At 33.4% G+C, this 62,635-nt stretch overlaps 1 protein-coding gene, 1 non-coding gene and 1 pseudogene across 4 annotated transcripts; 2 read left to right on the top strand and 1 right to left on the bottom strand.

The window, feature by feature from the left end:
- Positions 1–25,421: 25,421 nt before the first annotated feature.
- LOC128290746 (small nucleolar RNA R71) lies at positions 25,422–25,528 on the bottom strand. The gene has a single exon (XR_008280533.1). It is a non-coding gene; the product is annotated as a small nucleolar RNA R71 (small nucleolar RNA).
- Positions 25,529–45,372: 19,844 nt separating this feature from the next.
- Positions 45,373–53,551, top strand: LOC108479448 (DNA repair protein RAD16). 3 transcript variants are annotated; one of them, XM_017782052.2, is made up of 16 exons: positions 45,373–45,724; positions 45,941–46,039; positions 46,177–47,267; positions 47,558–47,680; positions 47,762–47,835; positions 49,154–49,217; positions 49,310–49,456; positions 49,592–49,677; positions 50,261–50,330; positions 51,215–51,346; positions 51,575–51,802; positions 52,420–52,524; positions 52,617–52,769; positions 53,012–53,100; positions 53,194–53,274; positions 53,349–53,551. In XM_017782052.2, exons 1-16 carry the CDS (start codon positions 45,679–45,681, stop codon positions 53,416–53,418), a joined length of 2,658 nt encoding a protein of 885 aa, XP_017637541.1. In that variant the 5' UTR covers positions 45,373–45,678; the 3' UTR covers positions 53,419–53,551. The 3 variants fall into 3 exon arrangements, with proteins under 3 accessions (XP_017637541.1, XP_052881676.1, XP_017637542.1); XM_053025716.1 differs by having other exon boundaries at positions 45,405–45,724; positions 45,985–46,039; XM_017782053.2 differs by having other exon boundaries at positions 45,405–45,724; positions 45,944–46,039.
- Positions 53,552–54,900: 1,349 nt separating this feature from the next.
- Positions 54,901–58,739, top strand: LOC128290339 (calcineurin B-like protein 2; annotated as a pseudogene).
- The last annotated feature ends 3,896 nt before the right edge of the window (positions 58,740–62,635 follow it).

The following is a 62,635-nucleotide window of genomic DNA, read 5'->3' as shown; positions in this document are numbered from 1 at the left end:
TACAAACCACAAATGGTCTAATTCCATACTCCACTATTACGAACCATTTTCGCATGGCCGTACACATATACATCACAAGTACTTAAAAACAACCGAGGGTAGTCCTATACATGCCATATCCAAAACTCAACTAAAGGAGTACCAAAAAGGGCTTTGATAGTGTGGTTGACTTCAACTTCTATGATCCCGAATCCGATCGCTAACGAGCAAAATCTATAAACAGAGAAACAAAGAAACGGAGTAAGCAATTTATGCTTAGTAAGTTTGAGCCATAATATACACACAACCAAAGCATAGCATTCAAGTAGCTAAACAATAATTCATATGCACAATTTCTCAAAGACATGCTTACTTCACAATCCCAACTCTTATATTCATACACAAATAACGGCCTAGTTAATGCCGATAGCTCATTTATCATTAGAGCGAATATTCATACGCACTTACTCATAGTGTGCAAAGCACACACAAAACATACCTTGTTGTTGGGAATTTCACAAGTGCATTAACTGAAAATTTTCCAGCAGCTTATAAATTTCAAATCACATACCTTCGAGTTTATCCGGATATAGCTACTCGTTCAAAACACCTTCGGGACATAGCCCGGTTATGGTAACCCTTTAATCGCCTTGGGACTTAACCGGATATCACAACTAGCACAATTGCCTTGGGCTTAGCCCGATATCATAGCTCGCACAATTACCTTGGGCTTAGCCCGATATCACAATCGCACATTCATTCACATCTTTGTTTCAATTTCATAACAAACTTTTATGCACATTTTACTTAATCAAAATATCATTTCGGCTCAATGGCCATATACAAGGGCACAATTTCGATTGCTTATTACTTCATTCAATCGAATCAAAATCTAAGTTTCGATACTCAAAACTTACCTCGGATGTTGTCGAGCGATTCGATGGCTATTCGACTACTTTTTCCTTCCCTTTATCGGATTTGGTCCCCTTTGCTCTTGAGCTTAATTTAACAAATAATTTGATTCAATCATTTGAGTATCGAAAAGAAGAACTCAAGGCACTTAGCCCACATATATTCACTAGACATTAAAGTCACATAAGTACGAAATTCATGAATCGACTCAACACACAAAGCCTTCAACATGCTTACTCATGGCGAACAACACAACCTCTTAGGCACTCATTCATGGCCGATTATGCATGTTGATGTTGAGGCCAATTACATGTTTAACACCACACATGAATGGCACACATTTTACTAGCTAATGCTTTACATATTGTAGCTCAATACTTATAATATAGCATCAAGCACTCATATGGCCGATTATACTTAGTCATACTTGCACCAATCAACAATAAATTCCAAGATTTTCACATCATATGAGTACTAGGCCGAATGTACTTGCAATTTCACAACCATTCTTCAACATTTTCTTCTTTAAACAAACATATTTATCACTTACTTCATAACCAAAACATCATGTGCAAACATATACACACATATAGGTGCAAGGTCAATTCTCAAGGTCTTCACAACCATCTAAAACACAAATTTTACCAATCAAGTAACAAGCATAAATCATGCTCATGAATGCATCATGGCCGAATACATCACATTCATACCCCTTTCAACTTCGGTCATGGTTAAACAAAGAACTCAATGTCCTACTCAAGAATACTAAAAAGAAATTTCAAGAGTAGTCAATCCTTCATTACATGCATCATCAACAAGCTTCACATTTAGCATGCAATGGCTTTAATGAATATCAACCTTGGCCAAACACCATTTTCATGGCATAACAAGGATTTGAACCATGGCTAACATGCACATCAAGTTAGCAACCAAAACAAGCATGAATCTCATGACACAACCTCAAACATACCTTAATCTTGATGCAAGTATGACCAAATCTCCTTCTAGTTCTCTTCCAAGCCAAGCATGAAGCAAAACTCCTATCTTCTCCTTAGTATTTTCGGCCAAGAAGGAAAGAACAAGGATGAACAAATTTTTTCTTGTTTTTCTTTCACATACACGGCAATGGGGGGAAATGCCACACTCACACACATTTTTTTTCTCTCTCTTCCCACAACTTAATTATTAAATCATTTCCCTCATCATCCATTAACAAAACATGTTTCAACATGTTTTCTTTGCCCATAACCCTTGTCATGGCCGGCCACTAAGCTTCCTTTTGGGGAAATTTGACATGCAAATCCCTTATTTTTGCATGCATGATTAACTAGTCATCACACATTTCCCCATCATACTTTCAAAGTTTACTACTAGGTCCTTTCTAGTGAAATTCACCTTTATAACACTAAATCGAATCATCAAAAATGCCACACACAAATTAACACATATCATAGGCATCAAAATAAATTTTAAATTATTTTTATGCCTCGATTTTGTGGTCCCGAAACCACATCCCGACTAGGGTCAATTTTGGGCTGTCACAACTCTCCCCCACTTAAGAAATTTTCGTCCCCGAAAATCTTACCGGTAAATAGGTTTGGGTAACGCTCTTTCATAGGGCTCTTGGGTTCCCAAGTAGCTTCTTCCATCCCGTGTTTGAGCCATAACACTTTTACTAACGGAACCCTTTTGTTTCGCAACTCCTTCACTTCACGAGCTAGGATACGAATCGGTTCTTCTTCATAACTCACATCGATTGAATTTCAACCTCGATGGACTAATTACGTCTGACGGATCGGATCTATAGCGTCGAAGCATCGAAACATGAAAGACATCGTGAATCTTTTCAAGTTCGGGGCAAAATCAAACGATATGCAAGCTGGACCGACTCGCTCGGATATCTCATATGGCCCAATGAACCTCGGGCTCAACTTGCCCTTACGGTAGAATCGAGTATCTTTTTCCAAGGCGAAACCTTGAGAAACACTTTATCTCCCACGATGCTCGATGTCTTTACGCTTCGGATCCGCGTCGACTTCGACGATCGGAGGCTATATTGATTTTCACGGATCACTATCACTTTCTTCAGATCTTTAATCAAGTCCATCCCGAAAATTTTGCTTTCACCGAGCTCCGTCCAACACAATGGTGTACGGCATTTACGCCCGTACAAGGCCTCGTAAGGTGCCATCTTAATACTTGATTGAAAACTATTGTTGTAAGCGAATTCAATCAAAGGCAAATACCGTTCCCATGAACCACTGAACTCGAGGATGCAACATCTTAACATATCCTCAAGTATCTGAATCATCCGCTCGGATTGACCATCGGTTTGGGGTGAAAGGCGGTGCTGAAATGCAACTTCGTACCCAGAGCCTCTCGCAACTTCTTCCAAAATCGCGAGGTAAATCTCGGATCTCTATCCGACACGATGGAAATAGGCACCCCGTGTAATCTCACAATCCGAGAAACGTACAATTCGGCTAGTTTGTCCATTGAAAAATCCGTACGTACGGGGACAAAGTGAGCCGACTTAGTCAATCTATCTACAACGACCCAAATCGCATCTTTCTTACTCGCTGACAATGGCAGTTCGGATACAAAGTCCATTGTGACTCGATCCCATTTCCACTCGGTATCGTGATCGGCTGAAGTAATCCTGAAGGCACTTGATGTTCCGCTTTCACTTGTTGACATATTAAACACCTTGAAACAACGTCGGAGATGTCTCGTTTCATACCATGCCACCAAAGCCGACGTTTCAAATCATTGTACATTTCCGTACTCCGGGTGGATTGCCATTCGGCTACAATGGGCTTCTTTCGAATTATCGAAATATGTTCAATTCTTTGGAACACAGACGATTCTCAACCTCAAACAATCGTCATCATCGATTTGAAACTCCGATTCCTTGTTCGAACACACTCACCCGTTTGCAACCATTTCATCGTCGACTTTACGAGCTTCACGAATTTGACGTATCAATAATGGTTTGGCTTTCAATTCAGCTACTAACACATTGTCGGATCGAGCGGACAAGTGCACGTTCATCGCTCGTAAAGCTAATAATGATTTACGACTCAAGGCATCCGCAACCACATTCGCCTTTCTGGGTGATAGTCAAAGACCACTCATAATCCTTTAACATTCGAGCCAACGTCTTTATCGCAGATTTAAGTCTCTTTGAGTCATCAAATATTTGAGACTTTTATGATCCGAATACACATGGCACTTCTCACCAAATAAGTAATGTCGCCATATCTTTAAAGGCGAATCGATGGCGACCAATTCGAGACCATGGGTGGGATAATTTTTCTCATGTGGCTTTAATTGCCTCGACGCAAAGGCCACAACTCGACCTTCTTGCATCAACACGCAACCTAACCCAAGTAGGGAGGCGTCACTATAGATGACAAACTCTTTGCCGATTCGGGTTGCACTAGAATTGGGGCTTCATCAAATAAGTTTTCAGTTGATCGAAACTTTTCGACATTTCTCCGTCCATTCGAACTTAACATCCTTTTGGAGTAACCGTCATTGGCGTGGCTATCGTTGAGAAACCTTTTACAAATCGTCGGTAATAACCTAAGCAAGCTCCAAAAACTCGAACCTCAATAATATTTCTGAGGCTTCCTATTAAGTATGGCTGAAATTTTGTTCGAATCGACTCGAATACCGTCTGAGATACCACATGTCCCAAGAAGCTAACCTCTCTTAACCGAACTCACACTTCTTTGAACTTAGCATATAATTGCTTATCCCATAAGATTCGCAACTAACCTCGGTGTTCAAAGATGTTCGGCCTCATTTCTTGAATAGACCAAGATGTCATCAATGAACACGACTACGAACCGATCCAAATATGGTCCAAGATCCGATTCATCAAATCCATTTTCGAGAACACCGAGGCTCCTTCAGTTGATCGAACAAATCATCGCTACGCTGATAACGGATATTTGTTCTTTATCGCCGCTTTATTAAGTCGACGATAGTCGATCTGCGACCTTATGGTTCCACCCTTCTTTTCACAAACAACACCGGTGCACCCAAGGTGAAAAACTCAAAAGCAAAACCTCTATTCACCAATTCTTGCAACCGAGCTTTCAACTCCTTTAATTCCGTTGGTGCCATATGATACGGAGCTATCGAAATTGGAGTGGTACCGGTACCAATTCAATGCCAAACTCTATTTCCGAACAGTGGTAAACCCGGCAATTCTTGAGGAAAACATCCGGTATTCACAAACCAACGACACGATTCGGGTTTCTTTTCTAACTCCTTGTCATCTAGAACATACGCAAGGTATGCTTCGCACCCCTTTCTTACGTATTTACGGGCCAACATTGCGATATTACGGTGGCAACCCTTTAAGTCCGTAGACTCATCCCGAATTATCTCGTTATTTGCGCACCTCGGATCAATAGTCTTGCTTTTGCAATTTACAACCGCATCGTGCATGGTCAACCAATCCAAACCAAGAATAACGTCGAATTCGTCCGAATGGCAAAAGCATCAAGTCCGCGGAAAACAAGAACCTCGAAATACTAGGGGACTTTTCTTACACCTTGTGTTGACAAGCACGTAATGACCCAAGGGTTTAACTCCGAATTACAAACTCGAGAGACTCAATGGGCAAAGTCTTCTTGGATGCTAAGGTTTCGTATATATAAGAATGAGTAGGACTGGGTCAATCAAAGCAATCACATTAGTGTAAAGGAGAGTAAGAGTACCGGTAATAACATCTGGCGAGGAAGTATCCTCACGTGCGGCGTATGGCATAAGTCTTAGCAGAGCACGAGCCTCGGATCGATGGTAGCATCTCTAGATCCTCTCGACCGCCACTAGCATTGCCCATATTTCTAGGTGGCCTACCTCGAGTTGTGGTAGCACCGGGTTCCCACTTTGATTTACGTTTTGTTCGGATAAACTCGGGCAATCCTTAATGAAATGATCGGTGATCCGCACTTGTAATAGGAGCGGTCACGGAATCTACAACTCCTAGAATGCCACTTGCCACAATATTGGCACTCGTTCATCTCGACGATCATTGCCAACACCGGCGATCAAGTGACTCGCGTGCCCATAGGGGGTCGATCGCGGTCTCGTCTAGAAAAGGCGAAATGTCTCTAGACCGGCCTAAGCCATCTCTAAATTTCTTTGATGACTATGGGAAGGGCTTCCTGAAGACCTCTTCTGAAACTCCCCTGCTCCCACTTCACTTTTCTTTTCTCCATCTTGAGCTCCTCGGCTTTGCACGCTCGCTCAACAAGAGCCACAAACTCTCGGATTTCCAAAATGCCAACATACGACTTATATCATCGTTCAGTCCATCTTGAGCGTTTACATCACGACTTCAAGAAATGCATTCACAGCGTCTGGCTAAGCCTCACAAATTTTCGTTCGTAGTCGATGGCGACATGGAACCTTGCTTAAGATCAAGGAATTCCTTCCGTTTTGGTCCATAAATCTCGATGATATACTTCTTTCGGAATTCAGTTTGGAAGAACTCCCAAGTTACTTGCTCTCTAGACACCACAGAAGTCAGAGTACTCCACCAATAGTAGGCGAAATCGCGTAGCAAGGAGATAGTACACTTTAACCATTCATCGGGTGTACATGATAGCTCATCGAGCACCCGGATAATGTTGTCCAACCAAAATTCAGCTTGCTCGGCATCGTCATTATCCGTAGCTTTAAATTCAGTGGCCCCATGTTTTCGAATCCTGTCGACTGGGGGCTTACTTGACCTTATTTGGTCGATTCATCGGAGGTATTGTAGGTCTGGGGTTGCATTAGTCGGGAATGGAGGTTGTGGAGCGATCGTGTTAGTTCGAATGTATTGGTTGAACCAATCATTCATCACACTATAAAAGGCTTGCCTAGCCTCATCATTCGGATTGCTAGCCATAAGTTGAGAGTCCGGCGCTGTCCCTTGCGCGGAGCAAAGCGCCGACTCTCTACATCATCAGCTATTGCTCGGTTGGGATCGGGATCCATTGCTATAAACAAACACAAATTGATTGTCGAAATCACCACACTATCAATTTATCACTTAATGGCATGTATAGCTAGACCCCAAACATATCATGGTAGTCCTAGGATCGACTAAACCGTAGCTCGATACCAATAAAATTGTAACACCCCGAACCCGAGACCGTTGCGTTGTCGGACACGAGGTTAACAAGCCAAAACCACTTATGGCACCGACCAATTTGACATTCCCAGGCAAGCTGGAAAACTGCATCGCTGTCACCTTAAAAAGCATATCTCGAGTTTCACAACTCGGAAACTGATTCCGTAAATTTTCCTTGAATTTAGACTCATATATCCATCCATGGATTTATTTCTAAAATTTTTGGTCAGGCCAATTGGTACAGTTTATTAGTTAAAGTCACCCATGTTACAGGGGTCGAATACACTGACCTTCGCACGTTACAACTTGAATATCTCTCTGTACAGGGTTTCAATATTGATGCCATTTGTTTCTAATGAAACTAGACTCAAAAAGGAATCTGCACATATAAGGAATGACTTCTAATTCATTCTGGATAATTTATGGTAAATTTTCAAAGTCGCAATAGGGGACCCAGAAACCGTTCTGGCCCTGTCTCACGAGAACTTTAATATCTCTCGGTATACTGTTCATATGATCGTTTCGTTACTTTCATATGAAAATAGACTCGTCAAGGTTCGATCACATAATTTATTCACTATTTAACACCGTTCCTACAAATTTTGGTGATTTTCCACATCCACGCCACTGCAGCTGGCAGCATCTGTTTTTAAGGTAGGCTTTACCTATATTGTAGTTCCCATGAACCAACTATAGTCTAGTCATACTTAGGTCCACATATGATCATATTTAGCCATTCCAATGGCTGATCATGTGACCAACTCTCTCATTCCAAACCATAATCACATCATGAAACCAAATATAATTACAAACCACAAATGGTCTAATTCCATACTCCACTATTACGAACCATTTTCGCATGGCCGTACACATATACATCACAAGTACTTAAAAACAACCGAGGGTAGTCCTATACATGCCATATCCAAAACTCAACTAAAGGAGTACCAAAAAGGGCTTTGATAGTGTGGTTGACTTCAACTTCTATGATCCCGAATCCGATCGCTAACGAGCAAAATCTATAAACAGAGAAACAAAGAAACGGAGTAAGCAATTTATGCTTAGTAAGTTTCGAGCCATAATATACACACAACCAAAGCATAGCATTCAAGTAGCTAAACAATAATTCATATGCACAATTTCTCAAAGACATGCTTACTTCACAATCCCAACTCTTATATTCAAATAACGGCCTAGTTAATGCCGATAGCTCATTTATCATTAGAGCGAATATTCATACACACTTACTCATAGTGTGCAAAGCACACACAAAACATACCTTGTTGTTGGGAATTTCACAAGTGCATTAACTGAAAATTTTCCAGCAGCTTATAAATTTCAAATCACATACCTTCGGAGTTTATCCGGATATAGCTACTCATTCAAAACACCTTCGGGACATAGCCCGGTTATGGTAACCCGCACAATCGCCTTCGGGACTTAACCCGGATATCACAACTAGCACAATTGCCTTCGGGCTTAGCCCGGATATCATAGCTCGTACAATTACCTTCGGGCTTAGCCCGGATATCACAATTCGCACATTCATTCACATCTTTGTTTCAATTTCATAACAAACTTTTATGCACATTTTACTTAATCAAAAATATCATTTCGGCTCAATGGCCATATACAAGGGCACAATTTCGATTGCTTATTACTTCATTCAATCGAATCAAAATCTAAGTTTCGATACTCGAAAACTTACCTCGGATGTTGTCGAACGATTCTGATGGCTATTCGACTACTTTTTCCTTCCCTTTATCGGATTTGGTCCCCCTTTGCTCTTGAGCTTAATTTAACAAATAATTTGATTCAATCATTTGAGTATCGAAAAGAAGAACTCAAGGCACTTAGCCCACATATATTCACTAGACATTAAAGTCACATAAGTACGGAATTCATGAATCGACTCAACACACAAAGCCTTCAACATGCTTACTCATGGCCGAACAACACAACCTCTTAGGCACTCATTCATGGCCGATTATGCATGTTGATGTTGAGGCCAATTACATGTTTAACACCACACATGAATGGCACACATTTTACTAGCTAATGCTTTACATATTGTAGCTCAATACTTATAATATAGCATCAAGCACTCATATGGCCGATTATACTTAGTCATACTTGCACCAATCAACAATAAATTCCAAGATTTTCACATCATATGAGTACTAGGCCGAATGTACTTGCAATTTCACAACCATTCTTCAACATTTTCTTCTTTAAACAAACATATTTATCACTTACTTCATAACCAAAACATCATGTGCAAACATATACACACATATAGGTGCAAGGTCAATTCTCAAGGTCTTCACAACCATCTAAAACACAAATTTTTACCAATCAAGTAACAAGCATAAATCATGCTCATGAATGCATCATGGCCGAATACATCACATTCATACCCCTTTCAACTTCGGTCATGGTTAAACAAAGAACTCAATGTCCTACTCAAGAATACTAAAAAGAAATTTCAAGAGTAGTCAATCCTTCATTACATGCATCATCAACAAGCTTCACATTTAGCATGCAATGGCTTTAACAGAATATCAACCTTGGCCAAACACCATTTTCATGGCATAACAAGGATTTGAACCATGGCTAACATGCACATCAAGTTAGCAACCAAAATAAGCATGAATCTCATGACACAACCTCAAACATACCTTAATCTTGATGCAAGTATGACCAAATCTCCTTCTAGTTCTCTTCCAAGCCAAGCATGAAGCAAAACTCCTATCTTCTCCCTTAGTATTTTCGCCAAGAAGGAAAGAACAAGGATGAACAAATTTTTTCTTGTTTTTCTTTCACATACACTGCAATGGGGGAGGGGAAATGCCACACTCACACACATTTTTTTTTCTTCTCTTCCTACAACTTAATTATTAAATCATTTCCTCATCATCCATTAACAAAACATGTTTCAACATGTTTTCTTTGCCCATAACCCTTGTCATGGCCGGCCACTAAGCTTCCTTTTGGGGAAATTTGACATGCAAATCCCTTATTTTTGCATGCATGATTAACTAGTCATCACACATTTCCCCATCATACTTTCAAAGTTTACTACTGAGTCCTTTCTAGTGAAATTCACCTTTATAACACTAAATCGAATCATCAAAAATGCCACACACAAATTAATACATATCATAGGCATCAAAATAAATTTTAAATTATTTTTATGCCTCGATTTTGTGGTCCCGAAACCACATCCCGACTAGGGTCAATTTTGGGCTGTCACACTTATTGCAAAGGGTTACAGTCAAATTCCAGGAGTGAACTTCACAGATGTGTTCTCCCCAGTTATTAAGTATAGTTTGATTCGAGCTTTGCTTGGTATTGTTCCCATGCATGATTTGGAGCTTGAGCAGTTAGATGTAAAAACTGCATTTTTGCATAGAGAACTTGAGAAAGATATTTACATGTAACAACCAGAGGGTTTTACAGTCTCAAAAAAAGAGGACTATGTTTGCTTGCTGAAACAGTCCCTTTACAATTTGAAACAGTCACCAAGACAGTGGTACAAGAGGTTTGATTCATTTATGACTTCTCATGATTTCAAAAGAAGTAGTTTTGACAATTGTGTTTATTTTAAGAAAAACAGTGATAGTTCTTTTGTGTATCTACTTCTTTATGTTGATGACATGTTGATTGTAGGAAAAGATAAATGAGAGATAAGAAAGGTTAAAGCCCAACTAAGTGAAGAATTTGAGATGAAAGATTTAGGACCAGCAAAGAAGAAACTTGGTATGAAGATTCTCAGAGATAGAAAAGTAAGTAAATTGTACCTAAGTCAAAAAGGGTACATTGAGAAAGTTCTTTGCAAGTTCAATATGCAGAGTGCTAAGCCTGTTAGTACTCCTTTAGCAGCCCATTTTAGACTTTCATCGGCTCTGTCTCCACAATCAGATGATGAGATTGAGTACATGTCACATGTTCCATATTCTAGTGCAGTGGGATCTCTCATGTATGCTATGGTTTGTTTATGTCCAGATTTATCATATGCAGTCAGTGCAGTTAGCAGATACATGGCGAATACCGGTAAAGAACACTGGAAAGCATTTCAGTGGATTTTAAGATACTTACGAGGTACTACTGATGTTTGCTTATAGTTTGGAAGAACTAGAGATAGAATCATTGGGTATGTTGATGCTGATTTTGCTGGAGACCTTGATAGAAGAAGATCTCTCACAGGTTATATCTTTACAATCGAAGGTTGTACAATCAGTTGGAAAGCCACTTTGCAAACTATAGTTGCTTTGCCTACCACTGAAGCTAAGTACATGGAAATTACTGAGGCTTGTAAAGAAGCTATCTGGTTGAAGGGACTCTTTAGTGAACTCAATGAAGATCTTCAAATCAGTACAGTATTTTGTGACAGTCAGAGTGCAATCTTCCTTACAAAAATCAAATATTTCATGAGAGAACAAAACACATTGATGTTTGGTATCATTTTGTTCATGATATTATTGCTCGTGGTGATATTGTTGTGAGCAAAATTAGTACTCATGAAAATCCTGCAGATATGATGACTAAGCAAAATTAGTACTTATGAAAATCCTGCAAATATGATAACTAATTCACTTCCTATAACCAAGTTTGAGCATTGCTTAGACTTGGTTGGTGTCCATTGTTGAAGTTAAACCCTTAAAGGGTTTTATGGAAGAGGTGGAGAACTTGTTCGTTGAGAGTTCGCGATGAAGAACTTGTTCATTGAGAATTCGTGTCAAGGTGGAGATTGTTAGAATTAAATGACCCGAATCCTTATTTAAATAAAATACAGTGGTAAAATAAAATAAAATTAAAATCCATATAGAACTACACTTCTTTTATTTTATTTTAGAATAAGGTTTTTTAAACCTTATTAAACTCCATCTATTTTATATTGATTAGAATAAGGTATTTCAGTCTTACTAGAATATGGCTTTACAAGCCTATAAATAGACATAGCCTATTCCTCTTGTAATCATTCGAATTCGACATAGTGAATTTTCTTCTCCTCTGCCCGTGGTTTTTTTCCCGAAAGGGTTTTCACGTAAAAATCTGTGTGTTCTTTATTTTATTTTATTTTTTCACAATTTATTTTGAAAGGATGAAAAAAGAGAGGATTGGGTTAGTGATTTATATTTATTATTATTAAATTAAATTGATTGTGACTATTTTTGTCATCTTCCCCATTAAGGGGTTGAAAACAAAATATTTGATTATAAAATATCTACTTAGATTGTGGAATAATTTAAAAGAAAAATATAAGCAATACAATATGGTAATTCTATCTAAAGCACATTATGGTTGGATGCACCTGAAGTTGCAAGTTTTTGAAACTGTGAATATAACTCTACAGTATTCAGAATAAGTTCTCAATTAAAATTATGTGAAAAATATTACTGATGAGAACTTGCAAGAGAAAACTTATTCAAATTTTCATGCTTCAAATGTGCTCTTATAGTAGCAATATCGTGAATTTTTTTTTCAATATTTAATATCATGTTTACTTATGATTGAACAAAAGTTCTTAAACAAGAAACCTAACCATTCGCTAAAGAGAATGTAACAATGTGTAATAAATTCGAAAGATATAATCTTGGATGTGGATGTAGTAAGTTGGACTATAATAAATTTTCTCACCACCAGAAATGGAAAAATGAAGAAAGCAAGAAAAGAGTAAGAATTCCCAATAACTCTTTAAGAAGAGAGACAACTTATGTATGAAAAGTCATTAGTTATGTACCTGTTGTACACCTGGAAAATAGGATTCACTCTCAAAGTTTGCTATTAATAAATTTTGATTGGATTCAAAGTCTACTACTGGAGTTTAATTTGCTTACTTCTTGATAAAATCGTCAAGACTCAACGTAGAACAAAAAAGGTACATCTTTAAATATTAAATTTGCCTTGATATATGGTTTAAATATTTGAGATGTTCATTTTAAGTTTTGATTACATGGGTTATATATTGTTTTAAGTATCTCATTTGTTCATGAAAATGAATATTAAATGATGTTTGTCGCTATAGTAGATTTTAGAATTAAATAATAAATTTGATTAAAACATATCTAGTATGAAAATTTGTATTAATAAACTAATGAATTTTATTCGAATTTGATTTAATTCAAAGAATTGTTGATGGTAGTAGTTCATGTGCGTTTTATATTATTCCATTTGTTAATTAGTTTGAGAAATGACATGAGCAATTGTAAATGAAAAGTTTTATGAGCATGATGGTTGGATTTTGAATTAGATTTCATGCATGTTTATTATGATAATTATGAAAAATAAATTGCTAGTTTTTCATTATATCATATTTTTATGTTTGAGATATGACTTTTATTCATATATTTAATTTAGGCTTGTTTCTATACATGATTTAACTAGTTATTCTTAGTAGTTAATTGATTATGTAAAACCCTTATTAAAAGCACTTTAAAAGTATTTTGAATTGATCTCATATCTTGTTGTGGCTAAACAAAATAACGAGTTATTCGTTCAACTAGTTCTACTCTATTCCCCAAAGTGAAAGTAGCAATGCATAACAATTATGAAAATTTAACTTATTGTCATTATTGACAAATAGATAAGAAGAATATGGACGATTCAAAATGTTGTCAAATGTTTACTCTTAGTACAAAATGCTTAATGATTTATACTAATTTATCACTCCTTGAAGCAAATGATATCTCTATAATCTTATTGGTAAGAAATATTATATATGCTTACACTACTGCCTGAGTTACTTTTTGCACATTCCTTAAGGTGAATGTCTGCAATAAATATAATAATTTTATATTTTTTTGGACATTTGAAGATTTTGGCATATTCTATAAAACAAATATTGTATATAATTGTTTGGAAATTATATTTATTTTGTTGACTTAGTGGCATTATAGACTTCACATTGATTTAGACATTTCCAGTAGTAAATGTCACAATAGTACTTATATGTGGATACAACGTAAAAGGAATTACAGTAAAATTAACAATTTGTCACAATTTATTTTGAAATTATTAGTACAATTGAATTACATGTTAAAGCAAACCAGAAGTTTACTGATACAAGTACATTTACTATTAGGCGTAACCAGTTAGACCATTTTGGATCATATATGAGGCGAAAATTAATTAAGAATTCATATGGGCATTCATTAAAGAACCAAAAGATAATTCATTTAAAGAAATCTTTGTTTGTTGCTTATTCTCAATGAAAATTTATTATTAGAAACTCACTAGCTAAAGTTAATATTTAATGTCTTGCATTTGTGAAATGAATATGAGTCCATTTATCCATCATGTGGATGGTTTTGATATTATATAATTTTGGTAGATGCATCTAAAAAATAATCACATATGTGTTATCAACTTGCAATTTGTCATTTGCAAGATTGCTTATTTAAATAATTAATTTCAGATTATACAATTAAAACAATTCATATTGTTAAAGCTGATGAGTTTATATCTCAACCTTCTATTGATTGAGCTTGAAAAACTTTTGTAAAAACTTGTTATTTATATGCATAATGTTTTAGAGAAATTATTAATTGAACGCTTCTGATTAATATCTAAATCATTATGAGAGCTAAACTTCTTATATCAACATGAGATTATGTTGATTTACGTGTTGTATGCATTAAGCCAATAAGTTATAAATACTCCCATTACAATTGGTTTTGGTCAATAGTTAAATATTTCCATACTAGAATTTTTGTATGTGCATATATGTTCCAATTACTCCAGTACAACGTACAAAAATGAGTGAATCCTCAAAGAAAGTTGGGAATATATATTAATTACGAGTCTCCTTGTATTATTAGATGTTTTGAATGTATTAAAGATTCAATTATAACATGATTTGTGATCACTATTTTGATTTGATAATTTTTCCGATATTAGGGGGACAGAAGTAATAGCTAAATGAAATCACTACTTGTAATGAGTTATCATTGTCTAGATCCTTATAGAGAGTAATTTGAACTAGAAGTTCAAAAAGGATAACTCACTTTATTACAAGTTAACTGTCAGATGTATTTACAAACTTAATGAGAATAACCAAGTGTTATATACCATCTAATATTTTGAATCAAAGTCCCAGTAGGAAAATCAGTTAGAATAAATAATAGACTGATCAGATCCAAAGATGAAAATTCTTCTAGTTAGTCATATAGTGGAGGCGTGTGCTTCAAAAGAGATCAAAGACATAACTAATAACTAGAACTCCATCAGAGATTAAGGCACATAAAACTGAAGATTAAAATAGTGAAAATAAAGAAATCTCAATAAATTATGTCAATTCGAGAAAATATGGAACCGATAATAAAATTGGTCAACAATGGTTTTGCATGCAATATTATTGTTCAAATAATGAAATAAAATGAGAATCTTGAATAAATCTATTGAGAAATATAGATATGAAATAGATTGGTCAAAATAAAAAGATGTAACTCAAGTACAATTAAATTCGTGGAGTTTTTGGACCAATAATTCAAATATTTAAAGGTATAAAGCCAATAAGAGTACAAATGAAGTAGTTTTGCAAAACTGAAATAAAATATGAAGTTTTTCTCTAAGTCCTAGCATTGATTATGAAAAGATATAATATTCTTTTGTTGTAGATGCAATAACCTTTAGATATATTATTAAACTAGTAGCTCATAAAAGATTTAACTTATGTCTAATGTTTGTTGTTACAACCTTTTATGAATCACTATAGAGTAAAATTTATATTAAAATCCTTGAAGGATTTAGAATGCTAGAAGCATATTGAAATTCTCGGGAAATTGTTCATTTATATGAATTGAAATAAGTTGAACATATATGGCAAATTTGACTTAGTGAATAGCAGTTGAAGGAGAACTATAAAATGATTCAAAGTACCTATTTGTATTTTTATAGAAGAATCATGATTAAAGTTTGTTATGATTATTGTTGAAACTCCTCAAGAGATCAAAATATATTTTTCCAAAAATTTCCTTACTCATGACTTTCAAAAGAATGGTAATATAAAAAATTAGCAAATACGTTCAAATGGTTATTTGAAAAGCTAGTATTCAAGATTTAATACGTAGAATAAAAGATATTATATGATGTTTTCATAAAGTGGTGTAACACCCTATACTCGATCTAGTCACCCGATTCGAGCTATAAGATATTACAATTATAAAACTTTTATATCATTCACAATTTAATAAAAATAATCAAATTATTCATTTACAATCATTTCCATACTATTCAACCAAAACGGGACCTAATACGAGCTTACAGAACATTTAAGATAAACCGAGAACAATTTTGGATTAAAATGAAACTTTTAAAAATTTTGAGTAAAAAGTGAAAATAGGGGTCACACGGCCGTGTGATAAAGCTTAGCCTGTGTGGCCAAACCGTGTAACTCACTGTGCTCGTGTAACTTATGATCACACAGTCGTGTCACTAGGCCGTGTAACTCTTTGAGGCCATGTGGACGAGCCTACACCAAAAATCAAAAAGGCTACATGGCCATGTCATGCAACCGTGTGGGACACACGGTTGTGTGGCAGACTGTGTGTGCCTAAAATACCTTCAAACACAAGCTATTTCACCTACAGTTTCTTAAACACCAAGCCATGCATTTACCACTACATTAGCCTATTAAAAAATGAACCAAAACATACCAAAATATACTAATTCATATTCAACCGATGTCCCAAACCAATATGCCGTCATTGGCACCACATTTCAGTATAAATAATGAGCTACAAAATATTCTTATTTAATCATCAAATGAACTCCAAATAGCATATTTCACAATCAACCATTTATACCAAACTTTCTATTGTCAATATATCCTAACCATAGTTTCAAAAGATTACTAAAACAAAATAATCATTTCAACAACAAAACACAAGGATGACATCAAATGACAAGTTACCTGTTCAATATACCAAATACCAAAATCTTGTTTGCCATTAAAATGACACAAATCATCATCTCACAAAATAAATTTAATATAATATACCTAATTAGTTTTACCACATTCATCACAAGTTGATCATAAAACATGAAACTTTACATTATATCAACTTTAACCACATTACAAAACCATTAGAGCTTCAAATTCATCAACGTCAAAACCCTATATACATGCCACAAAATTCAAAATAATAAATCAAAAACTACCAAAATAGGAGTTTTATAGTGTGAGCCTTAAAGTTGATCCATCCAATCAGTTTCGCAAAACGTTAACTACAGAAAACAAAAACAAACCAAGTAAGCTTAAGTAGCTTAGAAAGTTCATGGCTTAAATTCAAATCAACTTACCTCAATTAAACGTTTGAAAACTAAAACACTTAGACTACTCAAACCTAACAACCATTTATAAAAATATATAGAATTAGTGTGGAAAATAGTTCATCATATACTTCATACTCTTCAATGATTCAATCAAAATCATTCATATTTATATATCTATGTTTCATTGCATCAATACTATAAAGAAACATTCTTGCATGATCATTCATTAATACAAACCTTCTAATGGGTAAACACCGAAATTATCCAATCAATTTAACATTAGTTACAAATTTTCATAGCCCGATGAATTATAGTAACATGACTCGAGTACTCAAGTAACCATATCAGACCAGAAAGCATTAAAATGCTAACAGAGGCACCGAAGTGTAAACCCGTACAAGAGTGCATTCAAACTCTATTGGCATGTCAATTGTATCCTAATCGTTTGCTACATTCAAACAAGCATTTTAATAGAGCTCGCAACATTTAATAATTTAGAAGCACTTCCAGAAATACATTCATACACATACTGCCAAACAACTAAGTTCGTTTCCAAATCATAAAATCATATTTCCTAAATGTTCAACAACTATTGTAACACCCCTAACTCGTCTCCTTCGCCAGATTATAGTTACAGAGCATTACCGATCAAATCATAACCAATAATGACATTTAGAAACAATCAATCAGTTTAAATAATAACATTCAAACTAATATTTATTCATGGCATAAACATGGTTTTGGAGTGTTACAGTACAAAACGGAACATTCAACTTCAAAACAAAAAAAAAATGATGCAATTTAAATATTATCATTTAAATATTAAATTTAGTTATAGAAAAAATTAACTTACGACCTTAAATCGAGCATACGAGGCCTTAAAAATAGTTCGGGAATAGTCTGGAATCAATTTGTACAAAACAGAAAATTTTGGGAAAACTTGAAAATTTTTGAAACAAGGGTCATATGGCCATGTGACATAACCCCGACCGTGTGGACATTCGAATTTCGGACACATGACCCTATCCCAGCCCATATGGGTATTTCAAAATAGGGCTACACAACCGTGTCATAGGCCGTGTGCGAAACCATATGTGCATTCGATGTTGGGTCACACGACTGTGTCGTAGGCCGTGTGCCAAACCGTGTTACATACTAACTTGAAAAACATTGACTTGGATTATTTTAAATATATGCATGCAAGCTCTAGACACAGATGAATGCATGGTATATCATTAAACTTGATTTAATTCTGAAAATGTTAAATAAGTTGAATCATAATCGAATGATACGAGCGAGTACTCGAGCGAATACTCGTAATACTCCAAACATAGAGTTGTGATTTGTATAAAGTAATGAAGAATATTGTTAGGTATTGTTCTTGAGACTTGTAGACATACAAAGACTTAGAATGATAGCTTTAATTCTAGCTCTCGAAAGAAGCAGAATGCAATATTTATACGTTGAACAGTAATTTGGTCAAGATTTTGCCATGCATTATTGTTTTATTAAGATATAATCCAAGTAATTCCAACCTTCTCATTCAATAGCATCAATCCTCTCAACTTTGTCTCGTAGAATTGCCACATCATTTTATTCATTATTTGATTTTTATATTTCATACATTAGTACATCACTTCAAATCATTATTCTGTTTACTTTGCCATAAGCCTAATTAGTATAGTTTATAGTAATAATTCAACCATATTTTTACCTATTCCAATCACTGTGGAGGCAATCCCACTTATCACTTTATTACTTGATTTGACATGTATACTTGCACATTTGCATTACATATTCACACGTGACAAGTTTTTTGCGCCATTGCTAGGGATCGACAATTTGGTGAAATTTAGTTGTTATTATCTATTTAATTTTGTTAGTTTTTAGCTTACTTAGTTGTTTTTTTATTCTTTTTCAGGCTTGCTGCTAGTGTAGCAGCCTAATTTTAGTAAAATCGGAACAGTGGTTCCGTAAGCACAAATCTGAGCTAAAAAGAAAATTTTATTTTAATATTATGGCATGATATATATTATGATAAGAAGGTTGCATGAAAATTTCAATAAGAAAATTCTATTGATTATGTCGTTAATTAGAGAAAGGACTAAAAAAAGTGCATTCCCGGGACTTCGTTCCGGTAAATCAGATTCATAAATATTTTTAATAAATATTTATGAATTTAGTTGTGTAGTTAATTAGGTTTTAGTTAAGTGAATTTGATTGAATTAAAAATAATTAGGTAAAATGATTAAATTGCAATGGAGGTAAAAGCTTAATTATACATTAAAGGAAAGTTAGAGGGGCTAAAGAGGAAATATGCCATTAATATGAATTGAGGCGGTTTAACCTTTTAAAAAAATCTAAGATTTTTAATTATAAATTATATATTTTATTATATTTACTTAATAAATAAATAAATAATATATTAATTCTATTATATTATTTTATTATAATATATATAACATTAAAGTAAAACAAAAAGAGAGAATAAGAACAGATGAGCAAAATGAAACAAGGGGAAGAAAAAGAAAAGAGAATTTAGGGTTTTTTTTAAAAGTTCCAAGCTCAATTGGTAAGTCAATTTAAGTCATTTTCTTATAATTTTTTAATTTTTATGATCCCAGAACAAAATACTACTTAGTTTATGTTGAAATTTTAAAAGTTAGTAGATTTTTGGATGTAGTTTATGTTGAATTAATTAATGAATTAGGGGTTGAATTAATAGAATTTCAAGTTAGAATTGGGTAAAGGATTAGATTGTATGAATTTTATTTTTTTTCGCGCCTAGGGACGAAATTGGAATTAATGAAAAGTTTAGTGGCAAAATGGTAATTTTGCCTAAAGTATAGATTGAACTCAATAGAATATAAATTGAATGAAATTGATAATTAAATTCATTTATATAGATCTAGACGACTCAAATACGAGGTTAGATCGAGGCAAGGAAAAAGTCTCGGATTAGTAGACTTTATTAACAAATGAATATCGAGGTAAGTTCGTGTAACTTGAATTGAATTCTTTTATACTTGAATTGTATGTTTATGTGACATGAATGTTATTTGAATGTTTAATGTATGGTAAATGATGAAATGATTGAACATATTTGATAAAAAGGAAAAATAATCTCGGTTGAATAAAAGAAATTCGATAGATCACTAAAAAAGGATGTTACATGGGAAAATAAAAGGATTTAGCCCAGACGGGTAATCCAAATCGAGCTTAATAGCGTATTCATCACTGAAAGGATTTAGCCTGGACTGGTAATCCTGACAAATACTCTTTGAGTATATGTTGCAGGGGATTTTGCCTGGACTGGTAATTCCATTGTGTGAAATGAGACTCGGGAGTGTGCTCCCTAAAAAGGATAAATATGAATTGACGGACTTGAACTTGTACACTATAAGTGTACTATTAGAAATCCATCGAAATTTCGAGAAATTCAACGGGAAAAATATAGAAAATGGCAAGTACGTGAAATCATGAAATTGATGAGCTCATCATTCATCTATGTATTGAAATTATACGATGTTATTTGACTAATCCATGGGTTGAGTTTGTATGTGTTAGACAAGTATTCTATTGTTACGGATATGTGCATGTTTGATTTAATTTTCATAGAAATATATGGTAAGTTTAATTCTTGTTACATGAACTTACTAAGTAGTAAGTACTTACCCCATTTCATTTTTCTCTATTTTATAGTGTTCGGAAGCTCGGGAGGTCGGAGATAGGTTAGAGCCACATCACACTATCAACCATCAAATTTTGGTATATAAAAATGTTTCATTTTGAGTTAATGGCATGTATAAACTAAAAATATATATATACTAATGTTAATGTTGAAGAGTATGGTTGTAAACCTAGCTACTAGCATGGCTAGTTTGAACTTGGTTTTGAAATGTTGATAAGTCAAACTATGATTATGCATAAACACATACTGTTGAGTTTTTAAAATAGTTTGAAACAATATTGAAATTGCTTGGTTGGTATTGAAAAAGTTTGGTACAGGTACTGGATGAAAACGGATGAGAAACGAGGCTTAGATATAGCCTTGTTTTTGTCCACACGGGTAGACATGAGCACACACAGCCTGGTACATGGGCGTGAGACCTTTAATAATGAGAAAAAAATTGGGATTTTGTGAAAAATTCCCTATCATCCCGATTTAGTCCCAAATCGTTTCTAATACATATTTTGGGCCTCGAGGACCTTTATTATGACAGCCCTAAAGTGACCCTAGTCGGAAAGCGGTTCCGGGATCGCTAAACCGAGTCACCAAATTATTTGAATATGATCTATTGTCTAAAATATGTGATTATGAATGTGTGAAGGTTTTAAGCTTCGATTTAGTAAATTGCATGTGAAATTAGTCGATAGGACCTATGTGTGACACTTTTGAAATGTGATAGGTAAATCTATAAGGATCTATTAGTGCATGTAATCAAAAGGGTGGACTTGCATGTCAATTTCCCTCTTTTTAATTGCTAGTGGCCGTCCATGACAAAGAGTGATGGGCAAAACATGTCATAAAACATGTTGTGACAATAGTGTATGTTAGGAAAAATAAAATAAGGAGTATGGGTAATAAAGAAATGGGAAAAAAAAAAGAATGGTGTGAGTGTTTCCCCCCCTCCCCATTGCCGTGAGTTGAGGGAAAGAAGAAAAAAAAAAGTGTCAATCATTTTTCACTTCTTTTGGCTGAAAATTCTAAGGAAAAAAGAAAACAAGTTGTGTTCTTTGGTTCTTCTTGGCCGATTTGAGAGGGGGAAGAAAGGAGTGAAGCAATCGGTCATCTTAGGTCGATATTAAGGTAAGGAAGTTGATACTAGTTCTTGAAATCCTAGTTGATTTTGAGTGAGATATCAAGTTATTGTTGGTAACCCATGTGAAATTGTGATTTTGGAATAAGTAAGGTTTTCGGCTATGGAGATTAATAAGGGTGATGGTTGTGTTTCATGCTAAATCTTGATGATTATGAGTTCCTTTCTTGGGTCTACCTTAGATCCATGAAGTATATTTTATTTGGTGTTGTTGGAAGTATCGGCCATGGTATATCCATAAGCATGATTTATGCTTATTGCATGATAGGTAAGATTTGTGTTTTGGATATATGTTTATATTTGGTTATAATCAACTTGTGATTCGCTCTTGCACATATATATATATATATGTTTGCACATGATGTATTGGTATGACATATATACTATCTCTAGGTATATATTTACATATGATGATGTTTGGTTATGAAGTAAATGATTGATGCGTATTGAGTTACAATATGTAATCGTTAGTTAGTAAAATGTATGCCATTTATGTGTGATATTAAGTATATAATTGGCCTCAACATGGACATGCATATTCGCCACATGAGGTGGATTGGTGTGCATGCATTCGGTTAGAGGCAAGCATATTGATGCCTATTCTTGGCTTAGATAATCGGCTAAAAGAGAGTGTGGACTATTGTGTTGAGTTAGATTCATGATTTCGTACATATGTGACTTTAATGTCTAATGAATATATATGGGCTAAGTACCTTGAGTTCCTCTTTTTGATACTCAAATGATTAAATCAATTTATTTGTCAATTTAAGCTCAAGAGCAAAGGGGAACTAAATCCGATAAAGGGAAGGAAAAAGTGGTCGAATAACCATCGAAATCGTTCGACAACATCCGAGGTAAGTTTTCGAGTAATGGAACTTAGATTATGATTTGATTAGATCATATTTTAAGCAAATCAAAATCATGCTCTTTGTGTGTGGCTATTGAGCCGAAATTGCAAGTGTGAAAAGTGCCTTGTGTTTGAGTTTTGCTAATGAAAATGAAATACGAATGTGTCATGATTTATTGATAAATGTGCATGGTTATTCGAATGATGTCCGGCTAAGTCCCGAAGGCTTTGTGCTAAGTGACTATATCCGGACTAAGATCCAAGGCATTCGTATGCGAGTTACTAAATCCGACTAAGATCCGAAGGCATTTGTGCTAGTTACTAAATCCGGGTTAAGTCCCGAAGGCATCTGTGCGAGTTACTATAACCGGGCTATGTCCCGAAGGCATTTGAACGAGTAGCTATATCCGGTTAAACTCCGAAGGTACGTGATTCGGGAATGAATGAACTTGCTGTAAAAATTTCAATTAATACGCTTGTGAAATCCCAACAATGAGGTATGTTTCGTATGTGCTTTGAATTAGTTGAGCCCTTACAAATAAGTATTCGCCGGTTGATAAATGAGCTACCGCCTTTAGCTAAGTTGATCTTTGTGTATGAATATAAGGGTTGGTAATGTGAAGTAAGTATGATATTGAGAATTTGTGCATATGAAATTATCTGTTTAGCTACATGAATGCTATACTTTGGTTGTGTTTAAATTCATGGCTCAAACTTACTAAGCATTAAATGCTTACTCCGTTTTCTTTGATTTTCTGTTTTATAGATTTTGGTTCTTCAGCTATCGGACTCGGGATTTTGAAGTCAAGTCGCCCACACTATCAAAGCTCCTTCTTGGTATACTATTTTGGTTGAACTTTGAAATGGCATGTATAGGACTACCCTTTTGTTGTAGGTCATGTACCTTTCGGTTTTGTGTAAATTTGGATAGCCATGCGAAAATGGCTTAAGTATACTTTGGGCACGGTATTATAATCATTGTATGTTGTTCATTAAGAGGTATGGAAATGTTTGGAAACGATTAGCCATTGGGATGGTTAATCATGATCATATTTTGTGCTATTTATGTTTAAGGGCTAGTTGAATCATGGAAACTATGAAATAGGTAAAGCCTACCTTAAAGACAGATGCTGACAGCTGCAGTGATGTGGATGTGAAAAATCACTAAAAATAGTAGGAATGAAATTAAATAGTGAATAAATTATGTAAATGAAACTTGACGAGTCTATTTTCATAGGAGAGTAACGAAACGATCATATGAACAGTATGTTAAGAGATATTTAAGTTTTCGTGAGACAGGGCCAGAACGATTTCTGGAGTCCCTATCCCGACTTTGGAAATTCATTATAAATTTACCAGAGATAATTAGAAGTCATGCCATATATGTACAGGTTCCTTTTCGAGTCTAGTTTCCGTAGAAACAAACGGCATCAGTATTGAAGCTCTGTACAGGGAGATATCCAAATTGTAATGCAGGAAGGTCAGTGTAGTCGCACCCTGTAACAGGGGAGAATTTAACTAATAAACTGTACTAATTGGCCTGACCAAAAATTCTAGAAAAAAATCTGTAGATGGAAATATGAGTCTAGTTTCAGGGAAAAATTACAAAACTGATTTTCAAGTTTTGGAACTCAAGATATGATTTTTAAGGTGACAGTGACGCAGTTAGCCAACTGCCTGGAAATTTTTAAAATGGACTGTGAAAATGAGTGGGTTAAGCCCGTTAACCCCTCGTGTCCGACTCCGGCAACGGTCTCGGGTACGGGGTGTTACATTTATGTTATAATGAATTTCAGGATTTGAATAGTATTTGACTCGATTTACCGGTAAATGTTTCGTAAACTTCGGTAATACCTTGTAACCCTATTTCGGTGACGGATATGGGTTGGGGTGTTACAGCTAGTCTATGAGTAGATGTATTCCCAAGAACGAAGAATATTATTTTGACACAAAAATTGAGAGAACCTTGAGAAGAAGACGAAAGGAATTGTGATAAATGGAAAGGATTGGAAATGATCCAGGAAAAGAAGATTCATTACATTCAAATGGTAGGGACGCTAATATTCCTCGTGTGATAGATGATAGAGATAGACCCATTAGAGAATACGTAGTGCCTATTTTGGATTATTTGAATCCAGGAATTGTCAGGCCACATATTCAAGCTTAGCATTTTGAGTTAAAACCAGTGATGTTTCAAATGCTACAAACTGTAGGACAATTCAGTGGATTACCTACTGAAGATCCATAGCTGCATTTAAAAGTCTTTTTGGATGTCTATGATTCATTAAGGCAACAAGGTGTTCCTGAAGATGCCCTGATACTCAAACTATTTCCTTATTCATTGTGAGATTGTGCTAGAGCATGGTTGAATGCTTTGCCATCAGGAACGGTGGCATCTTAGAATGAACTTTGTTAAAGGTTTTTGTTGCGATACAACTCTCCAAACATGAATGCCAAATTAAGGAATGATATTACATCTTTTCGGCAATCTAAGGATAAGACATTGTATAAAGCTTAAGAGCGGTTCAAGGAATTAATTAGAAAATGCCCGATGCATGGTTTCCAACACTAAACGCAGATGGAAATGTTTTACAATGGATTAAATGCACATACAAGAATGGTAGTTAATGCATATGCCAATGGCACTTTGCTAGATAAATCATATAATGAGGCATATGAAATTCTAGAACAATGATTATCAATATCCAACTACAAGAGTAGGGACTGGCAGAAAAGTTGCTGGAGCTTTGGAGTTTGATGCGATCACTTCATTAATAGCTCACGTATCATCCCTCACTAATATGATTAAAACATTAAAGAGAGCAACTGTAGTGCAGAAAATGAAAGAAGCAGAATTAACATGTGTTTATTATGGGGAAGATGTTTTTGATTAATGCCCATTGGACCCAGCCTCAGTATGTTAGATGGGAAATTTCAATCGAAACAATAACCATATTCTAGTATATACAATTCAGGATAGAAACAACATCCTAATTTCAGTTGGAGTAACCAAGGGGTGGGAAATTCCAGTAATGTTGTTCGACAGAATGTCACAAGTGCACCACCTGGATACAATCAACCTATGCCATGGCAAAATGTTCAGCAAATTTCATCGTCATCATTTATGGAATCTCTATTAAAGGAATATATGGCCAAGAACGATGTTGTAATACAGATTCAAACTACATCTTTAAGTGCTTTAGAAAACCAAGTGGGACAAATTGCCAGTGTATTAAGCTCAAGATAGCAAAAAGCATTACCGAGTGATACTAGAAATTCAAGATCTTAAGAGAAGGAGCATTGCAAAGACATTACACTCAGAAGTGGTACTCGGCTACTTGAAGTTGTTAATGATACTGTTGTTGAAGAAGATAGCTTAGATTTCACACATAAGGCGAATTCAGAACCAATAGTGGAGCAATCTACAATTGAGAAGAGCAAATAACAAAACATTAAAGGAGAACCAGCTCGTGTTGCCAATAAAATGCCATGGCAAAACAACCTCAACAAGTTGAAGGAAGGCTATTGCCACCTTGTCTTCAACGATTTCAGAAGTTGAAACAAGATTTTCAATTTAAAAAATTCTTGGATGTCCTGAAGCAACTTCATATCAACAAACCACTGGTGGAAGCATTGGAGCAAATGCTCAATTACGTAAAGTTCATGAAGGACATATTGTCAAAGAAGCATAGACTAGGGAATTTGAAACTGTTGCTTTCACTGAATGGTGTGTAGCAATGTTGATGAACAAGTTGCCACCGAAATTGAAGGACCCAGGGATTTTTACTATTCCTTGCTCAATTGGAAATCATTATGTAGGCTAGGTATTATGTGATTTAGGTGCAAGCATAAATTTAATTCCTATGCCTGTTTTTAAGAAATTAGGAATTGGAAAGACAAGGCCTACAACTGTCATGCTACAGTTGGCTGGTCGTTCTTATTTACATTCGGAAGGTAAAATTGAATGTGTTGGTAAAAGTTGATAAATTTATTTTTCGAAAGATTTTATTATTCTAGAATGTGAAGCTAATAAAGAGGTACCAATTATTCTTGGGAGACCTTTTCTAGCCACTAGTAGAACATTAATTTATGTACAAAAAGGAGAATTAACAATGAGAGTTAATGACCAGTAGATAACCTTTAATGTTTTTGATGCCATGAAGTGTGCAGATATAGATAAAGATTGTCACGCCATTGGGATTATTGACACAATAGTGAATGAAGAATTAGCAGAATCTTGTTACAACAATTCTAATCATGAAGCAAACTTAGTTGAGTTGAATGAAGATGAACTGATTGAAGAACTTAGTAAACTGATAGAGGCTAAGCAACTTAAAAATTGAGCAATGAGGAGTTTTGAATTTTTAATTTATTAGAGCGTTCTTTTAAACCTCATCGACCTTTTATAGAGGACTCTCATACGTTGGAGTTAAAGTATTTTCCACTACATTTAAAGTACTCCTACTTGGAAGACAACAACACTTTTCCAGTAGCTATCTTTGCAGAGTTAACATTTGATCAAGAGGCTAAATTGTTATAAATTTTAAATAGATTTAAGAAAGCGTTAGGGTGGACAATCGTGGATATCAAAGGAATCAGTCCAGCTATCTGCATGCATAAGATTTTACTGGAAGATTTCCATGGTAATTTTATTAAGCAGCAGAGAAAACTGAACCCCATTATGAAGGAAGTCCTTAAAAAAGAGATTATCAAATGACTTGATGCTGGAATAATCTATCCTATTTCTGATAGTTCATGGGTCTGTTCAATGTTTACCCAAGAAAAAGGGGTGTTATTGTAGTTAGCAATGATAAAAACGAACTCATTCCAACTCGTATAGTCACAGGATGGATAGTTTGCATGGACTATTGAAAGCTTAACAAAGCAACCGGGAATGATCATTTTCCTTTGCCATTCATCGGTCTAATGTTAGATAAATTAGCGGGAAAAGGCTTTATTGCTTTTTGGATTGTTATTCGGGGTATAACTAGATTGCCATAGCTCCTACTGACCAAGAAAAGACCACGTTCACGTGTCCTTATAGAACCTTTGCTTTTAGAAAAATACTGTTTGGATTGTGCACTGCCTCTGCAACATTTCAGTGTTGCATGATGGCAATATTTTAGGACATGATGGAGAAATTTTTGGAAGTTTTTATGGATGAGTTCTCGGTGTGTGGTGATACTTTTGAAGGTTGTTTAAAAAACCTTGAGCCAGTTCTTTGTAGGTGTGAGGAGACTAACCTTGTTCTAATTGAGAAAATGACATTTCATGATTTGTGAGGGCATTGTTCTGGGACATAAAATTTTACAGTAAGGAATTATCGTAGACAAAGCGAAGATTGAGGTTATTAAGAAATTGCCACCACCCACTATAGTTAAAGGTTTTCAAAGTTTCCTTGGCCATGCAGGATTTTATCGATGATATATTAAGGATTTTTTGAAGATATCTAAACCCCTATGTATATTGTTAGAACATAATAGAGCTTCCAAGCTTGATGAGCCTTGTGTGCAAGTATTTGAGGAATTGAAAGAGCAGTTGGTAACAAAACCGATTGTCATAGCACCGGATTAGACATTACCTTTTGAACTTATGTGCGATACCAATGATTTCAGTGTAGGAGCAATGCTTGGGCAAAGAAAGGATAAAGTGTTTCATGCCATCTACCATGCAAATCAGACGTTGACAGATACGCAGTTGAACTACGCTACTACTGAGAAAGAACTATTAGCTATGGTATTTGCATTTGACAAATTCAGATCCTATTTAGTTGGCACCAAAATTACAGTTTATACGGATCATTCTACGATTAAGTATTTGGTCACCAAGAAATACTCCAAGCCAAGGTTAATTCGGTGGATATTGCTGCTACAAGAATTTAATCTAGACATTCGAGATAGGAAAGGTACAGAGAATCAAGTGGCTGATCACTTGTCGAGACTTGAAGCAAGAAATGAGGACGACAATATTCAACTCACTAAAGAGGATTTTCCAGATGAGCAACTGCTGGTTGCCATGGCATTTCCTTGGTATGCGATATTGTCAATTTCTTAGTAAGTGGATTACTTCCACCTAAGCTCAACAGTCAAAGATGAAGGAAATTTCTCCATAATGACAAGTGATATTATTGGGATGAGCCATTTTATTCAAACATTGTGTAGATCAAATAATTTAAAGATGTGTTTCGGATAATGAGATTCATAGTATTTTGCACCACTACCATTCAACACCATATAGAAGACATTTCGAGGGAATACGAACTGCTGCAAAAGTTATCCAATCTTGCTTTTATTGGCCAAGCATGTTTGAAGATGCACATGAAATTTTCCAAACTTGCGATCATTGTCAATGAACTGATAGCTTAACAAAGAGGTATGAAATGCCATCGCAAAATATTCTAGAAGTTGAATTGTTTTAAGTGTAAGGAATCGACTTTATGGGTCCATTTCCACTCTCTTGGGGTAATACATACATACTTGTGGCTGTAGATTTTGTCTCCAAGTGAGTTGAAGCTGTCGCTCTCCCTATGAATAATGCCAAATCGGTACTAAAGTTCCTGTATAAAAATATTTTCACCAGGTTTGGTACACCTCTTGCCTTTATTAGTGATGAGGGTTCTTATTTTGACTTCAAATTAGTTGCTACTACCTTGAATAGATATGGGGTTAAACATGAAATTGTCACGGCATATCATCCCCAGACAAATGTACAAGTAAAGATCTTGAATAAAGAAATTAAGCAGATTTTAGAAAAAGTGGTTAATCCCACTTACAAAGATTGGTCATCCAGATTGGATGAAGCTTTGTAGGCATATCGTATTGCATTCAAGACACCACTGGGAATGTCACCTTTCAAGCTCATCTATGGGAAGTATTGCCATTTTCCTGTTAAACTTGAACATAAGACATTTTGAGCAATTAAGAAATTGAACATGGATTAGATTAATGCTGGCAATATCTGACTACTGGAGCTGAATGAGATGAAGGAATTCAAAGCTCAAGCTTATGAGAATACCAAACTGTACAAAGAAAAGACAAAGCAATGGCATGATAAGAAGATTTTGCCACGACAATTTAAACTTGGACAACAAGTGTTGTTGTTCAATTCCAAGCTGAAATTGTTTCCTAGTAAATTGAAGTCTTATTGGTCTGGCCTATTCGAGATAGTGCATGTTTACCCTCATAGAGCTATAGAAGTCAAAGATGCCAAGACGGATTTTAATTTCAAAGTCAATGACCAATGCATTATTGGGGAGCTCTCATACTTTGTGATAAACATTCCATTACTCTTCAAACTACGTAGTGTTTTCTTTAGCCTACTTTTATTTAATTAATTTGCTTTTGATTTATTTCTTCTATCGGTTTAATTAATTTTTATTTCCTTTTTTTATTGTAGGTAGATTTCGGCCTAGGTTTTGTAATAGTTAGCCCACTTAGTATACTTGCAAATTTTTAGCTTAATTTTGATTTTTTTTCTTTTTCTGCCTAATTTTTACTTTACCGTGTCAAACCATAATTTCAAGCTGATTTTATCCCCTACGTCACTGTTATATTTTTTTCTCATTTTTACCCTAGTCGATTCATTTTCTTTCTCCAAGTTATTTTTAGCTTTTTCTTTTTCACCATTTTCAGTTTTTCTCCATAATAGTAAAAGTCTTAACTTTTTCTTTTTACAGTTACTATTTCTTCTCAAATGGCTCGACGTATGCCATCTTCATCAACCTTTTTGCCTCTAAGAACATTTTTCAGCAAAGCCACTGAAGAAAAGTACAACATGAACATATCAAAGTGACCATTTTGTATGGAAAAAGGCTTTCTTTTTCAAGATATAGCCTTTATGGGATACACTAAAACAATTTCTTCAGTGGTAGAGAAACATGGATGGCAACTCTTTTGCTTTCATCCTGACGATGTTCTCATGAAAGTTGTAAATGAATTTTATACTCATTTAACCTCTCCAGATAATGCTTTCATCTATGTACACGGTTCTTTGGTGTTATTCTATAAATACTCCATCAACATATAATACAGTTTAGTTGAAGGCCCTAATAAACATTCTCAATTTGACAAGATAATAACTGCAGAATAACTGCAGAATATCTTTCATCCATTCTCTTAAATCTCACCTTAACCTTTCAACTCATAACTCTACTATTTCAAAGGAACGCATGTTGTTACTACACTCTATTATGACTGGAAGAAAGATAAATGTTGAAAATATTATTTTTAAAGAAGTTTATCATTGCGCACACAAGAATGCAGGCACCCTGAATTTTCCATCTCCCATTACTGTACTTTGTCAACGGGTCAATGTCCATATCCAAGAAAATGAGGACAAAATCCCTAACAAATGAACCATCACTAAACAAATTTCCATGAGATTTTCAGGGGAAAAAGTGCCACGACATCTTGGCTCTGCATCAACCTCTTCTCCACCTATTAGTTCCCATGTCACTCCATCCACATCTTACAATGATTTTGAGCTGCAAGTACTCGGTGCTCTTGAGATGTTAAAACAACAGTTTCGTTGGATGGAGAAGCAACAACTGAGGACAACTACTGATCTAAGCAGGGCTCAAGAAGAAATGGCTTTATTTTGGGACTATGTTAGAAGGAGAAATAATGCCATCAAGAAATCTTTTCAGAAAAACTTTACCAGGCCCATGCCTACATTTCCTACTTTTCTCAAAGAGTTGTTATTGGATCTAGAAGATGAAGACGAGGATGAAGTTAAAGCAGCTGTAATGGACACTACCACACATCCAACCACTGCAAAAAAGATTAACAAAGAAATAAAGGAGGAGGAAGAGAAAATAGAATTGGTTAACATTGAATCAGATAAGGAAGGAGATAACACCAATCAAACTTCTACACCATAGGAAGCTGCTACTGTACCTCAAACCACACCCATATTGGAGCAAGAGCGTGAGATTAATCTACTGATTGATAATCTCACTAAATCAAATGATGATGATAATGAAGTGCCAATCAATCTGCTAAAATGGAAGCAGTGCTGCAAACATGCTTCCAGGAAATCCACTTGACCCAATTAAAGTAACACAAATTATTTCCAAGCTTTTATTTTTTACTTTTCATTTTCATATTTTTTTTCTTCATTTTTACATGTGTTTTTCATGCATTCATAATTGTTTTCATTGCATTTTTTACATATCTATTTGTTTTTTGTATAAGTGATATTTTGTTTCTTATCATGCATTGAGGACAATACATCCCTTAAGTTTAGGGATGTGTTGTACAGATTGCATGCATGAGATATTTTGTTTGAACATTATATTCATTTTGTCACTCATTTAGCCATGACATACAAATGCTAAATGACTATTAGACCATGAGAAGTATGTTGTTAACTATGATGTTCGATGAGGATAATAACTTTTCAAACTGTGAAAATTGTGAATGTTTAGCTTAGGATAGTCATGTGGAAATTGAGGCCTAAAAGTAGAATGACCTAAGTATAATCGCAATTAGTCTATAGTGTAACACCCCTTACCCGTATCCGAGGCAGGGCTAAGGTACGAGGCATTACCAGACAAACATACAAACATTAAACTAAAATACGAGCCATAAAATTTTATTCATATTTCAAAGCGTTCATTCTCTTACACATAGTCCCTTATTTGAGTCTACGGAGCCCAAAACATACTTTAAAAAGGGTTTGGGACCAAACCGAGAACTTACAAAAATCTTGGAAATTTCATGCTTTAAGGCTCCACACGCCCTGTCCCAAAGTCGTGTTCCATACACGGCTGAGACACATGGTCGTGTCTCTGCCTGTGTGGAATATACCTCGGCTATTTTCCAAGCTTTGGTCAACCTTGATCTCTTACACACTTATACAAAATCAAAAGCATATAACATGGTATTCGTTTAATGATTAAACATCCTTAATTAAACCACAAACATAGCATTTGTATGTCATCAGACATGTGTCTCTCATACTCATTTTACCTTGTTTATTATAGTACCACTTATACATTTATACCAAGATTATCATCTTACCAAATATCTTGACTTAATCATCAAGCATTCATATTTAAAGCTAGATCATATCTTTATAAAATACCATGATTCAGATCATGAGAATAACATGTTTGCTCGAAACATTTCAATTCAATTCCATACCCAACAAGCATTACATTGAGACTAGTCATATATATATATATATATATATATATATATATATATATATATACATGTCATGATACATAACATTCTCTTTTGTTTTCTTATAAACACATATCATTTATTTCATTATATCAATATTTCATATACCATAGTTTCCATGTATTCCACATATATTTATTTTCCTCCTCCTCCTCTCCATTCCACATCCTTAATGTATATAGCATTCTTGTAAGTACGATTTCACAATTTACTAATAAATGTTCACATCAAACTGCCCACACGAGTCATAGTCACTTAATTATTTATAATTCGAGCTACAGAGCTCCAAATTAAGATCCGTAAATTTTCCCTGAAACTAGACTCACATATCGTTCCACCATAAAATTTTCATAATTTTTGATTTAGCCAATTAGTACAATTTATTCATTAAAATTTCTCCTGTTTCACTTTTCGACAGTTCTAACCTCTCTTCACTAAAAATAATGATCTCACAAGATGAACTCGGATAATGTTCTTGTTGATTTATCTTGAAAATAGACTCATTATGGATTTTAAAATATAATTTTAGCCTCTAATTATTTTTCTCCAAATTTTTGTGATTTTCCAAAGTCAGAACAGGGGATCACGTAATCATTCTGAATTAGTCTCACGAAAACATAAATATATCAAAATATAGAACTCATTTGCTTTCTATGTTTCTTTTATATGAAAATAGACTCATTAAGATTTAATTTGATATCTCATTCAGTCTCTGATTCAATTTATACTATTTTTGGTGATTTTTCAAAATCACATCACTGCTACTGTCCAAAACAGTTTTATTGCTAATTCACTCTTTCACACTTTCTTTGTATTAACCTCATTTTAACATACATATCACAAATCATTTTCACCACATTTCATACATCACAAGTATAGGCCCATGATCACAAGGTCACCATAAAATCATCCTCATGTATAACTTACTTGTTTATAACCTTACCACATCCTGGTCACTTAATGAACACATCATTCACATAACCAAGTTCCTGCACATATTCATCACAAAACTCACAAAGCAATACACAGAGAGTCTCCCGTTGAACACTTCGGATCAATCCTTGATACTTGATGGTTTCAGCACATAACTCCACCCATCATATAGTTCGGCTCTCTTGTACACATGGTGAACACTTAGTACCACCCATGTGACCTAGCCAGTTTATCTCGTAGCTCTCTTATCTACATGGTGTCCTTCACTTGGAACCACGCATGCAACCTAGCTACATATATCCCGTAGCTCTCTTGTCTACATGGTGTACACATAGTATCACCCATACGACCTAGCTACATTATAATGTCTTGTAGCTCTCTTGTACACATGATGTGCACTCAAGACTATACATGTGACCTAGCTACATACCATCTCAGATCATCCAATCTTTCCAAGGTTCAACCGGATTTCTTTCTCTTTTCCAACAATTTCACCAATCAAGTAATTATCCACAAACATATTTCCAATATTTTATAAAATATCATAATACAAGTAATAGTGATGTATTACTTACATATAAACTTTCATCTCATTTAATATCAACGCAATAACATTAAATTACACAATGTCTTATTAAAAATCATATGAACTTACAATTTCCCATAATATCCATAATCATAGAAATCACATTTATGTATGATAATTCAATGCACTTCATGTACCATAAACATATTTTTAAATCAATTCATAAACTTGGCACCATAATCATTTAATTTAACATAATTCAATTAATTCACTAAATTTAACTTTCAAATATAAATTAGAGCATTATTGTTGTATTATTATCATACCAACTTACATACTTTCAACACCTCGGAGATCATAGTAAATATATCAATTTTACATTGAAACATGCATAAATTAATGCTTATTATACATATGAACTTACCTTGATATTAAAACGGCCATTTTACCAACTTTCCCAATTTTCGATTTTCTCTCATTCTAGGTTCAAATCTCGTTTTTGGGATCTAAAACATCATATTTTACTTATTTAATTAATTTACTATTCAAAACAGTCCTTAACTCAAACTTTGGAAAAATTACAATTTTGCCCTAAACTTTTGCATATTTACACTTTTGCCCCTAGGCTCGGAATTAAACTTCATCCCTTATTCTTATGTTTTATGACATGATGATCACTTTTCCCTTCTATGGCAACATCAAATTCTCACTCTAACATATACTTATGACTATTAGGTATTTTTACCGATTAAGCCCTTTTGCTCGTTTTCACTTAAAACCGAGTAGCACAAGTTGTCTAACATAATTTAAAACCTCATATTGTATCATAAAACACCAGAATACACAAATTTTACCTATGGGTATTTTTCCAAATATGAACCCTAGGTTGAATTATTGATAGCATAAGTTAAATCAAGTTACCGGGACTCCAAAAACATAAAGAACTTGAAAAACGGGGTTAGAACGAACTTACAATTGAGATTGGGAAGCTTGAAAACCCTGGCCATGGAGTCTCCCTTGGTATACACATCCATGGTGAAGAAGATGAGCAAAATTGGCTTTTAATTTTGTATTTTAATTCCTTTTACCCCTAAATGACCAAAATACCCTTACTACTAAACTTTTCAAAAATTCCATCCATGTCCAATTTTTATCCATAACTTAGAAATTGGTAAAATTTCTATTTAAGACCTCCTAATTAATATTTCAAATCAATTTCATACTAGAAACTTCTAGAATGCAAGTTTTGCAACTTCTTCAATTTAGTCCCTAACTTCGAATTAAGCACTTTATGCATAGAATTTCTTCACGATATTTTCACACAATCATGCAATCATATCATAGACCTAAAAATAATCATAAAATAATTATTTATATCTCAGATTTTGTGGTCCTGAAACTTGTGTTCCAACTAGACCCAATTTTGGGCTATTACATATAGTAGGTTTCTTTTGATACACTTAGAAGCCTTGAAACTAAGATCAATAAATTAGCATTGTGAAATAATAAATATCATGAAAAAGCTGAGGATAAATGAATAAATAAAATAAAATTTAAAAAAACACTATAAAATACTTCAATGTTTGAAATTGTTGAGTAGGCTAGTAATACTCTGTTTGCTCCATTGTATTATTGATCATAAAAGTAAGATCAAACAAGAGTTATAGTGGTTAGTAGGCTGAGTAGCTAAGGGGGTAGTTGTTTGCTCCATCCATCTTTTTAGTCAAAAGTCTTAGCTTCGTGAGTGAATTACATTCAAATTGTGGCATGATGTAATACCTAGCAATCTAGTGTATGCTCCATTGAGATTGTCAAGTAAAGAAATCATGTGCCAAGATGAATTCCCTGGAGAAAATTTTATATAATGCAATGACAGAATAAGTATGAGAAGAAAAACTGAGTTTAATGGAAAGATAAACTAAATACATTAAGAGATGCTTGATAATCTTTTTAGGTAACGCTTTCTGTACTTCGTATGCTAAACAAACCTATAAAATTTGAACCAATTTTTTTAGACAAAAGACTGCTGAGAATGGAGGCATAAAATATGTTTCGTTTGGTTTAGCAGTACAAGAGGCAACTGTGTAGTTATGGCAAATTCATGCATTCATACATATTCTGCTTGAGGACAAGCAAGAACTCAGGTTTGGGAGTGTGATAACTCTTGAAAAGAGTTATATTTCGAGCCTCTAAGCTTCATGTCTGTACTTAAGTAGATATATTTGTATTTTTATGTTATTTTTAGAGCATTGAATAATAACGGTTGGATTGTGCCTTACATGTCATTTCATGTTACTTTTATTGTTGGGAAGAAGGAAATTGGTTGTTGTATGCAGCAAGTGTAAGAAGGATGAAGAAAAGGAGAAAAAGAAGGAAGTGAAATATTGCCATTATAATATCCCTAAACTGGGTCTAGTAGTTTCAGGTATGTCTTTCGGGTTCCGAGTGTGAAACTAGGAATTTATGGGGTTTCTAGTAATTTTTAATTTAATTTAGGAGGTTAATTTAATCTAAAATAAATTAAATAATAATCCAAAAAATTAAAATATTTTGAAAATTTAATTTTAAAGTAATTAAATAATTATTAGTGAAAATAATTAATTTGGGCGAAAAAGAATTTTAAAATAATTTTTATTAGGGTTAATTTGAGATAAATTTAATTATTAATTTAAATTGAATTTAATTGTAAAATAAGGAAAAATTTATAGTATTTATTTGGCAAATAAACCTTAAAATTCGAAATTTTGAAGGAAAAGGATTAAATGGTAAAACAAGGGAAATGTGGGAGTGGCCATTAGGGAAATTCCCCAATTTTTAATTTCTAGTGGTTTGTTTCAGCTTTAAAAATAATAAATTTCATTTTCTTTGCATTGTCTTAAAGATCTATCATTAGATAATAGATCCAACTATTTTCCTTCTCAAAATACTCTCTCTTTTCACCCGAAATTATTCTCAAAAGTAGCCAAAAATATTCTGAAATTTCTCAAGCTTCTTAAATCAAGATTTTCAATCAAAGGAATTAGAACAAATTAAAGATAATTATTATTTCTAAACTTGTTTTTATGATGATTAGAAACATTTTTACATGGTTTGGGAGTCAATTACATGATATTTTACCAATGTCATCTTCTTCAAAAGCTTAAAGTGCTTTAACAATGGATCAAAGAAAATCCACAAATCAATGGATGTTCCAACTCAAAATGGATCTATTAATAGATTTTTTTATCTTATTTATCAAGATTAAACTTGATTTGTAAGGTAATTTGAAGAAATACGAATTACATCATCTTTTTAAATTAATTTTTTGAATTTTTGTGAAATTGATTTACATGTGAAATTGATGCTTAGTCAATGTGTATTTGGTTTAGTATTGATGTTTGGAAATGATTAGGAGGGCTGGAGAGATCGATTTTGTGAGAAATCGAGTTTTCGACTTGATATTACAAATCCGATAAGGTATCTTTGAAAATGAATTTCGATTAGCATAGTTAATTAAAAATTGTGTTTAATATAGCTTTGGAAAAGTGGTAATGTCTACTTTAGCTCTGTTGAAGCTCCAAATCTTGAAGAGGAAAGAGATAACCAGAATTGAAGCTTGGAATTGCCTAGTTGATCATTTGTGATAAAATAAAATTGTGTGGCGAGTGTTTCTAAAGGCGATTTGGTAAATTGAACCACAATTATGTTTAATTAGTACCTTAATGAACGATTAAAATTAATTAATTATGGATGAATGGTTGATTTTGCAAGATTGGTATTAAATGTGCAAAATTTGAATTTGTATTGAAAAAAAATGGTAAGTGAGTTTTTGAGTGGTGTTCTGCTGTTTAATTAAATTGATTTTAAGGATGATTTTAAACATGTGTAATGAAATTTTTTATTATGGTATGTTTGTGTTTCAATTGGTAATTGATTATGGAAAATTGGCAAATGAATTGCTTGATTTAATTGGATATTAAATACTATGTTTCATGTTATACATAAGCATCTTGTCACATTAAATTGAACACACTAATGATTGATTTATATGCTATGTTTGATTGAATATATTGGCAACATGCATGGTGGATCCATTGGATATAGTTGGCATGCCATAGGATTTGTGGGTACTCATTTTTATTTGTGCCATTGTGAGCATATGGCTCTAGGTAGACTGATTTGTTTGGAGTAGATAAGGAAGTGTTGAGCATGAGTCTCCACTCAATGGGTTGTTTAAGGTGCTATAAGGGAGCGCGTGCTTCGGCCCGCTCAACTCGGTGGACTGTATTTGATATTTGTGGGAGCTCAGAGATCCGTTTGTCCGATGTATGATCACGCAATTAAGCCATGAGAAGTGTATGCCAATTTATATTTATGTGTGATTGTTGCTATATCAATTAATGATTGAAAGCCATGAATAATTGATAAATGCTTATGGAAATTAAATTGACATGTCTAATTATTTTTGGCTAACATTTGGTGACTGATTGGTTGTGAATTAAGCATGAATTGGATGTTAATTTACTTGTTGTTTTTATTAACATTTACTGAGCTCTTTAAAACTCACACCCACGCATTCATATAGATAATCATTGGGATTGAGGAGCTGAGGGGCCGAGCAAGAGAGTTCCAAGAGATTTAGGCTTGGTAGAGACTTAATTACACATTTTAGAGACTGTAGTCGGGCATTGTGGAACTCCCGAGAATTAGTTTGATTTTGGTTGTAATTGGACTTTAGACATTGGACGTTTATTTTGGATGGTTTTATATTAATTTTGAGGCATATTTGAGTTTAATTATTGATTGATTTATAGTGTATTGTTGCTTGATAAGATGGTGATTGATAACATGTGTGTGAAGCATGAAATCTGTACTAACGATTGTTTAAATAAAGCTTCCATGGAATGGTTTACTAGCGACTAAGGTACACCGCTTGTTTGATTTATTCGATGTTTGATGTGCATGAAATCAATTGAGGCTTAATTTATGTTAATAAATTCAATTGAAGTAGTGTGTATATATATGTTAATTAATCATAGTTAAATCGGGTTTAATTGGGCGTTAAAATATGCAAAATTAGGTTTTAAAACGAGTTTTTTCACAAAAATAGGTGTAGTGGCTTTCACAGGGACGTGTGAAGGGTTGCACACAGGTGTGTGGGTATATAACATAAGCTTGTGGAAACTGGAGCTATCACATACGGGCGTGTGCGATTTGTCAAAAAGTTTTTCATGACACAAACACGGGCATTTAATGACAAACGGCTTGGGGGACATGGCCATGTAGGTTTTGGGGGTTTGAATTTTTGTCTTTTTAATTGGCATTCTAATTTGCTAAAGTTACTATTTAGTTCTGAAAATTGATTAGTCTAATTAGAGCCCTAGATGGTAAGGAAACTTGGTAAAATTTTAGGCTTAGTCTCGTAATATTTAATTTGTAATTTGGAATAGATTCTAATAGATTGTATTTGTTATAATTTAGTCCATAATAGTAAAACTTGAATTAGACATAGCAAACGAGCTCAGTTTAAGCTGAAATTTTTAGGCTTGCATAATTCTGATTAAAAGAAGATTGGGAAACATTTAGATCTAAGATCAGGTTAATTTTACCATAGGTGGTAAAATGACAAAAATGCCCTTAGGTTAAATTACATAGGAAAAGTTTAAAATTGGCTCATAAGTTGCTTCCGCACTAATAAATAACTAATATTTAGATAAGATTGAGGTGTTATAAGGTCGGGGTGTGTCCTGGTGGTCGTTAGCTGGAAAGTAACTTAGGTGGCTAATGTAACGCGTCGAATTCCGTCCCGATCGGGTTTGGAGTGTCACTGCCATGACAAAAGGTTGGATGGATTGCCAACACAAATGCCATGGTAATTCTAGGAAAATGCTGATGCAACAGTTAGTCTTCGTCACTCTCAGCCAGCTAGACGCATACCAGATAAATCCACCTAAAAAAAGGGAGAAAAGTGTGTGCTGAGAGAGCGAGACCTACCCTATAAAAGAGGAAAGAGAAAAGAATAAGGACACGAGGACACGAGGATTTTGGGAAGGGGATTTGGAGAGCAATTTTCTCTCTGGAGAAACTCGCGAAAAATTCTAGAGAAAAGGGAGAGGGCAGCAGCTTAAGAGGAGAGCAAAGATGCAAGAAAAGGGACGAACAATCATCCTTGGGTCCTACACAATTCAATAGCGTCAATGTGAAAGCTAGAGTGGCGAAAGCTTCCTACAGTTTAACCTTTATTCTGTTAATTAATTTCTGTGATTTCTAAACTGTTAATGATGATGTTGAATGTTATTCTAATTTTGGATTTTAAATCCCAACCCGTGAGCTAATTTCATTTGGGTTGGAATTACTGGATTTATCTTGATATATTTAATGATCATAGTGATATTTTGAGTAGACCTACTGTTTTATTCAGTATGGATTATTTTAAATATATGCATGCAAGCTCTAGACATAGATGAATGCATGGTATATCCTTAGACTTGATTTCATTTTGAAAAGGTTAAAAAGTTAGATCATAATCGAATGATACAAGCGAGTAATCGAGCAAATACTCCTAGCACTCTAGACATAAAGTTGTGATTAGTACAGAGTAAGGAACAATATTGTTAGGTATTGTTCTTGAGACTTGTAGACATACGAAAACTTAGAATGATAGCTTTCATTCTAGCTTTCGAAAGAAGCAGATGTAGTAGTTATACTCTGAATGGTAATTTGGTCAAGATTTTTCCATGCCATTATTATGTTATTAAGATATAATCCAAGTAATTCCAACCTTCCCATTCAACAACATCAATCCTCTCAACTTTGTCTCGTAGAATTGCCACAACATTTTATTCATTATTTGATTTTTATATTTTATACATTAATACTTCACTTCAAATCATTATTATGTTTACTTTTCCATAAGCCTAATTAGTATAGTTTTTAGTAATAACTCAACCATATTTTTACCTATTCTGATCACTGTGAAGACGATCTCACTTATCACTTTATTGCTTGATTCAACGTGTATACTTGCACATTCATATTACATATTTACACGCAACACATTCACACTTCAATGAACCAAAAGCCATCTAAATCTCAAGGCATTCACAAGTGACCAAAACACATACATATTGACATTTAGAATCCAACAACAAGGCATATAGGCAAATAAACTTAAACCACATCACATTGGTAAATAACATAAAAACTCTTATTACATGCCATTTATAACTGTTAACTAAAACTACCAATATGGCGAATGGAAACTGTGATTGCGCTCCTACGCCATTCCAACAGATCGAGCTTTTCAATAATCTATAGGAAAAGAAAACATCTAATGTAAGAAATAATGCTTAGTAAGCTCGTATAAATCTTAAATGTAAACTTATCGAATAGGCTCAATTTATGTAATTCATAAATAATTCCTTTGACATGCTTAAGAGATTATCCATTTCCTATTACAACACCAACATCACAAGTTCAAGGGTTCAATAATGAAAGATTTAACATTCATCCAAATCAAAGAACATATATTGGAAGCAAATCCATATACATAACATTCATCACATCTCTAATATGTAACATTCATACCTTCAAAGCTCTTATGTCAAAAATTTTCATTCCATCTATTATAATTTCATAACATTTTATATAATTGAGTTCATTCATTTAAACCTTTATTACCCGTTGAACCAAATGAAACAATGTCAGATACATAGGAACCATGTTCACACAAAGTGTGCCTATACATATTACTGAAACCTTTTCTGTAATGCTCACACGAGCTATGAAATAGGTCTACTCACACGAGCTGTGGGTCAGGATGTTAAGCTACACGATGCTACTCACATAAGCTATGGAGAACCTGCAACAAATGAAGGAACTCAGCCATTGGTAGGACATTTAAGATCATCACCTGAAACTGTAGAACCCCTAATGACATGTCATTTGTATCCTAAGTATTCACAAGGTTCAAACGGGAGACATTACATCTTTTGATTCCTTTTTCGATATAACATTTCACATACAAATTCATGAAAGTTACATTTTCCACATTTCTACAATTGATCACCATAATCATTTAATCTCATTAAACATATAACACATAATAATCATTTAAGATATAACTAACATAATTATTCATTAACATTTTAAAAGATCTACAAATAATGAATTAATCATTATACAAACTTACCTCGACTACAACGGTTGTAAAAGTAAAGTCGATCATTAATCCAAGCCCTTAGCTTTTCTTCGATTCAAGCCAGGTTGATTCGTTTTTTGATCCAGATAATAATTTTCATTTAATTAAACCATTCAAATAACTTAATAAAATTAATTCAACTTATAACCCTTATTATTAGAAATTTATAAAATTACCCCAAATGTTTTACCTTTTATACAATTTAGTCTCTAAACTCGAAACTTGCAATTTAACCGCTTTTAATTAAAATTCATGCTAGCTGATTTTCCCTTAGTCTTATAACAACCCATATTTTTTCTCATTTCACACAATTTACATTTAATTTTACTATTTCAACAATTTAATCCCTAAACATTAAAATCATCAAAATAACTTAACAAAACACTTATATTTAACTACCAACTTTAATAATCTATCAATTAAAATAAAAAACAACTCGACTCATTCAGGGTAAGTCCTTATAATTTTAAATATTTTACGAATTAACCCCCGAATTAGCTAAATTAAGTTAAAACATCACAAAAACATAAAAATCATTAAAAAATGATCAAAATCATACCATGTCATGCCAGCCAACAATGCTTGACCGAATGTCTCCTTCTCTAATGGTTTTCAATTGTGAATTTTTTTTTTGAAGATGATAATATTTGTTTTGGTTTTGTTTATGTTATTAATTTATTTAATTATCATTTTGTCCTTTAATAACTAATTAAATTTCATGAAATTTGCCATCAAAATCGTCCACTACGATGCTAAATGGTACATTTTCCATTTAAGTCGCCTTATTAATCCTTATCTAGCCATTTGACACCATTATCTAATAGTAACTTATTTTTACAACTTTTACGATTTAGTTCTTTTCACTTAACTAACTATTTAAATGTTACAATTTCTTAACCAAAATTTTAATATGACCCTAATAACACTCCATAAATATTTTAAAAAATATTTATGGGCTCAATTTATAGAAATGAGGTCCCGGTACCTCATTTTCTAAAACCACTTGACTTTAGGGGCATACCATTTGAACCTAATTATTCTTTCAATTAACAAAAATCATTAAATCAAATTTCAACGTAACTCTATATTTGACTCGTAAATATTAAATAATAATATTTATGGACTCACTCGTCAGATTTGTGGCCTAGCAACCATCATTTCCGACACACTGAAAAATGGACTGTTACAATTACCAAATATTCACTTTCTCACTTGTACTTAATTATAACAATTTTATAATTTCAATTTATTATCAAAACTAACCTCAAATACAGTTGAATCAAATCATATTTAAAACACACACACGCGCACACACACACATATATATATATATTATACTATGAACTTACCTAGTATATTCAGCTACTGAGCAGATTTGTAGGGACTAATCTGTGATTTTTTCTTTTTCTCGATTATCCTCCGTACAGTTCAATTCTTGATCTATATAATGATTAAATTCAGTTAATCAATTTCAAATGCACTATCAAATTCATTTCTACGCACATGACCTATAAATTTCATTTTTACAATTTTTTTCCTAAACTTTTACACTTTATTTAATTTAGTCCTTGAAATCAAAACTATTAAAAACTTCACAATTAAAACCAATATATCCAAACCGAATTCAATATCATCCCAAATCAGCTTTCAAACACTTGAAAATTTTCTAAATTTACATGCTAAATTTTACTTATTTTCATATTAGTCCCTAAACTCAAAACTAATAAAAATTCCTTTACAAAATTGTCACAAACAACAACCAAGTTCACAAATTCATCATTTAATCACAAAAACACCTAGAACTTATTAGTGGCAAGTTTCAAAGTCTTTAACAATTTTACAAAATAATCCTTGGGTTAGCTAAATTAGGCTATAACGATATCAAAAATATAAAAATTACTAAAATCGGATAAAAAAATACATTTCATGCAAAGCAACGAAGATGACCAAAAGCTTGAGTGTCCTTCATTAGTGTTTTGGTTTTAAAAGGTGAAGAAGAAAGTTGAAAAAATGGTTTTGTTATAATTTTTTTAGATTTATCATTATTATTAACATATAATTAACATATAAGATTAGTTCAAATACATAACTACCTGTCCACTATATATACATTAAGCTATAGCTATTGTTCCTTCCACTTATTTTAATTAAGTCCTTTAATCAATAAAATTTAATAGTGATTAATGTTTACATATTTTACGATTTAATTTTTTTAATTAATTAACCAAATATTAAGATTTTCGAACCGAACCTTAACATGTCAATATAATATTTAATAAAAATATTATAGGCTCGATTTACAAAAATGAGAACTCGATATTTTATTTTACAAAATTATTTGACTTAGTAAACCACTTAAACTTAACTATTCATTTAATTAACAAAAATATTAAATCTAACCTTTAATATAGAATTATATTTGACTCAGATAAATTAAATAATACTAATTACGGACTCATTGATAAGATTTGTAGCCTCGAAATTACTGTTTTTGATACCACTAAAAACTGACTATTATATGCAAAATAAATACAAGTTGTACTTTTTTTTTAATAAATTTTTTTCATACATTTTTATCTTAAACAAGGTGGAGAGTTATGTGGAGAGTTATCAATCTCATTATTAGAATAGAAATTCAGATATTAACAAAGCAAAATTTTCATTTGCTTAACAATCGAAGTTGGGACAGACTGAAAAGGCTACAGGCTGACTAGGTATAAGTCTATGCTGAGAACTTTCCCGCCGTTTGGGTAGCGTGTCAAGTCAACAATTACAACACCCCACATTCCCGCCGCCCAATCACCTATTTCTTTCTCTCTCACTGATCATTCGTCTTCATTCAATCGGGAACTAAACGTCAAATTCACTCCATTTACATCCTCCTTCCCAAATGCAGCTTCGATCGCGTAAAAGGACCTCCAACTTCTCTACCAATGGTAAAACAATTGCGCTCTCCTACTTTTCTTTTTCCTTTCTTAGGGTTATCTGCCCCTTTCCTACTTTACTATTTTTCTTCTGTAAAGGGGGGTGACCTTTAAACTTCCCTCACTTGGATTTTTTAGGGTTTTCCTTTTTATGTTACTTTCCTCTGGGTCTAACGTTTTTTTTTAATTTTAATTTTATTATTTGGAATTATGTTAATTTTGAAACAGAAGAACACAGCGATAGTTCTGACCAAGCCGATAATTTTATCCAGTTGGATGATCTCTCCGATTCAGAAACCTATGTCCGTTCCTCCGATTCTGATCTAGGTACTTTCCTCCCATAATCATATTAGAGTTCTTTGTCCCCATTTTGGTTGTTTTTGCGTTGCTTTGTAATTTTGGTATACAATAAAATGAGTATTTTTTTGGGGGGCTAAATCAATATAATGAGTACATGGTTGCAGGGGAAGAGGAGATTCTGGACTTAAACCATAAAGCAGTGAAAGCTGCTCCTATCACCATTTCTGATTTTACCGAGCCTCCAACAAACAGAGGCAATGGTGAACAGATACTATCTGAGCAAAATGAAAGCCAGTTTGACTTTAATGTGTCAACCGCGAAGAAGAGAAACAATACAAAAAGGAAAAAGAAGGCTAGGTCTGGGCAACCGTTAATGTGGGAAGTTTGGGAACAAGAGCATGAGAAATGGATTGATGAGAATTTGACGGTAGATGTTGATCTTGATCAACAGAATGCGGTAATAACTGAGACTTCTGACGCATCATCCGACTTAATTATTCCTTTGTTGAGGTACCAAAAGGAATGGTTGGCCTGGGCTCTGAAACAGGAAGACTCAAATACCAAAGGGGGAATCCTTGCAGATGAGATGGGAATGGGGAAGACCATTCAAGCGATAGCCCTTGTCCTTGCCAAACGTCAAGTACTCCATACAATTGGTGAACCCAATGTTTCGTCACAGACTGCAGGTTCATCAACAGATTTGCCCAGGATAAGATGCACCCTTGTTATTTGTCCGGTTGTTGCGGTGAGTCAGTGGGTAAGTGAGATTGATCGGTTTACTTCAAGGGGAAGCACCAAGGTGTTGGTTTACCATGGTGCCAATAGAGGGAAAAATGTGAAACAGTTCTCAGAATATGATTTTGTAATAACAACATATTCGATTGTTGAGGCTGAATATAGGAAATTCATGATGCCACCAAAGGAGAAATGCCCTTACTGTGGGAAGTCATTTCACCAAAAGAAGCTCTCCGTTCACTTGAAATATTATTGTGGGCCTGATGCTATTAAAACAGAAAACCAATCTAAGCAAGAGAGAAAGAAACCAAAATCTATGTTCAAGTCAGGCAAAAAACATGCTAGTAATTATGAAGCTGATTCCAGAAAGAGGGCTAGCAAGAAGAAAGCAAAGCATAATAAGGAAGACAAAGACAGAGACTTTGAGTTTGATGAAACTTCTGCAGGCAAAGAACATAACTTGCCTGAGGGAAAATCACTTCTACACTCTGTGAAGTGGGAGCGCATCATCTTGGATGAGGTGAATCATAGCATAATTATTATCTATTGAAAAATTAGGAATATACTCAATCTTTTGCTTCATTTATTCGCTAGAATTTGTTTTAACACTTTGAAAATCAAATAATGGGAGTTTCATCTCAAGATTTACTATCTACAAGAATTCCTGACATACTAGAATTTGTCTAACACTCATATGGGTTAAACCTTTTCCTCAACAGTTGATGTCAATTGCAGCTTCCAGTGGAGGGAAGGACTTAATTTTAGCATGTATATTGTTAATTAACTACCATTTTTTATTTTTCTACATAGGCTCATTTTGTGAAAGATAGACGTTGTAATACTGCAAAGGCTGTCCTTTCTTTGGAATCCTTATACAAATGGGCTTTGAGTGGCACTCCACTGCAGAATCGTGTTGGAGAACTGTACTCTTTGGTCAGTAATATTTTATAGAAATTGAATTGCAATTCCAAGTTTCTGTTTTGTACCTTATTTGTTTTCTATTGCATTCCACAGGTTCGCTTCTTGCAAATAGTTCCATACTCCTATTACTTGTGCAAAGATTGTGACTGCAAAACTCTTGATTATAGGTATGGGTTGATATTGAATTCTGAACGCATTCTTGCTCTGCTTGATCCTGATTTAATTTCACTACAAGTCACCACATGTAGCCAATTCCCATTTGGGCCATAGAGTTTTAATTTGTAGTATTGTCCAACTTGAAAATTGTAGCATAACTAGTAACTCTGTCAATGATGGCTAAAAGCCCATTGATGGAATGTTTATTTAGCATCTGCCATTCCATTTGTGTCTGGTTGAAACCTTCTTTCATTTGTGTTCTTTAGTTCTCTTAACATGTTAACCTTCTCTTTTTAGAGTTCGTTATTTTATTTTAGGATTTACTTTCTTTTTTCGTCTTCCTGGTTTCATCATAACTACTTTTAAATAAATGTTCAATATAGTAAATATTCAAAATTAGGGAAAAAGAAAGAAACTACAGAAGAAAAAGAATTCAATGCAAAAGAAAAGGAGAAAGCTTTACTTCAAATTGTAGTAATAATACAATGTACATTTTATAGTACTAAATATAAAATTTTGCTATCATTATGCAACTTTCAATAGATTGAATTGATATTAAATTTGCAATATATTTGTACATTGTAATTCATAATTTTAATTATATCATTGATTGTTTAACAGAAAGATGTTAGTTAATATATTACTTGAAGGCTTAAAAATGATAAAACTAATTTAAATGTGTAAAATTAAGTGAATCTACTTCAACAGAGGAGTTTGCATTGATTTATTGAGGGAAGCTCTCAACATCGTATTTATAATAATTATTTTATTTCTCAAATGAATCACCAAAAATTGACAAATTGTTATTATATTAGCACCACTTGTATTAAAATTCACAAAGGAACACAAAATAAAACAAATAAACATTGTGAAGATTTTAAAATTTTAAATTAAGAAAGATGAACCTCAACATTGCATGGGCTTATTTCTGGTTGACTATAAGTTTGGTGACATGCTGCAAAAATCACTTGATCCTTGTCAAGCTTATAATATGGGGTGTGCTTAAATGACTCAATTGGTTATATTTAACATGGTTTTCTTTTGGACATTCTGAAATGATTAGAGTGAAGAAAATTTCGGCTAAATATGTAGGCTTAATTATACCTTCCTTTATGGCATGTTACATTCACATCCAGTTTAGGTACCTTCAGATGTAAGCTAACATAAGTGATTTTCCTGTACAATGTCTTCTTGTTGATGTATCTTGGATAGTAGTTCTGCTTTGTTTGGTTTGTATATTTTCCCTTATGCAATTGTAGCTTTGTTACTAGAACCCTTTTCTTTTGATTGTTATTTACAATTTCTGTGAATCTGATTATATTTGTACAGTTCATCAACACAATGCCCAAAGTGCCCCCATAATTCTGTGAGGCATTTTTGTTGGTGGAATAAGGTGAGTTTTGCAATCCTTTAGATTTTCTCTAGTGTTGGTCCTGATAATATGTTAAAAGACCTTTTTTTTTCTGAATTATCTTTATATCTTAGTATGTGGCTACGCCAATACAACATTATGGAAATGGTGAGATCGGGAAAAGAGCTATGATATTGCTAAAACACAAAATTTTGAAGAACATTGTCCTAAGGCGTACCAAGAAAGGCAGGGCTGCTGATCTTGCTCTTCCTCCTAGAATTGTAAGTGCTTTTGATACGTACATATTCTCAGACATGGGTTTGCACAAATGCAAACACAATCTCTAGTAAATGATGGAGTTCTGTTAATTCTTAATATTCCTATGTGCTTCTGTTGCCAATGCACCCATTCTGCAGATTTCCTTGAGACGGGACACCATGGACATTAAAGAAACTGACTATTATGAATCTTTGTACAGTGAAAGTCAGGCACAATTTAACACGTAAGTTACCATATAACTCTTTAGCTTTTGATGGTTGAATTGATTGAGCACCAACTGTGCAACTCTTGGTTGACAGATATTTATTCTCAGAAATAATTGCATGCTGTTCAAATGAAAAGATTAAGAAATCCTAGTTAGCTAGGTATGGATTGTTAATATCTCCACTGACCACTTGGCATTGTCTACTGGTATCTCTTTCTCTTAGCAAGGTTTTGACATCCTAATTAGGATATGTTAGCTTATTAATTTTAACGAGCTAGTAACGAGCTAGCTGGTTACTGGACCATTGTATTTTTGTTTAACATCATAGTGTACCTTATTTTTCATAGGCGTCTTTTGCTCTATGTTTGATTTCACTTGAATCTTCACTATTATGTTGTGGTACCGTCTATCCATCAAGGATATAGGCCATTCCCCATCACATCAAAATGGGGATTGTTCATATATTTTTTAGTGATATGAAAAATCTAGTTCAAGCTACGCTCAATGTTTTCTTAGATATATAATCATTAAACCATGGTTTTTCCTTTTATGGTATTAAGCTTTGTTCTTTTCTTTTTCTAATTTTCTGCTCTTCTTGCAGATATGTTCAAGCAGGAACTGTAATGAACAATTATGCTCACATTTTTGACCTCCTCACACGCTTGCGGCAGGTGAGTATATCTTTATTACTTCAATGGATGAAACATTCTTCTACTCTGTATTCTTTTATTCTTTTCCTATGTGGGTTAATGAAACAGTTAGGCATATCAAATAATTTATTCTTCTACTCTGAATTAATGATGGCCTACAAGATATAATATTGGATCTGATAGTCTTACAAAATGATATGACAGCGTTATACTCATATAGGTTGAACCTCTTCCTAATTTGCTTACATATGCAAGCACATATTTTGGAATTTGGATTCGGTAGAGCATGAATAATTTTTAATCATAAAATCTCTTGATAATAAATGGCATATCCTTGAACCGATGGCTTTTTTGTATTGTTTCAATTGATTAGACTTATGCATGAATCCTATGTGTTTGTATTCCAAACTTCATAAGCTTTAATTCTAGTTGATGTTGCCTTTTTTTATGAATTTCAGTATGTGTAATTGTAGTCTGGATCAGAATTTTTTTTTTGTTATATATTTTATTATTTGTAGGTAATTTTCTAAAAGGTATTATTGAGTGAGGAAATATCCGTGAATTTTTGAAGATGATATGGTCACCCCTTCAAGTTGATACTACCAAAGGGATGATTAACACTTGGTCTCTGTATGGCACAGTGGAAAGATGTGGGGATGCCTGTCGCTGCCCTGGACCCCAGTGATTGAATGGCGTCCAGGTGGAACTGGGAGGTGCTCCCCACCGCAACTACACACTGTGCCATATGTGCACATTGATAATACCCAGACGTTGATCCTTTCACTATCATCCTTATCACCCATAGCAAATATATCCAGATTAGACCTTTATCTAAGAAAATGAAATACGGTATTCAAAATTTTTATGCTGATCTGTTAAACCGGTGTTTTTGTGCAAAATTCTAGGCTGTTGATCACCCTTACCTTGTAGTATATTCAAGTACTGCTGCACAAAGAGCTGGAAACATAGTCAATGGTGATAGGAATGATGATGAACAAGTTTGTGGCATTTGCAATGATCCTGCAGAAGATCCAGTGGTGGGTTACCCTTTCTGTTTGTTCTGTTTAGTATTTTCTTCCTTTAGTTCTTCCTGGCATCATAAGCATGTAAAGGTCAAAACAGTTACACTAATCCATCCTCCCGTGGTCATATTTGAGCAAATCTTAAGAATAAGATGTTATTAAAAAGATAAGAATAAAATAATCACTACAAATATGCAACCGTGAAAGCATTTTGTTTGAATGTCCTGATTCTGATTGTTTCAGGTTACTGCATGTGCACATGTCTTCTGCAAAGCTTGTCTGATTGATTTTTCTGCCTCCCTGGGAAATGTCTCATGCCCCTCATGCTCAAGATTACTTACTGTTGATCTGACTACGAATGCAGATGGAGGGCAATCTAGCAAAACAACACTGAAGGGGTTTAAATCCTCAAGTATTCTGAACAGAATTCAATTAAATGATTTTCAGACGAGCACTAAAATAGAGGCTTTGGTATGACTTACTGGGATTCATTAATTGCTAAAAAGTTGCTTGACTATTTTGAGAGGATAACATCTGTACTATATACACAACCATGGTTTGCATTATGTCATTAATGGCTATTAGATATCTCTCCTTTATCATTATTGGCATGACTTTACTGGACAGTTTAGCAGAAACTTCTTATTAATGTGGTTAGAAATTTCCTCTGATAGCCTGCTTGGAGTTCCCATTTGGCTTGTTCTTCATATAGTAAATTCTTATGTAAACCCCAATGACTAGCAGTGTCTTTATTTGTAAACTATGTTTCTATCAAAGTCGTAAAACTTGGTATTTTGAACTTCAATATTGTCATGTGTAATGCTGCAGTAATTTTGTGTCACCTTTTAAATTCACAGCAGTGCTATTCATAATAGAAATTAGCAGCAGCTGCATTTCTTTGTCAATATAAGTGGATGATAACAAAGATAAATGACAGAACGTTATTGACAGTATTAGTGTTATTACTTTCACTGTTGAGTGATGATTATTATGACCTGTGGCAAATTTGCCTCTATTGCATGGCATATTCATATTGTTCACTGTTTATCTCTTGATCCTCTCTGCTAACAGAGTTTTCATAATTTTAGAGGGAAGAAATCAGATTCATGGTGGAAAGAGATGGTTCTGCGAAGGGAATTGTTTTCAGCCAATTCACATCTTTCTTGGATCTCATAAAATACTCCCTTCATAAGGTCTCTAAAATGAGAAACGAAACAAATTCTGTCATGGTTTCTTTGTGCAGATAAGAAAAGATGCTATCATAATAGATTGGCCTCTTTTGCAGTCCAGCATAAAATGTGTTCAACTAGTAGGGAGCATGTCCTTGGCTGCGAGAGATGCTGCAATTAAGAGTTTTACTGAGGATCCAGATTGCAAGATATTTCTCATGAGTTTGAAAGCTGGAGGTGTTGCCCTTAATCTCACAGTTGCATCACATGTAAGCAATATCTTATTGAATTCTTGTTTGGTTTAATCTCTGATATCTTTTGGGATCCATTTGCAAAAAAAGGATTTATGGCATTACTCTCTCTTATTGGGATTACATTTTGTTTTAAATTTTGCAATTAAACGTTTCCTTATCTAAAATGAATGCTGTAGTGTTCAGGTTAAATTGGCTATTCCTTTGTGTACATTTCTTTTTCCTAAAGGCTTAAAATGGTAGACTTTGGACCTGATTAGGTTTTCTTGATGGACCCTTGGTGGAACCCAGCTGTGGAGCGCCAAGCACAAGATAGGATACACCGAATAGGGCAATGTAAACCAATAAGGTTGGGTTGTGATTGTAAGTTAATTTATAACAAAAATGTTGAGACTGGTTTGAGTTAATGAGACTAATTGCATCTTTTTTGGTGTGATGTTAGGATTGTGAGGTTTGTTATTGAGAACACAATAGAGGAGAGGATATTAAAGCTGCAAGAAAAGAAGGAATTAGTGTTTGAAGGGTAAGAGTTTAATTAGTTTTTGGTTAAATTTGAAGGAGTAATTTGAATGTTTAATGTGTTGTGGTGTTGTGTAGGACGGTGGGTGGCTCCACAGAGGCTCTAGGAAAATTGACGGAGGCAGACATGAGATTTCTATTTGTGTGAGCTGAGCTGGGTTGGGTTGGGTTGTTGAAGCCAAGTTCTAGTGAAATGTAAAATACTTCTCTCTTTTCTGTTTTTGACTTGGGACATGTTATGTTTGGAACTTATATAGTTAATGCCATTATCTCTCTCAAAACTCATTGAATTTATCGACTGGCTTTTTGAATTTTTGTTCAAATAGTTTAGTCTTTTTTTTGTAGATGATGTGGCATTTCATACCAACTTTTGAATTTTTTAAGTATATAAAATTTTAATAAATCTAAAAAATCAAATATATATAAATTAAAAGTTTCTAAAAGCTATAAAAATATTAACAATTTAAAAAAGTTGTAGAAGTTTATAAAAAACCTATACAAATTTTAATAAAATTTAAAAATTACCAGGATAAGAAAGTAGAATTTGGATTTCAAAATTTTAGTTGGGAATTAAAATATTAAAATTTGAAGATTTTAATTAATCTAAATTAAATGTTTGGATAATTCAACTTTAGATTTAGATTTTAATTAATTCTAAGTGTTAAAATATATATAAATTTTTGAAATAAACCTGCTGGTGATTATTAATTAAAAAAAAATAGAAGAGCTGTTACATCCACTAACCGTTGCAACGACTGGCTATCAGGAACGGTGCCATAATGGTTGTTCTGGGAAGAAGAAAAAAACAACAAAAAACCAAAACTAGACAACTTGAAAACAAACAAAACCACAGCCTAAAACTTTGAAAGATGAAACGACCTTTTACGAAATTTCGGTCCAATTTAAAGCTCATAATAGAGATGTGTTTAGTTTCTCTCAAGATTTAATAATGAGATCCAAATTTAAGTAATTAAAGTTAAACTTTAACTTATTCTTTTAAGATTTTATTATTAAAAAAATTTGAAAAAAAGAGTTAAAGCTTTAAGACCGTGGATTTTGGAATAATGATTAATTAGAAGAGATTAATTTTGTTCATGGGTCTAAATTCTCAATCTATGATAATAAGCTTATATGGAGAATGTTAACAAATTTAGACATTTCACTTCAAGGACCTTAATCAATCCCACAAGCTTAGGTGTTTTATATTGGATTCGAGTTTTAGGCTTATTATTTTATTATTATTTTTATTTTGAATATTTTATAATTATTAAGTATTTAAAGTTATTTAGGAGTTTTATATTAACAATAAAGTTTTGTTTAAAATTATTTATTGTTTAGATTAATTAGAGTTTTATTTAGACGTATTTAATTAGCCTATATAAAGACTTCTTCATTATTCATTAAAGACACAATTGTGTTTATTAATAAAAGTTTTCAACTTTGGGAGAGTTTATTTTTTGAGTAAGATTTCTTTCGTAATTTTTAGAAATAATTTTCTTCTTGATTTTTTTCAAAGAGTCGTGAGAATTCATTTTTATCTTTTAACAGAATTATTTTTAAAGGATTAATTAGAGCTATTAAATGAATTTATTAGATTTATATCTTAATGAGTTAAATTGAACTTTTATCTTTCTATCCTTCATTGCTATCGTTCCATCTTTCACTTTTAAACTTCATCTATTTATTTTTTATATATTATTATTATTTGTTGTTTGTTCTTAAATTTCTTCTTTTACTGTTTTTGACTTCTTTATTACTAAATTTATTTATTTCTTCTTTTCAAATCAGATACAAATCTTTCCTTATTGAGTTAAACAACATGAATTCAATCTGCTTTTGCCTTCATTCTGTGTCAACCAGCTAATCAAGCATCCGATCTCTCCATTCCCAGTGACTATGGCATCTTGACGATTTCTCCCATCTCGCTCCTTCAAATTTGACCACATCGGAGTCCCAAAGATAATCATTCCTTCGACGTAAAAAAACCTAATTCAATCCCTACCTTGCATGACCCTTCGATCCTTTTCTACCTCTACTTCCACCGTTCTTGGAGCTTCCTCTATCCAAAATCGAGGATCCCCGAATCTCTTTCCCTCCTCTGCTAGCAAATGAGCTGCACGATTCCTTTGATGAGGTATGAATCTAAACTCCATTGACTCAAAATTGTCAGGCCTAAATTTAATCTCTTTTACCAAAACACTAATGGTCGATTTGTCTTCCTCAAGAGCCCTTAGTTTCTTTATAACAGCCAAGGCATCCCCCTTGACCACTACCTCTTGAAACCCTAACTCCTCCATAAAAATTACAGCTCTGAGACACGCCCTTGCCTTTGCCGCTGTCGAATTGCCATATTTTCATACGGGTAAGTACACGCCACAATCACTAACCCCTCATTGTTTCTAACTAATATGCCAGTTGTTGCCTTCTTTATTTATTGATGGAATGTGGTGTCAAAAATTACTTTCATTTTATCCCCAACTGGCAGTTCCCATGTGATATTATGTGATTGTTGAAATTGTGGTAATGCAAATTCCAAACTCTCCAACTCGTGCATGTTTGTCTTTACAAACACTACTACCCCTTTCACATTTCGGTTAACTACTTCATGGTAGATACTGTTTCGATTATGGTAAACCATAGTGCCCAGAAAGTGACCACCCATACTATGCATGTCTCCAACGTTACTGTTTATGAATTCTTTAGCTAACCAGTGTTTCCAATTATTTTCATTGTTGGAGGAAAATGGCACCTTCAATTCTTGCAGAACTTGGACTGTGACTGGACACTCTCGAAACAAATGCTCAACTGAATCCTTAGCTCCACGACAGACAGGGTAGCAACTCACCACTGCCACTCTCCGAATCACAATATTACCTAGAGTAGGCAAAAGATTATTAGTAATTTTCCAGCATGTAATATTAATTTTACTAGCAGCATTAAGGCTCCGTTTGTTTTCCTGTAAAAACTTTTTCGTAAAAGCTTTTTAGCCTTATCCTGTGTTTGTTTGGCTAAAAATGATTTTCCACTGTAAAACATTTTACAAAACATAAGAAAATGAGGTCTTTTTTGGGGAAAATCCCAGCATCAGAACTTTCTAAACGCTCTCTCCTTCTCCTTCCCCTTCCCTTCATTACGTCCCTGACCCAGGATTCATTTCTGTATAAAAAACAACCAGCAGTAATTTCGTTGACAAAAAGAAAAAAGCCCTAGCCATTTTAGTCTTTTTAGAAATGAAACTCTCAACAATTTGGTGATTTTTTCTCTTCAATTTTTTCGTCTATTTCCCTTCAGCGACTTGCCAGTTCAAGCGAAACCAGTCGATTCAAGTTCCAAACTCAATTGTCAAAATAGACGGTGAGACAATTAACTATGGGAAATAATGAGAAATTGAGAACGGTTCTGGAATTATATGATTTGTTTGCTTGCTTCTTAGCAAAATGTAATAACATTTTTGTTTTCATATATTTGTTTTTCCCTCTGGTTGTTCCCCAATAATAATTGAAAAGAAACCTTTTTGAATCGATGTGAGATTAAAGTAGGTAGTTTTAATTAATTCCTACGCTTCAATAGATCTATTAAGTTGGCAATTTGGTTTGTTTGTATATTTTTTAAAATGAATTTTATTTTTTGTGGAATTGATTAGATGGGATCTTGATTAGGTTCAATTTGTGATGGAGTTAATGATTTTGTGTTTGAATTGGGCCTTTTGATGTGTTTGATTTTATGTATATTTGATTTTGAACTACTTTTTATTAGATTGTATGTTCTATACTACAATGCTGGAATGGATGTTAGCAAAGGTGGGTGATTTGTGATCACCCTTAATTTTGTAAAATGGATGAAATGGTTAATTCTTTGTTTGGTAGGATTATTTATTTTTATCCTCTCCTTTGCGTTTCTTGATTCATGATGAATACTGTTGTATGTGTTGTCTGATTGTATTTTGTTGATCTCTCATGTATGAGAAATCGACATGGAGGAGTTAATTCTTTATGTGCTCCTCGATGCACAAAAAATAAGGAAGGGGAAACACTTATGGAATGCTTTTAAATTTGTTAGGACAAAAGAAAATTCAAGTAGGTTAAAAGGTTAAGATCATGGTTTGATTATAAGAACTGATTTCGTTTTGAGTTTGAGGTCTCCGGCTTTGTCAGATTCCAATTCCAATATTTGGTCTTCAGTCAGCAGAATCAAGAAATGGTTAAAAGGTTAGTCCTATTGTTTGCTTTTAGAATGATCAAGTTTATGGAAAGAATGACATGAATGAGATTTTTGGTCTCTTTTGCTATTGCCTAGGTATGGAGTGTATTGATGTGAAGAGAATATCATGTTGCAGTGCGTAGAAGGATTGAAGCATTTATTTGCTTCAGTGCTGCAATGATGTGATAATGATTTGTGCAAGCAATCAAGAGGTCTTGTTGATCCTGAACTTCTTGCAAGAGAGGCCATTTGTATGTTATCATTTTTTCTTTTCTTTTTAAATATTATCCTATATTGCTTATTTGATAAATTCAATGCTTTTGCTTGATTTAACTTTTGTTCAGTCTTTGCCTGTGTTATTTTAGTTCTCGAGTCATTCTACTGAAATTTGCTTTTTGTTCATCTTTATGCAGTTAGTGTAAGTGAAATAGAAGCACTTTATGAGCTTTTCAAGAAGATAAGCAATGCTGTTATAGATGATGAGCTGATCAACAAGGTCTTTGTTTTTTCATAGTTCCCGTTTTGTTATATAATTGATATCTTTTGTTATGTTTGCCAAGTTTTTTGGCTTGGTGATCACTCCTCATCTTGAGTTGGTTCTTTCCCTCTCATATTTGTAGTATTTAACTTTTATTTGTATTACTATTTGACAGGAGGAGTTCCAATTGGCGTTATTCAAAACAAACAAAAAGGAGAGTTTATTTGCTGATCGGGTATTTTTATCTAATGTTAGTTAATCCTCTCATATTGGTAGTATTTAAGTTTTATTTGTATTACTATTTGACAGGAGGAGTTCCAATTGGCGTTATTCAAAACAAACAAAAAGGAGAGTTTATTTGCTGATCGGGTATTTTTATCTAATGTTAGTTAATAATGTCTCCATCTTTGAAAGAATCATTCTTGTTAGCATAATATTGCTTGAGTTGCTGTCAATATATTTCTGATTTCACTGCAGATATTTGACTTGTTTGATACAAAACATAATGAAATTCTAGGTTTAGAAGAGTTTGCTCGTGCTCTCTCTGTCTTCCATCCAAATGCATTGATTGTATGTGTTAAATATTTTAGTTATTTGTATACTTCGTCTCTCTATTTACGTCTCTTGTTGTAAGTCATAATCACGTTAAGATAGTAGTTGGATGTAAATGATTGGTATGGAAATGGAATTATGGAATTTTGTGCAAAGATGATGTGTCTAAACTATGTATTCTTGTGTAAACATATTCTTATTTAATCTATTTTCTTAGACTATGGAATTTCTTTTTGTAATTGATTTTTTTCTCTTTGAATCCTTTTCTTTGGCATTGGTTCCTAATGTCTAATGTTTAATTTGATATATTTATTTATAAATAAATCATTATGTAAAATATAAATTTAATAGATATAAAATAAACTCAATTAAACAATGAAAAGACAATAAATTCTTAAATGTATGTTTGTTTCATTTAAAACAGTTTTTATAAAATATTTTGGTCAAACAACGAAAATATTTTACATGATTCATCCAAACAGATTCATTCAAACACCAAAAATATTAATTTTTTCATAAAAGTAAGTCATTTTTCAGAAATTATTTTTAGAAACCATTTTCAATCGAACAAACGGAAATCAACAATTAATTTCACAATTTAGTCATTTTCCACTTTTAACTTAAAAATTTATCAATTTAACCCTAATACTTAAATTATTCAATAATGATAGCATCTAAAATCTTAAAAATACTAGAAATTATAACATGGGTCAGGTAGTTCTAAGTACTAAGATTCTAAAAACGTAAAAATTACAAGACAATGGACTAAATTGAGAAGCCAATTAAAATTTGAACCCCTAAAATTTCTTATACCCGTGTGTGCTCCTCTCCAATTCGTTTTGCATGTGAAATAAAATAAAGGAATGGGTTTTGTTTTGTTTTAATGACTATCTATTTATCTATCTATCTATCTATCTATCTACCAACCTATTATTATTATTATTATTATTATTATTATTATTATTATTATTATTATTATTAAGTTAACTTAATATATATTATATATACATATCACAAATGTTTTATTATGAACGTCCATCACTCAACCTGGTATAATTGTTACCTTTGTTCCTTTTATTTATTTCAATCTATATATCAACTTTCAACACTTACGCGATTTAGTCCCTTAACCTTAATAATTTCTAGTTTCATGAAAATTACTTACCTAAAATTTAATTAACTACATAAAATAAATATTTATGAGTTCGTTTTACAAAAACAGAGTTCCGAGCTTCACTTTCTGACACCTCTAATTATTGGGTCATTACAATACTTCCCTTCCCTCTGCATTGCCTCCCTAAATTTTCCTCCTTTAACCACTTATTAACCATTAATGACCCTCTTCTTGGTGCCGCCCTTAGCGAGATATCCCACACAAATTCCACTACTTGTCTCCCCAATGTAACCGAAATCGAACAAAAACCCTCCTCATGACCAAGCTTTCCACACAAGAAACAGAACAATGTGAGTTTATCGTACTGAAAATGGGTATAAACCAAACAATCTTAATCCAAAATAATTCTCTTATTTTGCTTCCACGGGATCCGAACATCTATCTTCACTCGGATCCTCAGGTACCTGCCGACTCCCCTTGCAATCAAAGAGGCATCATACTCCAGGAAAGTACCAAGGAAATTACCAAATTGGTGTGCCATACCCTCTGACATAAATCCCAATGGAAGATTGTAAATATGAACCCAAAATAGATAAAATGCACTTGTAAAAGATCCTCCCCCTGTTCCAACTTATGGAAAATGATCAAGTATTTGTTGAGAAGTCCATAACATACCCTCACATAACCTCTTTAAATCCACTTTATAATAAAATCTGAACAAAATCCTCTTATCCCCAATATATGAGATAGTCACCCCACCAACAGATGCCACAAATATGCAAGAGTATTTTGCAACGATAGGAAATTCAACACACTATCCGTAAGCACTTTCCCCACTAAGTAGAGCAGGTAGTCCTCCTCTACCAAATTTACATTAGCTTGGCCTCAAAACGATTCCTCTTCTTCCTAAAAAAATATTCAAATTCACTAGATCTTCCTCTATACCCCCTTCGAAGAGCCCTACCATGTGCAAACGCTACCAGGATGATAACCAAAACCTTAAAACAAAAGACTCAAGAGAAACGTGCTAAACAACAAACAGAGAAACGTGCTAAATAGCATACTTTTTTTTCTCTATTTAAAAAAAAAATATTTGCGAATATTTTGAGTGGTTGTTTAAATTAGATCAAATAGGTTGTTCGGATCAATAACCAACCAAGGTATCGGTCTGGAGAAAAACATTAGACCGGTTGACCCATAACTGGTACAGACCAATTAAATTAGACAAAAACCAATTGATCAAGCGATTCAACCAAAAAAATTTAATATATTTTTTATTTTTTATAATTTTTTAATGATTTATTTTATGGAATCTAGTAGACCAGTCCAACCAATTCGACTATCAGTTAGGTTCTAAAAACCTTGATTTTGAATGAAAAGAAAATGTTTTTTTCCACTTTAGTATCAACAATTTAAAATAAAATTGATTGTTTCTATATATTTTTTCAAGAGATTTAAAATAAAACAATAAAAGTTTCCATTTTATATATTTATAAATTTTTGGGTTAAAATTAAAAGAACATTCAACTTTATCATATTATTTCTATAAGACTTTTATACTTTGTTTGCACCCGATTAAAAACATATAATTTGATTTGTACTAACATAAGTGAATTTACTTAGGTATAAATTAAAAGCTAGGGCTTATAAATTAAAATTGTGAAAATTATGGTGTAAATAAAAATTTTGAATATTTATATTGTATTAAATCAAATGCTTGAAGCTTCGCCACTATTTTCAAAATTAGATCTGATCAGAATAGCCAATCATATCAATTGTGTTGAGAATCGATTGAGATTTGAGGTGAATAAAACTCGGTTCTCTTCGAAAAAATAAAAAAAAAATTAAATTTCAAGTTTTTTTAATAGAGTTATTCAATTTTTTAGTCAACTCGAATAATTAATTTGTTTTTTCGAGTTCAAGTTGAATTGAATTTTACAATTTAGATAACTCAAATAATTGATTGGTGTAAATACTCTTTTAGTCCCTGTCAATTTTGAAAATAAGCAAATTAATCCTTTCAACAAAAATTGCAAAATAATTTTAAAAATTCAAAATATTTATAAAATTTTCAATTTTCATTATTTTAAAAATATATAAAATTTAAAATTCTAAAAAAATCTAAAGAATATATAAAGATTTTTAAAATTCCAAAATAACAATTTTGAGGATCTAAACTAGTAAATTCTCAATTCAAATTTATCATACTAAAGGATCTTTGTTTTTTTCCTCTTATTTTGCTTTGAATTTCAAATTTATGAGCTCTAACATGACATTAGCTATATTATAACAAGATTTAATTTGGCATTTTTTTAAAAAAATTAACTCGAACAATTTTACTCGATTCGATTCAAATTGAATTTCATTTCACTCAACTCGATTCGAAAAATTTTCCAATCGAGTTAGGATGATAAAATAGGACTCGCCAATATGATTAACGCTAATTTTTCTCACTTGATTCAATCGAATGCTCACCTCTAGCCAAGGTATCAGTTAAGGATAAAGGGGCTAGATTGGTTAACCTGTGAACTAGTTGAACCAATTGGACCGATCAGTCGAACTAGTCAAACTAGGTGATTGAACTAGCCGAATCAGCAATCAAGCCGACTGAACTAGTTTTTTTCAATAATTTATTCAATCGAACCAGTCGGATCGATCAAAGTGATTGAATTGGGAAGAGGTGGTTGGACATGTTCACTCACTGGTCTGATTTTGAAAACCTTGAGCTTTGTTGATGATATATTATAAGTAAAAATTTTTATTTATTGCTTAGGTTTTGAAGGTAGTGTGAAAGAAGAGAATAAAAAAGTTCCCATGTTTTTCTAATCAATCTTTGAATTTGAAAGTTCCAAGTTTTAAAATGTATTTTAAAATGCAAAATTTAATGAAATTTGACTTAGATTTGTCTAAATTCAAATCTAATTTTTAATTTGTTATCTAAACAAAGAATTTAGATTTTCAAATCCAAATCCAAGTTTTATTGACACAAATCATGGTTTCCACACAGACCATAAATAAATT

This window comes from Gossypium arboreum, chromosome 3 (genome assembly GCF_025698485.1).
Source record: "Gossypium arboreum isolate Shixiya-1 chromosome 3, ASM2569848v2, whole genome shotgun sequence".
NCBI lineage: Eukaryota > Viridiplantae > Streptophyta > Magnoliopsida > Malvales > Malvaceae > Gossypium > Gossypium arboreum.
The sequence above is the reverse complement of the archived record's forward strand: the minus strand, read 5'-3'. Positions and strand labels throughout refer to the sequence as shown.

Excerpts from the sequence above, each read along its gene's own strand:
- LOC108479448 (XM_017782052.2), top strand. The coding sequence starts at position 45,679 with ATGCAGCTTCGATCGCGTAAAAGGACCTCCAACTTCTCTACCAATG. Across the intron at positions 46,040-46,176 it reads TTCCTCCGATTCTGATCTAG|GGGAAGAGGAGATTCTGGAC; the intron begins GTACTTTCCTCC and ends ACATGGTTGCAG. Across the intron at positions 52,770-53,011 it reads ATCTCACAGTTGCATCACAT|GTTTTCTTGATGGACCCTTG; the intron begins GTAAGCAATATC and ends GGACCTGATTAG.